The sequence below is a fragment of the Nomascus leucogenys genome, chromosome 2 (assembly GCF_006542625.1).
Source record: "Nomascus leucogenys isolate Asia chromosome 2, Asia_NLE_v1, whole genome shotgun sequence".
NCBI classification, from domain to species: Eukaryota; Metazoa; Chordata; class Mammalia; order Primates; family Hylobatidae; genus Nomascus; species Nomascus leucogenys.
In genome coordinates this window covers 150,004,952-150,076,879 of record NC_044382.1, presented here as the reverse complement: position 1 = coordinate 150,076,879, position 71,928 = coordinate 150,004,952, and the positions used below count along the sequence as shown (strand labels likewise).

At 47.2% G+C, this 71,928-nt stretch overlaps 1 protein-coding gene across 1 annotated transcript; it reads right to left on the bottom strand.

Annotated features, from left to right (window-relative positions):
- Positions 1-18,673: 18,673 nt before the first annotated feature.
- On the bottom strand, positions 18,674-35,338 carry MLYCD (malonyl-CoA decarboxylase). The gene is made up of 5 exons (XM_003272483.4): positions 34,783-35,338; positions 27,723-27,835; positions 26,554-26,710; positions 22,491-22,640; positions 18,674-19,902 (listed from the first exon to the last, which is right to left on the bottom strand). Exons 1-5 carry the CDS (start codon positions 35,308-35,310, stop codon positions 19,369-19,371), a joined length of 1,482 nt encoding a protein of 493 aa, XP_003272531.1. The 5' UTR covers positions 35,311-35,338; the 3' UTR covers positions 18,674-19,368.
- Between the last annotated feature and the right edge of the window lie 36,590 nt (positions 35,339-71,928).

Here is a 71,928-nt window from a genome sequence, read left to right as displayed (position 1 = left end):
GAAGATGCTCCCCCAAACCAGTCTAGGGGGCTTAGAGACTTTCTGCAGGAGTAAGATTAAGGACCAAAGACCTTAGCCAGGAAAGCTGGGCCCAGAGATGCCCCCTAGCGGGGAAAGAAGCCGAGGCCGAGACAGGAGGGGGCAGGGCTCTGTGGGGTTCAGCGCCAAGGCTGAGCTTTGAGGAGTGCGGGGCAGAGAAGGAGGCTGCTGTGGCCCTGAGGGGGCTGGGGCTGGGAGGAAGCGCAGGGCAGGAGCAGGCTCTCGTGGGGGTCGCAGAAAGGCCACCATTGGCTGCTGGGAGAAGGGCCTGTTGCTGCAAAGGTCAGGCCAGAGGCGAGGGTGGGGACAAGGGTGCAGACAATCAGATGGATTTGCGAGCTTAGTTCAAAAGCCACAAGCTGGGCTTCAGGATTCTCATCCATAAATAAGGGGGCCAGTCTGGGTTCTTTCCAAGGGACTTTACGTCTTGAAGATCTGGGTGTTTATTCTTCCAACCCCCTCTGCTCCTGATGTAACATGAAGTGGCGTGGGAGTGGGGAGTGTGTCATCCACTGTCGGTAAGAGCAGGAAGCTTACCCAAGTGAACAACCACAACAGAAATCCTGCACGGCTCCAACTCACTGCTGAGATGCCGTCGCATCTGGAGGGAGAGGAGACGGGATGTTGAGGACCAAATGGTGGCTTCCCAATGACCTGTCCAGAATTTGTAAATGCGGCCTTGACTGGAAAAGGGGTCTTTGCAGAAGTCATTCAGTTAGGGATCTTCGAATGACATCATCCTGGATTTAGGGTGGGCCCCATATCCAACGACAAGTGTCCTTATATGAAAGGGGGAGATCTGAGGACCCAGGGAAGAAGGCCACGAGACCACAGAGGCAGCGGTCAGAACCAAGGGACGCCTGGAGCCCCCTGAAGCTGGAGGAGCCAATGAAGATCCTTCCCTGGTAGCTCCAGAGGGTGGGGGGCCTGCTGATGCCTTGAATTTCGACTTTTGCTCCAGAACGATGAGAGGGTACGTTTCTTTTGCTTTAAGCCACTTAGTTTGTGGTCACTGGTGATGTCAGGTACAGGAAACCCATTCAGGAGGAATTGCAGGGGGATTAAACCCCGACAGAAGGATTGATGACGAGTCTATGGAGGATCATCTTTCCTTCAAGTTTCAGGTCTGGGCTCCAGCACAGCTGCGGGCGCTGCAGGGGTGGGGGAGACGCACCAAGGAGACAAGGGGCAGGCGCAGGGCAGGGGCTGGGGGGGTCGCTCGGCGCCTCTTCCCTCCCCAAGCTGGGCACCTGCGGCTGCCCTGGCGGAACATTCTGGACCTTGTGTTTGCCGGAGGCGAAGTCTCACAAAATGAAGGGAACAAGGGGGGCAGTGTGGCTGTACTTGACCTCGTCTGCCCTTGGCTGTGACCTTGGAGCCCCAGAAGCCTTTGCTGTCAACCTTGGAGATGTTTAAAATGGGAAACAGACGGCACAGGAGGAGAGTGACACTGCTCACATAGGGTGAGCGTGCACCAAGGCCATGCTGCTCCTACAGAAGGCGCAGGAAACGGCGGCCCAAGTGCAGAGGCTCCGGCATAGAGTGGAGCGTGGGGGCCATTTCTGGAGCACTCATCACCCCCCACCCCACTGGGGAGCACTCATCACCCCCAACCCCACCGGGGAGCACTCATCACCCCCCACCCCACTGGCAGAGCTCAGCATCTTTCCTGTGTTACACCATGGGGTGTCTCAGCCTCCTCATGAGGGAGCTACTGTTCTAGGCATTTTACAGATGAGGAAACTGAGGCAAAACAGCCTTCCCAAGGTCATCCTGCCAGGAAGTGGCGGGGGTGGGGTCAGAGCGGCTGAGCCTCCTGAGGTGAGGTCAGAGCGGCTGAGGCCCCAGAAGCCTCCACCCAACAGGCTCTGTGGCCTTTGTGTGTGCAAGGGACCAGGTGGCTCTCCAGGGAGTGGGCCTGTCCAACTTCAAACCTGGCTGGACCTACCATGCCGATAAGGTCCCAGCGTGGGTTCCCACACTCAGAGCTGAGGGTTCCCCAGTGCCTGCCACCGTAGGAAGGACCAGGACAGCTTTGGGGGTTACTCTTGGGCAAAGACTCCAAAACCAAGTGTGAGTCTGGAGTGCCGGGAGCCAGGGCTGAGGGGTTGAGGAGCAGGGCTGGAGCACCCCGACGGGGATGGGAGTGCACTGAGGCCCTGGACCCCCGATCTGCTGCCTCTGCTGGTGGAGCTGGGATCACAGGGCTGGGTGGGACCCCTGACCAGGGACTCCACTTGTGGTCTGGGGTTGGGAACTGTGTCTCAGTGTTGTCCAAAGCTTCCCAGGTGGTTCTCATGGGCAGCCATGGGTTGTAGCGGAACAGTCTGGAGAGATCTGTGTTCAAACCGCAGCCCAGACCTTCCTTGTTGGATCCGGGAGGCCATTCTTGCTCAGCCCTGAATGGAGCTCGCTGGACAGAGAAGGGGACGGTCTTGAACACTTGGGAACCAAAAACCCAGTGGTGCTGCAGCATCTGCCGTTCTGTGGTGGGAGAGGCTGGGGGTGGCTATGGGCGTCCTTGGAGGGCCTATAGTTTATTCTCTGAGTCACACACTGTGGCGCACACAGAGTCCCCTGGGCAAGCTCGTTCACAGATGAGACTCAGGGTCAGAAAACCTAATGCTAGGCCTCTGCCGGGGACCCTAGCCTTCCTCCAGGTGAGTGCCACCCATAGCCGGGCGAGAATGACAGGATGTAAACACAAAGAGGCACGCGGGGGAGACCTGCTCCTGCCGTCCGCTCTCCCCCATCCACCAGGATGAAGGGGCCAGGCCCCAGCATGGCAGTGGGGGGGAATCAATGAGGGGCTGGTGACCAGAGGACAGCGCCCAAGCCTGGCTGAGATAGGCATGAGCGGCGGTTGGTTCCGGGGCCTGATGACAATGGCCGATGTGTATTGAGCGCATTCTGCACGAGGCGAGTGCCAAGGCCTCCCATGGAGGGGCTCACTTCACCTCCCAGGACCCCTGTGAGGAAGGGACCCGAGGAACCATTTTACTGCTGGGGAGATGGCAGCTCACAGGTTATGGCACTGTCCCAAGATCACATGATGGGCAAGCAACGGCACCAGGTTCCCACCCAGGCCACCTGCGCCCCAGAGTCCACAAGCTGAGCCTCCTCACTTCAGGGCCACCGCCCGGGAGCCCCTCCTCCTGCCTGGCCCTACTAGGCCCCCGCAGCACACCTCACCCCTTCCTGGAGCAGCCCCTGCCCCTCCCTGCTCCAGGCCCTCCTTACCTGACAATGAAGGGGCTGGGTGCGGCAGAGGTGACAGAGGTGACCAGTTGGCGGGTAGGAGTGGACACAGTGGGGCTGGCCCTCCCCCAGGGGACCCCCCCCGACGTGGTAACAGGGGAGCTGGGGCACAAGAGGCCAGGCTGGGCCATTTGTGGCATCACAAAGTCCTGCCCTGGGCTTGCTGGGGTGCCCGGTCAGTGGTGGGCAGCCTCAGGGTGGCTCTGCCTGAGGGCCCAGCCGGCCCCACTCCCGTCCTCTGCCGCAGCTCCTCCAGAGCATCTGCAGCCTCGGTGGTGGCACCTGGAAAAGGGGCACATCTTGCCAAGGTGTGCCCAAGGGGCAGGTTGGGTTGCTGTGATGATGGGTACACAGGGCCCTGCACACAGTAGGTGCTCAGTAAACAACTGCTGAAGGACATGACTTTCCCACAGTCACACGCACGCAGGTGCTGGCGCAGGGCTCAAACCCAGACCAAACCCGGTGCCCACCAGTGCCTCCTCCCAGGCAGCCCTGCTGGCTGTAGGGATAGAGGTTTCTACTTGTCCTGCCTCCATTCCACTTCCCGTAAGGGAGGAAATTCTCCGTGGCACTCGCCTGCTGGACTGACACTCCTCCACCACTCGACACATTTAGAATCGGGCCAGGGCTTGGTCAGCTTGGAGCCTTCCACCAGGAGAATGAGGCGCAGGAGGCTGCTGGCCTTGGGGGCAGCTCTGGGTGGGACCTTTGTTGAGGGGTGAGACCCCCTCACCACCACGTCTCTGCCGACAATTCGTTGTCTGCCCATGGTTATTCTCCTAAGAGCTGCCCTTGCATGGGCAGCCTCTGCAAGGGAAGAGAAATGCACGCCCATCTCTCCACCGCTTCCCCTCGGCAGCCATCTCCACCCAGCACTGCTTCCCCACCCCCAGGGACACCTCCTACCCTCCTCATGTGGACACCAGCACTTTGCCCCAGATCCCAGGGTGAATAGCGCTGCTGCTTAAGGACAGCACAGATGCTAGGAAGATAAGGCGGATGACATCAGAAATGTTCAGAAGGTCGTCCGTGCCAGCTGTGGGAACAGCTCGAGGGGCCAGGCCTGTGGACACCTGGGCCTCTCTGACAGGCGGCCTCTGCAGATCAGACGGAGCATGTGTCCTTCTGTGTTGATGTGGGCTTTCCAGTCAGAGCTGCAAAAGGAGACACGAAAATCACAGCTCATTCCAAGAGGTGCCTGGAGCCAGCAGCACCCAGCAGCATCGTCACCACTGCAAGCAGCCACCAACACCGACCTGAGAATGAACCTGAGGGCCAGGGAGGAGGCGGCTCAGCCTCCAGTGTCAGCAGTGCAGTTCGGCAGGGCCTGCTAATCGTCTTGTTCAAGTTGAAACTCTGTTTACCGAACGACCACAGAAGCATTTTAATAACAAACACCTCACTTGAAGGCCAATATGAAAAATTTTACATGAAAAATTAACTTTACTGGTTTACGTTGTTTTTACACATTAAAATGGATACATTTACTTATTTTTTTGAGACAGGGTCTCACTCTGTCACCCAGGCTAGAGTGCAGTGGCGTGATCATAGCTCATTGCAGCCTCGACCACCTGGACCCAAGCAAACCTCCCACCTCAGCCTCCCAAGTAGCTGGGACTACAGGTGCTCACTGCCACATCTGGCTAATATGATTTTTAATTTTTGTAGAGATGGGGGTCTCATTATGTTGCCCAGGCTGGTCTCCAGCTCCTGGGCTCAAGCGATCCTCCTGCTTTGGCCTCCCAAAGTCCTGGGATTAAGGGATGAGACACCACGCCCAGCCAAAACGGATACATTTACATATTGTAAATTTAGTAATGGCCACACAGCTCATAAGTGACGATGCCAGGCTCAGGACCCATCTTTGGGTTCTAATAAAGTATTTTCTAGCCTCTGTCCTGTCTAACAATACAGCTGAAAAAAAACTGGGTACAGCTACACTTTTATGTGCCTAAGGGTCAGCAAGATGCCAGAAATGACTCTGCATTGTATGGATGGGCCGGCACCGTCTGGATGAGTAACTGAATGCAGTCGAGTGAGATTCATAAATTACACCTGCTCCATGGCAGGCTGGACTTTGTCAGGCAAGAGGCTCCTGCACTCCTGCTATCAGACAGGAAGGACCAGACAATTCAGTGACTGCACCTCTTGTCTCACCTCAGCTCTTCCACCTCCCAGGCCTTGCCTCTACTCCAGTGCAATGTCTTTCTCTGCTGGTGATGCACAACCTACCTGCCTTCACAGCATTTAGACAAAGTGGCCTTTTGTTTCGAGGTTGTCAAATGGGAGACGCAGACAGCATTTCTTCGAGGCTTGGGCGGTGGTTGTGCGAGAGTGGACGCTAAGTCCGGGCCAGCACTGAGTGCTGTATCCCAGGGACACAGGAGCCCGTTCTGCATGTGGGTCTGCGACACGTAAGGGCCTCTCAAGCGTGGGGTCCGTGGCAGGTGCCCTCCTGCCTGGGTCTAAGGCCAGTGCCGATTATTGTTGTGAAAGCCCCACATTCCTTTCAGAACAGCTTTGGCAATCGACTGCTTTACCACAGGGTGCTGCCTTCATGATCCTGAGGTCGTGGGTAAAAATCTCCACTTTCAACCACAAGGCTGCTTTGAGGATTGCAACACTTGGGCAGCACAGGTTTATGTCCGCTGCTGGTTTCTACGCCAGCCTGTGTCTGTGCTTGCACAGGAAGGGGCAGGAACTCTGATTCATACAGATAAAAAGCTGCAAATTATAAGAGTTTCAGATTGTTCTCTCTGTGTGTGCTCCAACTCACAGGTTTTGGGAGAAGCCTGGGTATGCTGAGGGCTTACGAAGTTGAGATGACCTCACACCACAAGGTGACAGGTTGGTGGTTCCAATGTGCCAATCTCTGATGCATCACATTTGTGAACTGGCCACTTCCAGTGCAGTTACAAATGAGATTTTAAGTGAAAGCTTAATAAGTAAAGTATTTTGGAGCTCTGGAAGGCCTGCAGGATTTGGCTGGTCCCCAACGCCACTATGCCAAGCAGAGGCCAGGTTCTGCTGGGGTCCCACAATTCCTGGTCACACAGGGAAGCTCCTCCTCCCAGGACGCCAAGGTCTGGCTTCTACCTGCATGTAGCTTCTCCTTCTGGTCCCAGTGCTTATCACTGGGTTTTTGAGAACACACCTAAGGGTCGGGCGTGGTGGCTCACACCTGTAATCTCAGCATTTTGGGAGGTCAAGGTGGGTGGATCACTTGAGGTCAGGAGTTCGAGACCAGCCTGGCCAACATGATGAAACCCTGGCTCTATTAAAAACACACAAAAAATTAGCCAGGCATGGTGGCGTGTGCCTGTAGTCCCAGCTACTCAGGAGGCTGAGGCAGGAGAATCGCTTGAACCTGGGAGGCAGAGGTTGAAGTGAGCCAAGATGGCCCCATTGCACTCCAGCCTGAGCAACAGCGCAGGACTTAGATAAACCCAGGGCAAAGTGCACTTTGTATGTCTAGAGACAAAATTCTTCAAAGGATTGCCCAGGGTGTGAGATGTGTGATAATCTGGTGGCTCCTGGACGAAGCAATAATCTCATTTAATCCTTTTCCAATTCTTGCTCCTTCACAAGTCTTTTGAGGACTTTCTGAGTCCTCAGAGAGAAAGTCTGTTTGGTACTTAATGTATGTCTAAAAAACCTTAATATTTCTTAATCCTCCCCCGGGATTTTTTTGAAGAGAGAAAGCAACTGTATCTAATGCTGTTTTGTTTTTATATTACTTTTACCTTCTACTTAATGAAAAAATCCAGCTTTTATTGATGGGAGTGATATAAAAAAATTGCGACAGTGGTCAGCAAATGACTGGTGTTTGGGACCTGTGGCCTGTAGATTTAGCGGGCTTTGGATTTGTGATCTGGGCTCCATGCCTGAGGCAGAAAGTCACGCCCTCAGTCAGCCCAAGTTGAGACCGATGTGAAGCGGCTGCAGGGGGCCTTCTGGGACATTTGCAAATGACCACGCCCCTGCTCTACTGCAAACCACGACTGGGCAAGGAGGACTGACCACCGGGCTGGGCAAGGAGGAGCTGACCACAGGCAGCTCGGACTGGGAGCCAGAAGAGCCCCCGGGGAAGCTTCGGAAAGCAGGAAGAGCAGCTGGTTTGGGCAGCCCCAAATGCCTGCTCTAGCTCTGAGTATCGTTACCTAATCCCTGCGAGGGAGTGGGGAGCGGCTGTGCAGGTTCTGAGTGCAGGTTTAACGCCTGGCTCGGTTTGCTACCTGTTAGGATTTTATTTTTTTTATTTATTTTTATTTTTTTTTTTGAGACGTAGTCTCGCTCTGTCGCCAGGCTGGAGTGAGTGGCGCCATCTCGGCTACCTGCAACCTCCGCCTCCCGGATTCAAGCGATTCACCTGTTAGGAATTTTAACATTCAGCGCCCAAGTGCAGAGTAGAGGAGGCTGGAGGGGCGCAACACCGCCATCTCGCGGCGACGGGGTGCACAGCGCCTGTGAGGACCCAGACTGGGATCCACCTGTCCCAGAGACTCATTTTCAGCATCAAAGCGCGTCCCTGCGCTGTCCGTAAAGAGCTTGCCATGCGGCGGGTACCGCGCAGGACTCCAGACCTGCCTCATCTTTTGAGATCCCCACAGCCCCTGAAGGAAGGGACCACTAATATCAACATTCACAGGACGGAATCGGAGGTGTCCTTGTGTTCACAGCTGGGCAGCACACCCAGCTCGAGAGGGGAACTTGGGGAACGCTGTCTAGCTCGCAAGAGGTGGAAATGGGCTCCTGAGAAGGGCGGCCGCGTGTGGCTTCACCGTCCCCTTTTGGATTTAAAGGGAACTTCCTCGGATGGATTAGGTGTCACGGCAGCAGTGTGAGAACGGAAGCGCCCAAGCCCGTCCCCTTGGCCAGCCCCTTCAGCTCTCTGGGCCTCAGTGTCTTCACCCGTCAAACGGGGACAGGGACGCTCCTTCCCAGTGCAGGGTGGGGTCCGAGTGAGCTAGGGCAAGCCAGCGTTCAGTGCAGTGCAGCTAGGGTCTGAGTCCTTGGGGAGCTGGGCTTGGAGAAAGTGAGATCTCGTGGAGGGCCTGTGCCCTGTTCCCACACAGCACCCCCAGCGACAGGGCTCCTTGGGGAGGCCAGACCAGGGCCAGGCGTGGCCAGAAAGACCCTGCCTTTAAGGGACTGTGGAACCCTGGGCAAGGAGTGTACCCAAGTAACCAGCGTGGCCCAAGGCCAGGGGTCCCCTCTGCAAGTGTCAGATTGCAGGGGGCCCTGATGACCTTGCAGCCCCTGCAGCCACCTCGGGCCAGAAGCCAAGCAGGGTCCCTGCCCTCAGAGAGCTTCTAGTCTAGTGCAGATACACACATGAAACTGCCTTGTTGAGATGCTACCAGGAAGGAGAGGCCCCAGTGAGAGGACAGCAAATAATGGGGGAATGTGACCTGGTCAGGCCATCAGGGAAAGCTTCCTGAGCAGAGGATGATGGATGAAATTTGGAGGCAGAGTGGGCATTGCCTGGGAGGCAGGGAGGGGAGAGCGTTTCAGAAAGAGGGAGGAGCATGTGCCGGGCAGGAAGGAGGGAGGACAGGGAGTCCCAGACTAAGGGAGGACAGTGCCAGGAGGGCCTGGAAAAGCAGAGAGGGGAGGGTCAGGCCACAGCAGGCTTGGGAGGCCACGGAGGGGGCTGTGTGTGAGAGGGAGGGTGACAGGGATGGCGGGAGGGAGGAAAGGAGAGGAGAGATGGAACCTGAATTGCATTTCACAATAACAACTCTGCCTGCTGGGGTGGAGAAGGGTCTGGAAGGGTCTGGCATAGGCAGGTGGGCAGAGCACCTGCGAGGTTATTTATTACACATGATCAGGAAGGAGACTTTGTAACCTGGACCAGGGAATGAAGGGAACAAGGCCAGTGGTCTGTCCAGGGGCCTGGGGAGGGGTGGGAGGTGGGGGTAAGGGGAGCCCCAGGGATGGCACCCAGGCTTCTGTGTTACACAGTTGGATGGCTGGAGGTGGCCTTGCCAGGAAGGAACAGCTGCAGGAGGCCAGGTTTTGGAGGGAGGGCATCTGCATTCAGCCTTGGCCGTGCTGAGCCTGAGCTGCTGCTGAGCTATCCAGGGGAAACACACAGGCATGGGGTGTCTGTGTCGCCAGTAAGGGGACCGTGCAAGTGACTGTCCTAACTGAACACTTCAGAGTGAAGAGCAGCTCTGTTAACAATGATGCCACAACAGGGCCCCAGACAGGGCCTGTCCCGGGCAAACAGGGGCACTGGTGCCCTTGCTATTGGTAGTTAGGAGACAGCAGAGACATGGATGGCGGTGAGATCCTTAGAGGAGGAGGAGACTCCTGGAAGCCAACAGGAATGGCTGACCAAGAGTGGCGGAGCACAGGTGGGGACGGCCAAGAGGGTGTGCATCTGCGCCAGCGCCGCGAGCATTTGGGAAGTGCAGAGTGGCCCACGGCGGCCCCTGGCCATTGCTGAGGGGGAAGCTCGCTGGATGTACCCCCTAGGAGGTCACTGGGGGCCTCGGTGAGACCGTGGCAAGGAGAGGTGGCATCGTGAGTCACACTGGGGTGGAGACTGCAAATGGCCAGTTGTCTCTGGAGCAGCGCCGCTTAAATAAACATAGCTTCTGGCATCTTTGAAGGCAGCTCTCTGGTCTCCTTCCCTCCTGCGAAAGCTCTCAAGGAGGCAGTAACTCACATTCAGAGGGTGCTGTCCGAGCAGCAGGAGTGAGGGCTGCCTTTCTTCAGTGAACCAAAAATACTTGCCGAGCCTCTCCTCTGTGCCAGGCGATGCAGACAGATTTACGGCAACAGACTTGAGAGAACAAGCCGGGGGGTTCAAGCCTCTGTCACAGACGCACGGGAGCCTCAGAAGCAAGCTCTCCTGCTGGGTGGGATCCGGCCCACTCCATCTCCCCCGTTCTAGGAACTGCCTGGGCCACTCATCTCCCCTCGTCAACATGAAGAGGGGACACCAGTTGTTCTACGCAACTGCTCCGGAGAGACACCTGCTCTGGCTGCACTCACCACAGGGCCAGATCCCCCATCTCCAAACCGGGCCAACCACCATTCCCACCACGGCCAGGGCTGAGTGTGGGGTCATGAGAGGAGGCTGTCTCTGTGGCGGTGGAGCTATGCGCTGCCTGCTTCCTGCATGAGAGCCACGTCCAGGTTCCTGTCTTCCCGTGGTCTGGCTGCCCCTCGCTGGCCTGGATTTTATGCTTTGGAGGGAGCTCAGCCTCTGTCCCTGGCAGCCGAGGGCTCGGACCGATACGGCCAGCACTGTGCATGCTCGGGTTTTAGAGAAACCACCCCAGCCTGGGGTTGCCTTCCACAGACCCCCGCCCCCTTGCCAGAATGTCAGCACCCTAACACCCCCTGTCCTCAGTCTCTCAGCCCAGCCGGGCTACCTTTCTGACCTGTTCCCCTCCAGGCTTGCCAAAACCTGCGGCCCACTCTGTTCTACCCACTGCTGGCCTTCTCCTCTCTGGGCCTTCACGTGGGTCTCCCCATGTATGGGCAGGAGGTGGACCAGTGGGGTGGAAGGACAGCTGGGTGGTGGTCGGGCCCGGGTTTGAGTCCCAGCTCTGCCCTCAGCAGCTGCTCAACCATCTCCCAGCTCGCCGCCTAACCCTCTCCCAGCTCGCCGCCTAACCCTCTCCCAGGTCGCCGCCTAACCCTCTCCCAGCTCGCCGCCTAACCCTCTCCCAGCTCGCCGCCTCATGTCTAAGTGAGGAACGCTCGCTCCAGCTTCAGGGTTGGACGTGGTGATCCTCCAGGGAAGGAGGGAGGCTGGGACCAGGGACGTGTACAGAGAATACCTGGCCCAGAGCAGAGAATCTCGTTTCTTTCTCCCTTCCTCAATGGTCAAGAACTAGCCAGGCGGGAAACATAAATGCAATGTGGAAATAAACCAAACAAAGGCGAGAAAGAGATCTAGGGTCACCTCTGTCGAGTCTGCCAAACTGCAAATGAAGCAGACTTTCTGTGGTGAAATCACTGGCAGCTTTTGTTTCTAAGAATAGATCAAAATGGACTTCATATTTCAGTAAGCGCCTCAGAATCCAATTGGAAATCACAGAGGTGTTTGCTCGATTTAAATCTTCAGTACACCTCATGTTTAATTTCAAACAGAGCTCAGATTTACAAATGCCTGCACAAAGCACTGAGATTCCCCCACTTCTGAGGCCACACGGAACGAGGAGGAGGGAAGCCCTCTTGGGAGTGACTCTTGGTTGTTCTTGTCCTGGAGGTCAGTGAAGGTCAAGCCCTCGGAGGGAAGGAGGGATGGAGGGGTAGAAAGACACAGAGACAGGGAGGCCTCAGAGTGACCACAGCGAGTTCAGATTCTGAGGCCCTGCAGAGCCAGCCTGGAGCTAGCTGGGTGGCCTGGGCTCTCCCTGAGGAGTATGACAGGGGTGCTTGGCCATCAGGGGTCGGGAGGTCCCCTCAAGCCCCTGTGCAATGCAGTGTACACAGGAGCCATTCCCACCTCTCCCGGGAATGAATGATCCACTTAGTCACCTCCTAGAAATTGAGTAGAAGCCAGAAAACCAACTAATATTCAAACATCCAAATAAGGGCTGAAAGATCCCAGAACCCGCATTCAGGCAAGTAGGAGGGTGGAGCCCAAGTCCAGATGTAGAGACCCCTATCATGACAGGGATGGGTCTGCTTCCCAGGGCAGGCATCAGCTCACTGCTTTATATACATCGTCTCCTTTGAGGCTCTCAGCAGACTGTGGGGTCGGTACTATGGTTACTGTCACTTAAAGAAGAGGAAACTGAGGCAAAGCAAGGGTAGGTGGCTTGCCCTGGGCCACCCAGCTGGAAGCGGTGGGGCCAGGATTCCAACTGGGCACTGGCCGGAGCCAAAGTCTGCAGCTTCCTCCATGGTGCCTCACGCTGCATTTCAAGAAAAAGGAGCCCATGAACAGGTCAGAGCAGGTGCACCCCAACTCCAGTGGCACCCCTCAAGTCTGAACCCCAGCAGGGTGCAGGGCTGGGCCTCTTGTGAAACCCTGTGGGGGGGATGGAGGGAGCTGGGGAGCATGTGACCCACAGATGACAGGGCTCCAAGAGATAAGGAGAGCCAGAACTGAGGTCTGGGATACGGGGGGAATGGGGCAGAGCAGCTCCTGAGATGGGACAGGACGCGGGCTCCGGAAGCACAGGTCGGGGCCTTAGACTGACATGGGGAACGCTCAGGGGAGCAGGCTCTGTGGCGGCGGTGGGGTCGTGACTTCAGCCTTGAACTTGGGACACAGTGGAAAGTACTCATGACAATATATTGTGCACCTTCCGTGAGCCCAACACTGCTGGGCACTTTCCAGAGGAAGACACTGTGGTCAGAGTGGTTGCCAAGGGTTCCTAAGAGCAAGTGGGATGGAAACCCGGTGGGTGAGACTGAGCCCCTGCCCTCTTAGCCACTGTGTTCCTCTCGTGATGATGTCACCTGGGCACTGTGTAGCACTTTCCCGTAGGGTGTAGTTCATAACACTAGGACCTAGTGATTAGCCTCTTATCACCCTCACACCTGACCGCTGTCTGCTTTTGTTCTGCTTTTGTCTCCTGCTCTGCACGGTCACTGTGTGAAAGACGACACATGTAAGAATGGGTGGTCAGATCATCCCTCAGGAAAAACAAGGAGCTGGAAGCCACCTGCCTTTCTAGAGGTTCTACAGTAGACAGATGAAGAGAGGTCTGTAACACCCATGAAGTGAGGGGAAGTTTGGTTCAGTGCAGTATCATAGAGGGACCACAGGCTCTTTCTCCTTATGATGGGGACTGAAGCATGGAGAAGGGATGTTAATACACCCATCCACCCATCCTAACATCTTCTGCCATCAATTCATGTATCCACCCATCCATCCATCTTCCATCATCCATCCATCTTCCTTCCATATACCCACCACCATTCATCCATCCATCCATCCATCCATCCATCCATCCATCCTCCTTCCTTCCTTCCATCCACCCTCCACCATCCATCCATCCATCCATCCATCCATCCTTTCCTTCCATCTACCCTCTACCCTCCATCCATCCATTCATCTTCCTTCCATTAACACCATCCATCCATCCATCCACCCACCCGTCTTCCATGCACCCAGCCATCTATTCCTCCATCCATCTTCCCTCCTTCTATCCACCCTCTACCATCCATCCATCAATCCATCTTCCATCCACTCATCTTCCTTCCATCCATTCATCCACCCATCTTCCTTCCATTAAAACTCTACCCTCCACATCCATCCATCCACCATCCACCCATCTTCCTTCCATCCATCCATCCATCTTCCTTCCTTCCATCCACCCAGCCATCTATTCATATATCCATCTTCCTTCTATCCACCCTCCGCCATCCATCCATCCACCCATCTTCCTTCCTTCCACTCATCCATCCATCTTCCTTCCATTAACCCTCCACCATCTGTCCGTCCATCCATCCATCCATCCATCCATCCATCCATCCATCCATCCATCTTCCTTCCTTCCATCCATCCTGCTAAATGTGAAGCATTGTAAGAAGTACAAAGATAAAGTTTGATAAAAACAGAAAACCACTGATGACTGTGGAAACTGGGTGATACTTCTGTAGGTTCGTTATACAATTTCTCCCTGCTTTTACATATGTTTGAAATTTTCCATAAGAGGTTAAAGAGATGAGGTGTGAAAGGTGGAACTAGGAGTTGCAGTCTTGGACACACCTGCCACAGAGGCAGCGGATGTGCAGCTCTTCCTGGGCTCCCTGAAGGCAGTGATCCTAGAGGCTGGGAGGCCCTGGCAGAACACAGCCACCCGGAGAGGCCTTGCAGATTCGAGAGCAAGAGGGAGGAAGGGGAAAGGGAAGAGGGAGAGAATGAGAATGAACCTCAGGCCTGAGAATGGGCATGGGCTGGGGGTCTTCCTGTGTGTGTCCCAGCTCTGCCCGTTGGACAAGGCTCTCTGACACAGAACATTCTGGCTGCCTTTGGGTATGTCAGCTGTTCACAGGCAGCGGCCTCAGCCTGGTGAGATAAGCTGCTAGTCAAAGCTGCTAGCTGCCCAAAAAGGTTTTGAGGAACCGTTGCATAGCCCCACGTGAGCTGAAGGAGATCTGTGTTTATCCCAAACAGAATGGGCTCTATGAATGGCGGTGGGAGGCCAGGGAGCTCCCTGGAATTGCAAAAGCAAAACAAAACAAAACTGTGCATGGGGTGGGTGTTCTGTGCACTAGGTTCTCCTGTGCACTGCGGGTGTTCTGTGCACTGCGTGTCTTCTGCTGTGTACTGTGTACTCTCCTGTGGACTCTGTTCTGTGCACTCTGGGTTCTCCTGTGCACTGTGTGTGTTCTCCAGTGCACTCCGTGTGTTCTCCTGTGCATGGAGTATGTTCTGTTGTGTACTGTGTTCTCCTGTGCACCACTGCATGTATATTCTGTGCAGTGTGTGTGTTCTGTGCACTGTGTTCTCCCGTGAACTGCATGTTCTCCTGTGCACTGCAGGTGTTCTCCCGTGCACTGTGTTTCTTGTGCACTGTTCTCCTGTGCACTGTGTGTGTTCTCCTGTGCACTGTGTCCTGTGCACTGTGTTCTCCTGTGCACGTGTGTTCTCCTGTGCACTGTGTTTCTCCTGTTGTGTGTGTTCTCCTGTGCACTGTGTGTTCTCTGTGCACTTGTGTGTTCTCCTGTGCACTGTGTGTTCTCCTGTGCACTGTGTGTGTTCTCCTGTGCATGTGTGTGTTCTCCTGTGCACTGTTGTTTTGTTGTGTGTTCTCCTGTGCACTGTGTGTTCTCCTGTGCACTGGTGTTCTCCTGTGCACTGTGTGTTTCTCCTGTGCTCCTGTGCACTGTGTTCTCCTGTGCACTGTGTGTGTGTCTCCTGTGCACTGTGTGTGTTCTCCTGTGCACTGTGTGTTCTCCTGTGCACTGTGTGTTCTCCTGTGCACTGTGTGTTCTCCTGTGCACTGTGTGTTCTCCTGTGCACTGTGTGTGTTCTCCTGTGTGTGTTTCTCTGTGCACTGTGTGTTTCTGTCCTGTGTTTTCCTGTGTGTGTGTTCTCCTGTGCACTGGTTTTGTGCCTGTGTTCTCCTGTGCACTGTGTGTTCTCCTGTGCACTGTGTGTGTGTTCTCCTGTGCACTGTGTGTGTTCTCTGTGCACTGTGTGTTCTCCTGTGCACTGTGTGTTCTCCTGTGCACTGTGTGGTGTTCTCCTGTGCACTGTGTGTTTCTCCTGTGCACTGTGTGTGTGTTCTCCTGTGCACTGTGTGTTCTCCTGTGCACTGTGTGTTCTCCTGTGCACTTGTGGTGCCTGTTTGTCTTTGTTTCTCTGTGCACTGTGTTTTTTGTGTGTGTTTCTCCTTCCTGTGTGTGCACTGTTGTGTTCTCCTGTGCACTGTGTTTTTTTGTTTCTCCTGTTGCACTGTTGTGTGTGTTCTCCTGTGCACTGTGTTGTGTGTTCTTTCCTGTGCACTGTTTTTTTTTGTGTGTTTGTTCTCCTGTGCACTGTGTGTTTTTCTTCCTGTTTTTTTGCACTGTCGTGGTGTGTGTTCTCCTGTGCACTGGCTGTGTGGCTGCATGGTCACTGTGATGTGTGTTCTCCTGTGCCACTGTGTGTTCTGCCTTTTTTTTTTTTTTTTTTTTTTTTTTTTTGCTTTTCTCCTGTGCACTGTGTGTTGTTCTCTTTGTTTTTTTTTTTTTTTGTCATTTTTTGTGTTTCTGTGTGTGTGTTCTCTTTTTTTTTGTGCACTGTGTTGTTCTCTGTGCACTGTGTGTTTCTCCTGTGCACTGTGTGTGTTCTCCTGTGCACTGTGTGTGTTTCTCCTGTGCACTGTGTGTGTTCTTTTTTTTTTTCTGTGCACTGTGTGTTTTTTTTTCTTCCTGTGCCTGTGTGTGTGTTCTCCTGTGCACTGTGTTTCTCCTGTGCCTGTGTGTTCTCCTGTGCACGTGGTTTGTGCACTGTGTTTCTCCTGTGCACTGTGCCTGTCTGTTCTCCTTGCACTGTGTTTCTCCTGTGCCTGTGGTGTTTCTCCTGTTTGCACTGTGTGTGTTCTCCTGTGCACTGTGTGTTCTCCTGTGCACTGTGTGTGTTCTCCTGTGCACTGTGTGTGTTCTCCTGTGCACTGTGTTTCTCCTGTGCACTGTGTGTGTTCTCCTGTGCACTGTGTGTTCTCCTGTGCACTGTGTGTGTTCTCCTGTGCACTGTGTGTTCTCCTTGTGCACTGTGTGTTTCTTCCTGTGTGTCTCTGTGCATGTGTTTCCTGTGCACTGTGTGTGTTCTCCTGTGCACTGTGTGTGTTTCCTGTGCACTGTTCCTTGCCTGTTGTTTCTCCTGTGCACTGTGTGTGTTCTCCTGTGCACTGTGTGTTCTCCTGTGCACTGTGGTGTGTTCTCCTGTGCACTGCACTGTGTGTTCTCCTGTGCACTGTGTGTGTGTGTCTGTGTGTGTGTTCTCCTGTGCACTGTGTTTGCTGTGACTGTGTTGCTCCTGTGCACTGTGTGTTTCTTCACTGTGTCACTGTGTGTGTTCTCTGTGACTGTGGTGTGTTCTCCTGTGCATGTGTGTTTTGTGTGTTTCTCTGTGCACTGTTGTGTGTTCTCCTGTGCACTGTGTTGTGTTCTCCTGTGCACTGTGTGTGTTCTCCTGGGTGGGCCGTGGGTGGGTTTCTGGCACTGTGTGGTTCTCTGTGCACTGTGTTCTCCCTGTGCACTGTGGTGTGTTCTCCTGTGCACTGTGTGTGTTCTCCTGTGCACTGTGTTTTTTGTTTTGTTTTCTTGTTGTTTTTTTTCACTGTTGTGTTTTTTGCATGTTTTTCTCCTGTTTGTGTTTTTTTTTTTTTCTTTGCACTGTGTTTTTTGTTGTTCTCCTGTGCACTGTGTGTGTTCTCCTTGTGTTTTTTGTTTTTTTTTTTTGACTGTTGTTTCTCCTGTGCACTGTTGTGTTCTCCTGTGCACTGTGTGTGTTTCTGTGCACTTGTGTTTCTCTGTGACTGTGTTTTCTCTGTCACTGTGTGTTTTCTTTTGCTTTGTTTTCTTTGTGTGTTTTTCCTGTGCACTGTGTGTTTCTCCTGTGGTGTTCTCCTGTGCACTGTGTGTTCTCCTGTGTGTGTTCTCCTGTGCACTGTGTGTTTCCTGTGCACTGTGGTGTGTTTCCTGTGCACTGTGTGTTCTCCTGTGCACTGTGGTGTGTTCTCTGTGCCTGTGTTCTCCTGTGCACTGTGTGTGTTCTCCTGTGCACTGTGTTCTCCTGTGCACTGTGTGTGTTCTCCTGTGCACCGTGTATGTGTTCTCCTGTAGCAAGGCTCACCTGGCTTTCATCAGAATTTCAGTGATCTGTAACTCACAAAAGGTTAAGAAACTCTGGCTTAGTGATAAATAAAACCAGGGGGTCACGTTTGGCCTGAAGAGTAACGTGATGTGATGAGCGGCACTGCTGGAGGGAGGGCTCCTTGGCCGCAATAGTGAAATGGATTTGAACACTATTCTGAGACCCCCCTCAGGAGTGCTCGTTCTTAGTGACTTGGGGATGACTGTCATCTACAAACTCCTCTGGTGAGCCAAAGCCTCCGCGGATGTCACCTGAGCCTGTCCTCCCAGCGGCCTGTGCGGTGGGAATTCCTATCATCCCCTGTCCACACAGGAGAGAACCAGACAGCACAGGTGAAGGACACAGCCAGGAAGGGCGCCACCAGATCCGAAAGGCTGCCGGAGTGATCTAAAATGGGTGATCCGTCCATGGCATTCTGGAGGCAGCAGGATAAAGCACAGAAGACTGCTGGTCTTTAAGGTCTAGGCCAAAAGCTAAGGAAAGATGCTGAGGCCCAGCAGGTTTCTGCAGGCCTGAGGGTCTGGGGACGCTTACAGTAAAGAACTCTGCCTGCAGGAAGGGCTGGCAGGTTGCCAGGATTGCAGTGATTGCCCTGCAAGGCACTCTTTCAGAATCAGCCCAGAGAACAAGAGGCATGAGACAGCTTCCACCATCACACTGTCTGTCATGAGGCAACATGCCGTACGCAGAAGACAGAGAAGGGGCCTGGCACGGGTCACAGGAGATGAAAGGCAAGGAAGGCGAGGGACCTGTCTGCCAAAGCGAGGACAGTGAGGACAGGGCAACTACAGACACGCACAGACACACGAAGACGTGTGAGCACACGCACATGCAGACGTGCACATGCACAGACGTGCACTGATAACACAGAGACGCTTGTGCACATGCACAGAGACGTGCACTGATACACACATACACACACACAAACACACCTGCCTTCCTCCCACAAGCACAGCGACTGCCCCTTCCTTCATCTTTGTTCTCATCCCACACGCCCCAGGCTCCTTCATCCCAAACTCCCCGCAGCCTGGCTGGCTGATTCCAGCCTTCCCAGGTCTCTAATCTTAAAGACAACCACCATTACGTAATCAGACGTTCAATGCTTTACAGAACAAACGTGTTCTTTACTGTGAATTTCATTATGAACCTAAATCCCTGATCATTTAAAGCCTATTATCAAACTTATGGCTCAAGCAGCAACATTTTTGTGTTCAACGATTTAACTTACTACACACACCTTGCGCAAAATCACAAACCTTTTCATACATTTATGAGCTTCAGCATTTAACTGGGAAGTGTGTAGCATAGCCCTTTATCCCTCTGCATTGCATGGTGAGAAATGGCTAAAGCAACCATCGCCGCATTCTGTTTTACGAGCGCAAAGGAACACCTATTCTTATCTGGGCCACTCGCCCTGGACCTTAGGAGGATGCCGGATCCCCCTGGGACAACAATGGCAGAGGCTGCACAGCTTCCTGAAGATGTAGGTACCACGGCACCAGCCCCAGGCAGGGAGCCAGGCCAAGGGCAACGACAGAATCTTCTGGAGACAGCACAGCAACCCACCCACCTGTGTGCACCCGCATCCACAACCGTCTTGCACTGGGTGCATGTCTCGCCCAGGGCAAGGGAAGTTGAGGCCTGGCCTCACAGCAGGGCCCGGCTGAGGGACAAGAACACAGTCAACTTTGGCTTTGCTTGGAAAGCTCCTTCAGACACATAACTCCCGGGCCCTCCTGAAAATGATCATTTTCTTAGCAGGGGCCCTGTGCTTCAGGAGAGGTTTACTGTCAGAGCTTGCTGTTCTTCTGAAACTGGGCCACTAGGCTGAGGACCTGCTCAGAGGCTTTGATGTTCTTGGAGCCGAGGTAGGAGGTGCTGTTGGGGCCCGTCTCCTCCAGGAAGTAGCGGTAGTTGGCCATCAGGCCGCAGGAGCCGGTGATGCCTTTGAGGCTCACATCCGCCATCCAGTTGATGCGCCACAGCACCGCCCCGTTCTGCAGGTGGAAGTTGGCCACAGGGTTCAGCGCGTAGCCGCGGTGCTTCTCTCCATACAGGTACCAGGCGCACAGCCTCATCAGAGGAGTCTGCAGCGCCCGCACCAGCTTCTCCGACTGCACCCACTCGCTGCTGCTGAGGAGGAGCCTGAGGGTCTCGTTAGTGGGGCCACCTGTGATCTCTGAGATTTCCTTACATTCCGAATCTGTAAAGAGTTCATGCCTCCCGTGCTCCTTCGTTTGCGAGTTCAGAAGCCCCAGAAGCCATTTGGTGAATCCAGGTATAGGTGACAGACTGGAAAACACCCCAAGGTGAGGAAACTCTCTCTGTAACGCATGGTTGGGGTGGAAAGGAAGGCGGAGAAAACACAAATTCAGCAGGTACGTTACCAATAGAGGAGCACCTCTTAACCTACGGCTCATACGCTGCTGTGTGGTGGTCAGAGTGACATCTGATACATGTTATTTACCTTCTTTCAAGGAACTTTTTTTTTTTCCTCTTAGAGTCAGGGGCTTGCTCTATTGCCCTGGCTGCAGTGCAGTGGCGTCATCATGGCTCACTGCAGCCTCGATCTCCTGGGTCCAAGCCAACCTCCTGCCTCGGCCTGCTGAGTAGGTGGGACCACAGGCACGCGCCACCACGCCCAGCAGGAAATATTTATCAGGAACCTGATATGTGCCAGACCCTAGAGGCATCCTGGCTCCCCAAGGAAGGGCGTCTCCATCCCCATCATCTCTTCTCATGTCGGCAAAACCGAGACTAGAGTGTTGGGGGACTTGCCTAAAACCGGACAGCTGGCCAGTGGGGAGTGGGGCTCGGTGCACCGCAGCTACTCACTGAAGGCCTTGTCTTTCCCGTACACCATGCTCTTCCCATGGCCACCTGTGAGGCCCCAGAAGCTGCTCTGCTGCTCGGCACACGAGTGGCCAGGGACTGATGAGTGAGCGACTAGCTGCCCAGCCACACCACAGTGGGTACAGAACGGGGTAGAGGGGGAGGAGGGGGACGCTGCGGGTATCTCTGCATATCACATGACATGGTTCAACTGTGACTGTCCCAACTAGATAGAGATCTCATGATCATTTCAAACAATCTACTACTTTCTGATTATAAATGTCACACAAGCTCACTATAGATATTTAAAAAAAAAAATTAATGACAGAAGAAAATAAAACCATCATACTCCATTACATTGAGAAAACTACTCTCGACAGTCTGCTCAAGTAAACTCCTGGTGTTTCTTGATGCGATTTTTGCACGGGTAAGACACTTACTTTACATTTTGCATTATGAATTTATATCGTGAGCATTTTCTCATTATCATTTAAAATTCAAAAACAGAGAATTTTAACCACAGAGTAATATGAAAAGAGAAGACCATTATGATTTTCCTCACCATGTTCCTCTCGTTGGGCATTCGTGGGAGCTCCTGGGTTTTTTGCCCCCCGTCTTTTTTTTTTTTTTTTTTTTGAGACAGTCTTGCTCCCAGGCTGGACTGCAATGGTGCAGTCTTGGCTCACTGCAATCTCCGCCTCCTAGGTTCAAGTGATTCTCCTGCCTCAGCCTCCCCAGTAGCTGGGACTACAGGCATGCGCCACCATGCCTAATTTTTGTATTTTTAGTAGAGACGGGGTTCCACCATGGTGGCCAGGCTAGTCTCGAACTCCTGACCCCAGGTGATCTGCCTGCCTCGGATGGGATTACAGGCGTGAGCCACTGTGCCCAGCTGTGTTTTGCTTTTGTAAACCTTGACGAGCGCTTCCATGCAGAGGGGCCGTTCGTTCCCTTCTAGACTCCCTTTGAGGACTTCTAGGCCGGCCGCCCAGGGGCAGTTAAGCAGCACCCTCAGGACAGCTGCTGGGCTAAGGCCCTACTCCCCCGAATCCCGGGATCTGCTCCTCCTCTTCCTGCCTTCCTTACCCTCATACATTTCCCCACCCCGCCCTGCTCATTGCCACCCTCAGCGAAGACAGAGGAATGAGGAAACTGTGGGAATGAGCTACTGCTTATTGTTACCCGGGGGAAACGTGGCGGTGTGGTAACGAAGCCCACGCTCAGCTGAATCCTGAGGGCTTCAATTTGAAATTGATTATGAACTTACGAGGAGCATGTAAACGTCCCCACTCCACACTGTCATCCTCAAAGGAAGGGCTCTGCTGCAGCCATGTGCAGCCCCCAACGCAGTGAACACCCTGCTCAGACCCAGTCATTAGCAAACATCTAGCTACCGCACCTAATCATTAGATTCTACTCGTTGGAATTTATCCAAGTCCCTGATGAGGTTAGTGGTTTTTGAAAGCCTAGGCCTGGAGTGAACATCAACATTTCTGATGAAGGATGGTTAATATGTTTTTTACAGGGCAGCAAAGACAGGAGAGTTGGATCAAAACTAAGCTGATGCATTTACCTTTGAGCTGTCTGGTCTCACCTCAGCACTTCCTCACAGGCCACGAGAAGGCCCAAGCTAACAGCATGTCAGGTGTCACAGGCCCTGAGAGTGTGGGCAGGGGCAGGAGGAGGACAGGCATGGCAGGATGACCACCAGCTGTGCCATCTGGCTGGGACATTTCAGAGTGACACTTACACCAGGATGACACATGAAATCAAGAGCGTCCTGAGCAGGTAAGAATGAGGTCGCCCTAGAGAGAGCTGATGACCTCAGAACACAACTGTGTCTTGCAGGCAACTGGGTGGCTGGGATGAAAGCCTCTCTCAGCATCATTCTCATCTCTCTGGGACACTCATGGCTCCTAGGAGTTGCCAAGGGGCTTCTGGCACCTTTTCTACTCGCTGCCCCTCCCTTTAGCTCCTGTCTTCATCTGTGTCCCTCATGGCACCTGACACCCCACGAGGTTCGCTGACCTGACCACACGGAAGCCAAGTGTGACCAGGGCGCTCCCTGAGTGTCACTTACCTGCAACTCCTTGACGACTCGCTTTATGAGGAATGTTCCCAACTCCACCCCTTGGAGTCCCTGCTGGGTCAAACTGATGGAATAAAAGATCGCAGCAGCAATTTTGTTCTTCTCTTCTGTTTCTGATGGAGGATGTTCCTTCACGATTGCCTGGAAAACACCAACGATGGTTCTAAGGATGGCCTGGCTGCTCTGCAGCCCACGCAGCAAGCCTGTTGCTGGGACCAGAAGACAATTCTCAGAGCACTGAAGGAGCTGGAAGAGACCTCGGCTCCCCAACTGGGGTTCAGGCTACGGAGCCTAAAAGCTGCTCTGTTCTGAAAACACTCTGGAGGAGGCGACTCCACAGTGTGCCTGGGGGTCCTCAGCGCTGCATCATTTCTGCCATTTTGAAATTTTCATGCAAACTTTGTTGAAGAGCAATGTATGCCCCTTTCTGTCTCTTTTAGGCCTCTGTGCAAACAAAAACTTGCTCCATAAACTCTCCGGCCAACACTCAGCGATAACACACGGATCCTTGAGACCAAACAGCTCCAGTTCCTTCAGCTTCTCCTAAAGGACTGATGCTTCCCACCACTGAACTGTTTTTCCTCCTTTTCTCTGAACCCCAGGTTTTTCAAATTTCTCAAGAGGCCACAAGCAGTCCTATATAATTTTCTTTTAGGAAATATACCTTTGTTTGACTTTCATGTACCTTTTGGGTTGTGTGCCATTTTTGTTTTTCCTAAATGGTAACACATTTCCAGACATCCCTGCGAGGCATTCTAAGAAACGAGCTAGACTGGGAAGTTGCTTAGCTGAAGTATGAGTTTATTGCCTCTCATTCTGATGGCAGCGTTTTCTAATCCCTTATACTCTGAAGCATAATCCTTAATACTCCAAAGCTCACTGGATAACAGTGGAATAGCAGGGGCTACCTTTTCATTTGCTTTGAAGCAGGTACACCAGCTAACTTTTGAGGAACCCATTTAAACTATTTTAACTACTACCAGCTACCTTCAATTCTGGAAGTAGGAGTGTTTAGCTCAGACCGCATAGATGAGGTCTCGTAGTCAGTCCATGAACTTTCTGAAATTGTGTATGGAGGTCGGGTGTGGTGGCTCACGCCTGTAATCCCAGCACTTTGGGAGGCCGAGGCCAGGGGATCACGAGGTCAGGAGATGGAGATCATCCTGGCTAACATGGTGAAACCCCAACTCTACTAAAAACACAAAAAAATGAGCCGGGCATGGTGGTGGGCACCTGTAGTCCCAGCTACTACAGAGGCTGAGGCAGGAGAATGGTGTGAACCTGGGAGGCGGAGGTAGGAGGGAGCCGAGATCACGCCACTGCACTCCAGCCTGGACACACGGCGAGACTCCATCTCAAAAAAAAAAAAAAAAGAAAGAAAGAAATTGTGTATGGAATGTGTGAGTCTATGCATATCTGCCCTGAGGAAAACATCCTCAGCATTTTCCCTCCAGATTCTTAACAGGGTCTGTGACTCCAACAAAGTGAAGAAATGCTGCAGTGAGGAAAGGGGGAGAGCTCATGACACGAAGGACATATCCTCCGAGGCCTGAGGGGGGCCCACTGTCCTGCACCGTGCTCTATGGAAGAGCTCTGTCGTTCACAGAACAGAGCTCACTTCACATCACTCCCAGGCTTACCTCCGTTCTTTTTATTTTTCTTTTTTTTTTTTTTTTGAGACGGAGTCTTGCTCTGTCACCCAGGCTGGAGTGCAGTGGCACCATCTTGGCTCACTGCAAGCTCCGCCTAGTGGCAAGCCATTCTCATTTGTGCCTCAGACTCCCAAGTAGCTGGGGCTACAGGCGCACACCACCACACCCAGCTAATTTTTGTATTTTTAGTAGAGATGGGGTTTCACCATGTCGGCCAGGCTGGTCTCAAACTCCTGACCTCAGGTGACCCACCTGCCTTGGCCTCCCAGCGTGTTGGGATTCCAGGCATGAGCCGTGAGCCACTGCGCCGCGCTCTCCTTTGTTTTTTAAGAAGTCTGCAAATTATCTTGTGATTCCTTATGCAAAAATCCCAGCAATCTTTTTTTAAAGGTTTCAAAATAAAAACAAAACTTTCTTCGGTTATACAAGTGAGGTATGTATAATGTCAAAGAGGCAAAAAATTTATAAAACAAAGTGAATAAAACAAAAAGAGGCAAAAAAAAAAAACATGCATAAAAAAAAATAACCAATTACTCCAAAATCTAATCTCCATGCCTGTTGCTACTGCCCTTTTGATGAACACCTTTCCAGGCCTGTCTCAGAGGCTCTCGGTATGCACACAAATGTACACAGGACTGAGTACCCACACACATTCTCATGTGCCCTTACCGTAAGGATGCGAGCTGGGTCTGAATTCCAGTTCCACCCCTACTTGCTCGACGATCATGGGTAAGTTGCAGATGTTCCCCTAAGCCTCAGTTTTCTCATAATAATACCTAAATCAGCCGGGCGCGGTGGCTCAAGCCTTTAGTCCCAGCACTTTGGGAAGCCGCGGCGGGCAGATCACCTGAGGTCAGGAGTTCAAGACCAGCCTGGCCAACATGGCGAAATCCCATCTCTGCTAAAAATACAAAAAAATTAGCTGGGCATGGTGGCACATGCCTGTAATCCCAGCTACTAGGGAGGCTGAGACAGGAGAATTGCTTGTACTCGGGAGGCGGAGGTTGCGTGAGCCGAGACAGCACCAATGCACTCTAGCCTGGGCAAAAAGAGCTAAACTCCATTTAAAAAAAAACAAAAAACAACACCTAAATCACAGGGTGCTCAGAGCAATAACACACAAAATGTGCTTCATGTGACAGGCACAGAGCACATACTCAACAGATATTATTAATATTATTCATAAGACCACTCCAAACACATGGTACTGTGTAAACCTGAACTTCTACTCAACAATATGTCAAGGTTGGCTTTCCATGTCAAAATATAAACCTACATCAATATTTAAATACATGCACAGATATCCGATGTACACGAGGCCGCGCCATGTGTCTACACCGCCCTCCTGGAGCCCATTCTCTCCTGATGGGCCCTAGGTTATCATCTGCAGCCTTTTGAACTGTCAGCAATGCTGCAGGAATAGCCATCTGACTCGCAGGGCTGAGCATCTCCCCAGGAGAAGTTCCTAAGAGTGGAATTTTTAGGCCAGAAGGAATGCACATTCTGAATTTTCATCCATGTTGCCAAATTGCCCTCAGAGAAGTCGGAATGGCCCCTAGTCCCACCAAGAGGGCGTCGGGGTGTGACTCCTTCACACACAAACATTGTAAGGGATTGTGTTTCTCCTTGGTGATCAGGAATGCCTGCTCATTTGCCCTACTCAGCTTCTCTAACTTCTCACCAGGACACCTGCTTAGGGCACTCACCTTGTGACGGGCCATCATCCACTCAGCTTCCTAACAGCCCCTCATGTCCTCTTGGTCTGAGCAAACCTGCACTGCCCCAGGGGTCTCACGCTCCCTGCCACCTGTCTTTAGTACTCCTATTTCCAGACCGTGCAATGTGCTCCCTGGTTCTTCTGCCCCCATGGGCCTGCAAGAGTGTTTCAGACATTCTTGCCAAACTCATCCAGGAGTAGACCAGCTTGCCACAGGACGGGGCTATCAACCACAAGTCCCATAACCTCCACTCGCCAAGGAGTGTCCTGGGCCCACATCACGTATAAGGTATGGAGTGTCTCTTTCAACTTTCTAATCAAGTATCTTTCAAAACTCCCCAACTGTAAAGGTGAACCATGTATGAACCAGGTATCTGTCTCTTCTTCCTTCACAATTATTTTCTGTCTCACAAACATGTTCTGTGATAGACTTTAACTGTATCTCAACCTAAGATCAACACAGCCAGATGAATGCTCTCCTTGCTCCATAACTGTCTGCCTGCTACACTTCTACACTCTACACCTACAAATCTGGAGATTTTATTTAACTAATTAAAAGCCCAAAACCATTTATTTGGAAAAAAAAAAAAAAAAGATGATAAAATCAAGTAAAAACAAAACAAAACAAAAACACAAGGCGCTCTGTGGGGTGCCTATCGTGTCCCGAACTGATCATCGCAGGTACCTGGATGTTGCTGGAGATGTCACCAGTCAGTGCCACGTGCATAACGACCAGGGGCTCCCCAGGGGTCGAACAGTGAGAAAAGAAGTAACACCTTCTGTAGGGCCCAACGCGGCGCTTCATGTCCATCCAGTTTTTTACAGGATGCACAGCCTCAGCCCTGGGGCGAAATTTATAAAGAGATAAGACAAATGCATAATTCAAAGTTAAGTAACGGCTGCTGACTCCTATTCATTCATACTATTCGTCTAAGTCAAACAAGTTCTTTAAACAGAGCTTTAATGGACTCTTCTGGAAAATTCAAAGAAAGTCATTTTCATGAGAAACAGCACCCACTGAAAGGAACTACAGTGAATGACCCTTTTACACAAAAAATTGTGCTCCAATTTTAATGCCAGTTTTAAGAGGAGTTTGTGAGGCTCCGGCAAAGGATTCATGCAGATTTTCACATGAAACCTAATCAAACACTTGGTGCTGAACACCGTGTCTTTTCTTTCCTTGGGATCTCTGTGAAGCCCTGTCAGTGCTGCAATCAGCAACCTCACCCCACCGCTATTTTGTTTTCAGCATGTGAAATGGCAGCAGGCACTGTCAGCCCTTTGAACTGAATTGGTTACATTTCAAATAGGACACTTTCCAAACCTTGGATTCCATGGGACAACATGTAATGTGAAGATGCCTATGTGCAAAGGTTGTGAGGGCACCATGACATGCTAGCCTGTGTTATACTAGGTCCTGCATGTAACACGTGATATAGCTTGTTTGCAGATTTTAACCCAGGGAGAAATCTTAACCACCAGGTGGGCTAAATGCTGTTTTGATTACAAATGCAAATGCTTGGTCCAGTGAGTTTCTAGAACTCTGATCATGAGGTCTTGGGACGACAGAAAATGGGTGTGTTTGCTTTAAATAAGAGGACGCAAATAAGACCTCATGCACAAGTCACTGACGGACGCATCAGTTTCTCTTGGTGCCCTTTCCTCTTCCTCCATAATCTTAGTATCATGTGTGGTGACAGCCGCAGCATTTGCAAATACTGTGTTTGGATTTTACTAGACTTGAAATAAACTGTACATGTGAATGGAGACAGATTAGCTTTTAGCCAATATAAAACATATATAAATATATATGAAAAATATATGTACAAAGAAAATGAAAACCTTAATACTTACTCACTGACTTTCTGAAGCACTTCACACGGTGAATGCCAGGTAACCCGTTCTAGGTTCAGGAACCCGGAGGAAAACCATTCTGAGAGCATTCCCTTCAGCACCCCATTCATTTCCTGAAAAGGAGAAGATAAAGCCCAGGCCATCAGTGCGCAACAGATGAAGCCCATGTCTGTGGTGTGGTCAGCACGGAACGAAAACGCTCAAGCACGATACAGAAGACAACTGTGCAAGACGATTCTCCAAACAGCTTTTCCCAAGATTCCTCTGTCAGACTCTCATCTCAAACCAAGTCAGGCTTTCATTCAACGCTCTATTTAGACTTAACTACTTCAGTCTGTTAAGACCTCTGAACGGAAACAATTCAATTTGAACTAAGTTGCCCAAATCAAATAATATGTTCCAATTCGTTCACCATAGTGAGCATACTAATCATATAAAATCAACATAACAATGAAAGATGCACTGTAAGGGAAACACTAAGACAGCAACGGTGTCAACAGCACTGTCCTCATCCTCTCGGGAACCTTCTTTGATACGTCGAAACATTACACCTACATTTCCTAAGAAAAACAAGTACTTGGCTCAGGAACCCTATTTCATCAACTCAGAGATGTACATTTTCATATTTTAACATCTCTCAAGTCAGGATGCATCTTTCGAATGATGGCGAGTCACAGTCTAATTGGCAGCATTTTTTTTTGGAGAGATAGGGTCTCACTCTGTCACCCAGGCTGGAGGGCAATGGCATGAATACGGCTCACTGCAGCCTGGACCTCCTGGGCTCAAGTGGTCCTCCTGTCTCAGCCCCCCAAGTCGCTGGGACTGCAGGTGAGCGCCACCAAGCCTGGATAATTTTTTTTTGTATTTTTTGTAGAAATGGGGTTTTGCCATGTTGCCCAGGCTGGTCTCGAGCTCCTGAGCTCAGGCAATCTGCCTGCCTTGGCCTCTCAAAGTGCTGGGATTACAGGCGTCAGCCACCGTGCCCTGCCGTAACTTGCAGCATTTTTAACCTACCTTAGAGGGACATAAAATAATAGTGTATCTGGCAACCACTGCACTTCAGAGTTGATGAAATTATCCTAATTTTGCTTCACGTATTTATATTGTATCTACTTCCAAAAATGATGTGAATTCATTTGACCACCCAAGATATATCTGCACTGAAGCTATTCCAGCAAGAGCAGAACACAAGGCCCTAAGCAGGAGCAGCATCGTCTTGGTGCTACCTGCACAGCCATGGCTTGTTGTTCCCCAATGGCTGTATCCCTTTTCTTTCAAATTAACAGAAGCCTCACTTTTCAGCTAGGGACACAGCTGTCCAGAACAAAGATTGCACTGCGGCTGGTGGCAGCCATGTGACAGAGTTCTGGTCAATGAGAGGTAAGCAGAGGTCTCCTGCAGCCACTTTGGGGAACTTGAAAAGACAGCAGGAGCAGGCCCTTGGCCCATCTTTTTCTTTGTCCTTTCCACTGCAGACTGGAAGGCGGTGTGATGGCTGGCACTGGAGCAGCCATCCTGGGCCACGACGTGGCTTTGGAGATGAAGGTTTTTCTGGGCAGAGGAACAAGATTCAAGTCTGGATCCACCAAGAGCACAAGGAGCAGAATCAGCTCCGGGCCGCCCACCTCTAGACTTTCACATGACAGACAAACTTTTTTTTTTTTTTTTTTTTTTTTTGAGACGGAGTCTCGCTCTGTCGCCCAGGCTGGAGTGCAGTGGCGCCATCTCGGCTCACTGCAAGCTCTGCCTCCCAGGTTCACGCCATTCTTCTGCCTCAGCCCCTCCGAGTAGCTGGGACTACAGGCACCCGCCACCACGCCCGGCTAATTTTTTTGTATTTTTAGTAGAGACGGGGTTTCATCATGGTCTCGATCTCCTGACCTCGTGATCCGTGGACTCAATTTAGTGTAAAGAGGAACTTTTGAAAAGCTGGAGCTGTCCACAGACGTCATCCTGGGAGACGGTGACCCTCAGCACTGGAAGTCACCAAGCACAGGTGGACAGAACTCAGCGGAGCTGTCTGAAAACGGATTTAAACATTGGATAGACAGCTGGACCAGATGATCTTTGCAATTTCTTTTAACTCTACATTCCATCACTGAATCTCCTTTACTTGGTTGTAAACTCCATAAAGGCAGGGTCCACTTCTGATTCATTTTTATGGTTCACAAAGCATTCACTAATAGATCGATATCAAATGAAAAAGATGGAAAAATGGAATGAATGGTGATTAGGAAGTAGTAAGAGGGGAGGATGACAGAGATCGTTTGCTAGGTGATACAGAATGGCCCTTTATAAAACTGTACTTTCTGCATTTGACTACAGCAATTCTTAATCTTCCTGGGATCCTCTCACACTCTTGAGTATGTGCTAAAAACGACAGGTCCTGCCCCCAGAACATTGCAAATACATGAATAAAATTGCGCATACGTTTTCCTGGGGTTCATGGACTCCTCTGATACTTACCTATGGACCATCCCAGGGGCCAGGAGGACTTCTGTACCCCAGTTTAGGAACGGATGAGCTGAGCTCTGCGTAAGAGGTACTGGTATCTCTCTTACATTCATGATAGGAAAAAAGCTGAAAATACCTAGTTTTGCTATCAATTCAATATTAATTATGAAAGAAATGGTTTGGCTGATGAAAGCTCCTCCCCTACAAATCTCTTCATTCTATTTTGGGCTCCTGACAGCTACAAAATGTGACACTGGTACACGAGAACTGGGAATCTAGGCTAAAGGTTAGAAGTCTCCGTTGCTCAGTTCTAACACTGGCAGCAGCTGTTGAGGCTGGGATGAGCCACAGCACGCGGCAAGGTTGCCGGGATACAAACAACACCAGGGAAAGAGGCCTCTGCGACTGTACGTGCATTAATTCAGCCACCATTTATCACCAATACAAGACTGAGAAACACAACTGCGGGGGATATCCTGGTGATGCTAAGGGCAGCGACAGTTCTCAGTGTATTCTGCTGGAGTGCTTCTTATTTTTTTTTTCAGAGGCAGGTCTTGCTCTGTTGCCCAGGCTGGACTTGAACTTCTGGGGTCAGCTGAACCTCCCAAGTAGCAGGGACTACAGGTACGTGCCACTGCACCCAGCTCTGTGTATTCTGTATTGTTAATTCCATTGACTTGTATGACACTGTTTAGACCAGCCCACTTTTCCTTTTAAAAGAGAAATTGGTTCCCTCTCTTTTGAATCTCTATCAAGATCTGCTTATTTTGGTATGTGAAGAAAAGTTACCTTCCCTTGCCCAGAAGTCCTGCGCTGGGGAAGAGAGTGTAAAGTCATGGATGAGGGTAGCACTGCAGAGGCTGAGAAATTTGGGGACAATTCCCACTCACATAAGCTGCCACTCCGCAGGTGTACACTTTATATTATGGGTATACTTTCCTATCTAAAAATAAGTATTATTTAGCATAGGTAAGCACAGAATTTACTAGAACCAACAAGGAGTACTCAATTAACTAAAAGGCAGAGGGTACACAGGTGTCTAGCATGGCCGGGTGGCTGTGGCAGTGGGAACCAGGTCCCTTCTCTAGTTTCTATGCCTCTTTTAAGGTTCGAGCACCTCTCATTCCACTCTAACTCTGAGGCCCAAACCGCCCATGAGGAACCCTTTCCACGAATTAAAGGCCAACCTTCCTCGAGTGCCCACAAATCAACGAACCTCGCTCATACCTTCCCCTCTACTGGGGATTCGACTCGGTTTCACTGGGATTTCACCTCTAAGAAACTGAAGTCATCAACCAACTGGGCCTCTGGAGAAAAACAAAAAGCCTATGAACCACCATCCCCCAGACACATCACATCCTCACACCCACCCCTACTATGCAACCACGGGGACACACATACCTCCCTACAAACTCCGCGACGTTCAGGAGGCCACAAATCCAGGCAGTAACAAGCCTCCAAACTCACTCAGACCAGAGGAAAAGAACATTTTAAAAAGTAAGAACACAGCCGGGCACAGGGTTTCACACCTATAATTCCAGCACTTTGGAAGGCCAAGCAGGGTGGATCATCTGAGGTCAGGAGTTCCAGACCAGCCTGGCCAAGACAGCAAAACCCTGTCTCTACTAAAAAATACAAAAATTAGCCAGGCGTGTTGGCAAGCACCTGTAATCCCAGCTACTCAGGAGGCTGAGGTAAGAGAACGGCTTGAACCCAGGAGGCGAATTGTGCTGCTGCACTCCAGCCTGGGCAACAGAGCAAGACTCTGTCTCAAAAAAACAAAAAAAAAGATCAGATAAAAAAATAGATCAGATCAGAACACATTAAGTGATTCTGGTGACAGGTTACAATATCAGATCCCAGTTGATAGTTTATATGTACAGAACAATGTAATTCTATTCTAAGACTGATTTAAATGACAGGGATTTAAAAAAAATTACATCTGGGCTCACACCTATCTATAATCCCAGCACTTGGGATTGGAGGATTGCTTCCTTGAGGCCAGGAGTTCAAGACCAGCCTGGGAAACATAACAAGAAAAAACATAAACAAAAAAATATAAACATAAAAACCCATAAACATAAAAACAAAACAAAAACCCACATATACATATACACACACACACACACATATATACACATACATATATATGTGTATATATGACAAAATTTAACTATGTAGAACAAGGGAAGGGGAAGGGAATTAACAGGTTCAGCTATGAACAGTTATGTGCACTGAATATAAGGCTGGGGTTTCTAGGTAAAGAAGTGGAAGGGACACAATAAAGCAATCACAAAAAGGCTCCTGCAGCCATTTTGTCCAAACCATATGCAGAGGCAAAGATCAGGCTGCCGTTATTCATTCTGTTTGATAAATATCTCTGGTCCACAGGACTTTTGGCCTAGTATTACAGTATGCAGTGTTGTTTTCCCTTATGTATATAGACAGCCTTGGTCAAAAAGCAAGGAAACTTGTGAATGTCTGAGGACTAAGCAGCCTCTGTATTTCCCAGGGGTCAGCTCCTTTCTCTCAACAGTCAAGTCTGGATGCGAGTGTGTTCAGTTGCCACGCAACGTGTTCCTTCCCCATGATGTGATAACCAAGAGTTTTCTTGAGTGGGGAAGAACAAAAGGATGTATTCCACAACATCTCACAGAACCAGAGAATTCAGAATTGGACCGGATTTGAGAAATCAACGAGGGACAAAGCTGTCCAAATGTCTGATACGAGGACCCTCTCAGCTGGGCAGAAAACTTTCAAGCCCTCTATGGCTTCCTCTCAGGCTCAAAGATCTATGACAGTGTGTGGGGCAGTCTCACCTCCACATAAACGCTGAATGATTAGTGTGTCAAGTGTGTCTCATGCCAGGGCACCCAGGAATCTACTGCAATGATTCATTCATCATTCTGCTATGCAAGAAATTTAAAGACAAGTTTCCCAGTTTTCGAGGAGCTGATCATTTACTTGGCGGGATGATATATTGCAAGTACTATGTCCAAGTGTGGATCAGAAAAGCTCAACTATTCAGACTAGGCTTGAGCCCAGAACATGATAATTCTACACAGTAAGAATTCAAGACTGATTTTGTGTCATGCAATTAGCAACTGTGGGCTTTGTGTCTGAGAATCTTATGGCCAAAGATGCCTGGCCCTCAGTAACACTTAGCACTGTAAATTAACCAGCTATCATGGGGAATCAAATCATGGGCACTGTTGTCACTCTTGACATTAACCCCATACTTAATTAGGCCCAATTTTATGCATCTAAGTAGCAAAAAGTTTCTAATAAACATCTGATTAACAGTAAGACAGTGATATAAAGCGTAGTGCAAATAACCCTGGATTTGGCTGGGTGATCAGCAAGAGCTTTTTGCTCTGAATTTAAGGACAAGTCACACAACCTCAGCAAGTTCTCCTTTACCGTAAAAGGGATACGTGTTATCACCCACGTAAGACTGAAGAAATAAAAACGAAAACTGTTAAACCAGTATTAGAGTTCTGAAATGGGCCAAGTCATAATCATTCAAGTGTTCGATTTTTTTTTTTAACACCAATTGCACATAACAAACTTCTGAATGTCCAAAACTTCCTGAAACATTTACATCATTTTTCGTTCATTAAAAGGGCAGGTTAAGCCTGGGCCACATGGTGAAACGCCCTCTCTACAAAAAAAAAACAAAAATTAGCCGGCCATGGTGGCCTGCGCCTGTAGTCCCAGCTACTCAGGAGGCTGAGGTGGGAAGACTGCTTGAGCCTGGGGAAGTCGAGGCTGCAGTGAGCCGTGATAATACCACGTTATCACGTACTCCAGTCTGGGCAACAAAAATAAAAATAAAAAAAGGGCAGGTTAGTTTTTTGCCGTATGTAATACTAACAGTATAAAAGAAGAGTATATGTTGCTCTAGGACTTCTTTCGGGTCATAATCATTTAAACCTCAAAGTATGTATCTGCATCTAACATGAATGAACTGTGCTAATGCCTGATTATCTCAAGTCAACTCAGAATCATCACATTAAGTACTGAACTCAGGGAGTTAAATGCCCTCCCAAAAGTCATGGAGCACAGGGAAGGCCAGAAGCCATGAAGACTCCTGGGTGGTGGTGGTGACCTTGAGTCCTATTTACCTTTGTGCATTTCACAGGACTTCTCAGGAGAACGTCTCACATAGCGGTTGCCCAGTGAATTTCTGAAACACCACCCAGAGTCTCAGAAGGCTGCCTGACGCTCAGTCTGATACTCTAGTTCAGGTATACCATATAGATGAAACACTTCTCAGCTACAGTAATTTAAAAAGAGACTGTAGAGCGCACACTAATCAGGTAGGAGAGGTGACAGTTACCTTAAAGGCCACCAAGTGCTGAGCAGTAAACACTATACAAGTGAGGACTTCAAGGACAGACTGGAGGGAGGCGGGGGTGTGCCCTGACGAGGCCAGGACTCAGACAGCGTGGGAAGGGGACACAGTTGGCGGGCGGTAACTGCGGGCGAAGTGAGCGTGGTATCAGGCAGGGAAGGCGGGGTGTGTGGGACTTGGAGGGGGCAAGTGAGGACTACTCGAGGAAGGCGGCCAGTCCGCGCTGCCGGGGGGTCGAGGGCGGCCCCTTACCCGGACGTCCGGCCCCTCCACCAGCTTGAGGGCCTGCGCCTCCAGCAGGTCGGCCCGCAGCTGCACTAGGAAGCGCACGCCGCCGTCCAGCTTGCTGATGTGGTGGAAGAGGCCGCGATAGCGCGGCACCAGCGCGTAGCGCAGCCGGTCCTCGGCCTGCAGCAGCACCGCCGCCTCCCGCTGCTGCTGGCGCAGATGGAGCACACTGGCGCTCTGCTCCGCCACCTGGCCGTGGTCCACGCCGAAGCCCCGCGCTAGGCGGCCCAGCAGCTCGGCCCGCTCGGCCGTCTCGGCCAGCCCACCGTAGAAGCTCACGAAGTCCGCGCACTGACCCTCGGCGGGCGCCGGTGTCTTCTCGCGCAGCTCGTAGGCCGGCGTCGGCGGCACCGCGCGGCGCAGCAGCTCGTCCATGGCCCGCTCCAGGGCGCCGGCCAACTGCCCGCTCGCCAGCCGCGGCCCGGGCGGCCGCGGGGGAAACCGCAGCGGGAGGAGACGCCTGGCCGTCAAGCCTGGCCCCAGGCCTCGCATGGTGCCGGACAACAGCTGCCGAGGGGGAGCTCCGCCGCCGCTGCCGCGCTTCCGGCTTCCGGCGCGCGCCGGCTCCATTGGCCGAGGCCGCGGGCCCGGCTGAGGAGGCGGCCAATCGGGGGGCGGGGCGGTGGGGGCGAGGCGGCTGGGGCGGAGCGGCTCTGGCGGCGGCCGGAGGCCAAGTGTGGCCAAAGGTTACCGTCCCACGGCTGGGCTGCTTCGGGGCCTGCTCCCGCTCGGCTGGCGGCTTGTACTCCGGTCGTAACACCTGGCCGCCTAAAGGCACCGGCCCAGCCCCTCCTCTCTTTCCCGACTGCACTGCACTGCACAAGTGCCGCCTCCTCTCTAGATCTGAGCGCCTCCAGCCTCCCAGTGCATCAGTCACCTGGGAACTCCTGCACCGGAGGGTTGCTGGGCTCCGAAATCAGAATCCTAGAGATTCAGATTCAGTGTGTCTGGGAGGAGCCAAGGAGTCTGCTTGCTTAAGAGGTGTTTGTGGCAATCTTCTGGCATGGTAGCTAGCCTTTGACCCCTGCCTAGGCACTCACCATTCGCGTCAGAGCCACAGAGGTTGGAGGGGTGTGTGAGTGTGTGTGGAGAGAGAGAATATGTCTATATGTATGCATGTATGTACACACACGCACGCATATACACATGCATATGTATGTAAGAGAGACACAGAGACAGACTGATGGAAAGCCATACCCTTGAGCAAATGCCAGAATGAGACAGTTTTCTTTGAAATAGTTTTCAGATAATTGCAGATATCAAGAGAGATTTATTTTGTCCTCTAGAAAGATAGGCCTGAACTCTAGTTCCCCCTCCTTCCCCAATCCATTACAATTTGTAGAAGAGAATGTCACATACCAGCCACGTCTCCACATGCAAAATTGCAGGAGGCATTAGGAACACAGTGGGATTTTGTTCCCCTCGGAAATAGGGCATCTTTGGTTGAAGGGTGAGGGAGTCATGTACTTGGGTGACTATGTCTAGGTGCTAGGATTTCTGTAGGTAGAACCCTTTGGTGCAGGTCTTGCAGTATAAAAGACACCTGGAGGTAGTTCTGTATGAGGACAGCCTTTGCTGGGTGTGTCTCATCTTACGGGGCACGAAGAAGCTACGTTTGGCTCATTCTGCCAAGACACAGACACACAAAACATTCTGAAGGCCTAGTGGTGGCTTTTGAGCACACATCTCCGTTCCTGTTTTCTAAGAAGTGGTGAAACCATATTGCCAGCTGGCTAAGGGAGTTGGTCTGGTCCAAACTCTGGTGTTTGTCTGTTTTCCTTGTCGAGAGAGCTCTTGTCTGTCCTAGGATACTCCTGCCTTGCTTTAGGAATCTTGTCTTGAAAGCTTGACTTTGCTTAAGCATTTCCTAAGCGTAGTACTCCCACAACCCTCTTCTTTCTCAACTTTCCCAGTGCCTTCCTTTTTACATAATTTCTGGCTTCTGGTTTTTTTTCTCTGTGTTTATTCTTGTTTTTCTCCAGGTGTCAACAGTCATCCTCTGCTTTTTCCCCCTCATGTCCTTATTTCAAAAGACTGCCCCAATCCAAAAATGAAATTAAGGAAACAATTCTACTTACAACAACATCTGAAAGGATAAAAGAAACATGTTTAACCAAGGAGGTGTGAGACTGGTAGATGGAAAACCACAGAATAGTATTGAAGGAAGTTAAAGAAGACCTAAACAAATGGAATGGTCCATGCATGGTTCATGGATTGGAAGACGTAATATTGTTAATATAGCTAATATGGTTTGGATCTGTGTCCAACTAAATCTCGTGTCTAATTGTAATCCCCAGTGTTGGAGGTGGGGCCTGGTAAGAAATGACTGGATCATAGGGGCAGAGTTCTCATAAATGGGTTAGCACCATCCCCCCTTGGTACCGTACAGTGAATTCTCAGGAGATCCGGTTGTTTAAAAGTGTGCATCACCACCCCCTCTCTTTCTCCTGCTCTGGCCATGTGACGCTCCTCACTCCCCCTTTGCCTTCCGCCATGAATGGAAGCCTCCTGAGGCCTCCCCAGAAGCAGAAGCCACTATGTCTTCTGTACAGCTTGTGGAACCATGATCCAATTAAACCTCTTTTCTTTATGAATTACCCGGTCTCATGTATTTCTTTATAGCAGCGTGAGAACAGACTAATACAATGGCAATACTCCCCAAACTGACCTACAGATCTAATACAATCCCTATTAAAATTTCAACTGCCTTTTTTTTTTTTGGCAGAAATAGAAAAACATATTTTAATATTTACATAGAAATGCTAGGGGCCCTGAGTGGCCAAAACAATCTTTGAAAAGAAGAACAAACTTACTACAAAGCCACAGTAATCAAAATAATGTGGTATTGGCAGAAAGATAAAACAAAAATCAACAGAATAAAATTGAACATTCAGAAATAAACCCATACATCTATGGTCAATTGATTTTTTTTTTTTTTTTTTTTTTTTTTGAGGCAGAGTCTCACTCTGCCATGGTCTCGGCTCACTGCAACCTCCGCCTCCCAGGTTCAAGTAATTCTCCTGCGTCAGCCTCCTGAGTAGCTGGGACTACAGGTGCATGCCACTACACCCGGCTAATTTTTGTATTTTTCGTAGAGACAGGGTTTCACTATGTTGGCCAGGCTGGTCTCGAACTCCTGACCTCATGATCTGCCCACCTTGGCCTCCCAAAGTGCTGGGATTACAGGCATGAGCCACCGTGCCCGGCCTGGTCAATTCTTTTTTGACAAGGGTTCTAAGACCATTCAGTGGGTAAAAGAGAGTCTTTTCAACAAATGGGACGGGGACAACTAGACATCTATAAGCAAAATAACAAACGTGGACCCCTACCTACCTCAGAGCATATATAAGAATTAACTCAAAATGGATCTAAGACCCAAATGTAAGAGCTAAGGCTATAAAATCCTTAGAAGGGAAAATAGGTGTAAATCCTCATGACTTTCGAATAGCAGTTATTTCTTACATATGACATCACAAGTGCAAACAACAAAAGAAAAATAAATAACTTGGACCTCATCAAAATGAGAAACTTTTATGCACTGAAGGACACCATCAATAAAGTAAAAAGATGAGCCACAGATTGGGAGAAATATTTGAAAATCATATATCTGATAAGGGTCTGTATCTGCATTATATAAAGAATTCCGGCTGGGCATGGTGGCTCACGCTTGTAATCCCAGCACTTTGGGAGGCCGAGGCAGGCGGATCACGAGGTCAGGAGATCAAGACCATCCTGGCTAACACGGTGAAACCCCATCTCTACTAAAAATACAAAAAATTAGCTGGGCATGGCGGTGGGCGCCTGTAGTCCTAGCTACTCGGGAGGCTGAGGCAGGAGAATGGCGTGAACCTGGGAGGCTGAGCTTGCAGTAAGCCGAGATCGTGCCACTACACTCCAGCCTGGGCAACAGAGCGAGACTCCGTCTCAAAAAAAAAAAAAAAGAATTCCTACCACTCAACAATAAAAAGACAAACAACCCCATTAAAAATGGACAAAGGATTAGAATAGACATTTCTCCAAAGAATATATACATATGTATGTGTGTATGTATGTGTGTGTGTATATATATATATATATATATATATATATATATATATATGTAAATATGTATGGCCAGTAAATGCATAAAAAGGTATTCAACATCATTAGTCGTTAGGGAAATGTAATCAAAGCAACGAGTTACCACTTCACATCCACTAGGAGGGCAATAACAATAACAATCGAATAACTGGTGAGAATATACAGAAATTAGAACCCTCATACTCTGCTGATGTGAATGCTAAACTATACAGCCACTGTGGAAATCAGTTTGGCAGTGCCTCAAAAAGTCAAAAGAGAGTTGCCATAGAGCCCAGTAATTCCACTCCTAGGTACCCAAGAGAATTGTGAACATACATTCTCACAAAAACTTGTGCACACATTTTCCTAGTATGTAACTTACAGTAGCAAAAAGTAGAAAGAACCCACGTGTTCATCAGTGGAAGAATAGGGTAAACCGAACGTGGTCTCTCCATACCACAGAGTATTATTTAGCCATAAACACAAATGAAGCCCTGGCCCCTGCTACAGCATGGATGAACCTTGAAAACAGTGTGCTGAGGAAAAAGAAGGCAGTCACAAACGGCCACGTGCTCTGTGATTCCATTTATATGACATGTACAGAAAAGGCAAATCCATAGAGACAGAAAAAAAGTCCATTTGCAGTTGCCAGGGGCTGTATGGGGTCGGGGATGGGAGAGGGAAAAGCCGGCTTATCAGCACAAAACTTCTTGCTGGGTGATGAAAATGTCGTGGAGTTAGGTAGTGGTGGTGATTGCATAACATTTTGAATATACTAAAAACCACTGCTTTGCACACTTTAAAACGGCTAAAATGGTGAATTTTATGTTATGGGTGTTTTGTCTTTAGAAAAAAACAAAACTGGCTGGGCGTGGTGGCTCACGCCTATGATCCCAGCACTTTGGGAGGCCGAGGCGGGTAGATCACGAGGTCAGGAGTTGAAGACCAGCCTGGCCAAGATGGTGAAACCCCATCTCTACTAAAAATACAAAAATTAGCCGGGCGTAGTGGCAGGTGCCTGCAATCCCAGGTACTCAGGAGGCTGAGGCAGAGAATTACTTGAATCCGGGAGGTGGAGGTTGCAGTGAGCTGAGATCGCGCCACTGCACTCCAGCCTGGGCTACAGAGCGAGTCTCCATCTCAAAAGAAAACAAAAAACAAACAAAAAAACTACCTCGGAGGCATTAGCATTTCTCTACCCGTTTCAAAGACTCAGTAGAGAGAATCTGTTTCAGTTTGGATCAGGGCTAGACTGGGATACAGGGTAACAAGGAGCCCTCAGAGATGTTAGGGATTTAGCCTTTTGGGTGGGGACACAGTGTTCAGACAAGAGGGGTGTGGGCTAGGCAGTTGTCCCAAAAGATGTCTACTTTAAGTATAAAAAAAAAATTAGGCTGGGTGTGGTGGCTCACGTCTGTAATCCCAGCACTTTGGGAGACTGAGATGGGTGGATCACCTGACGTCAGGAGTTCGAGACCAGCCTGGCCAACATGGTGAAACTCCATCTCTACTAAAAATGTAAAAAATTAGCCGGGCGTGGTGGTGGGCGCCTGTAATCCCAGCTACTTGGGAGACTGAGGCAGGAGAATCACTTGAATCTGGGAGGAAGAGGCTGCAATAAGCCCAGATTGCACCATTGTACTCCAGCCTGGACAACAAGAGTGAAACTCTGCCTAAAAAAAAAAAAAATTAAAGAAAATCTGGGAAAAAAATAAATAATCACCCATAATCCTAGCATCTTAATCACTACAGCTTTTATTTCTGCAAATACTTTCAGTATTTGTCCACAGGCCAACATATTTTTTAGAGTTGTAATAACTGTGTTTGTGCTGTTGATCTTGGTTTTTTTCACTTGCCATCATATCACAAACACTTCCCACGTTTCTAAATCACCTTCATAATTATCCTTTTTAATGGCTGCATAACATTCAATTGAAGGTATGTAACATAATTGTTGTAATCACTTTGCCATTTCTGGATATTTACATAATTTCTAATTATTTTTTGCTATTATATATATATACACCTCACACTGTAGGAAAGACTTTCATGCATACTGATATTTTTTTCTTTACTTGAATTGCCCACATTACTTAAAAAGACCAAATAGGATAAAATTTCCCATGAAATGTCAAACTAACCAAGTAGCCTACAAAGAAGAGAGACTCATAAACTCACCGGGGATCGTTGGGAATGCAGCCGCAATTCCAGGAGATCCCTTCCCACCAGGGAAGACCTTGTTCTTTCACCCCTGCTGTTTCTGCCTCTTTCCCTCACTGACAGTGCACTGACATTATCTGCACTATGAATGTGCTGCTGTAGATTTATATTTTCATTGGCATGGTGTCTGGCTTGGTTTGCCTGTGCTGTTACAATGCTACTGTGAACATCCATAGACATGACTCCTGGTCCTGGGGCACATGTGTAAGGGTCTTTCTAGACCAGTTTCTCAGCCTTGACGTGACAGATATTTGGGGTTGGATCCTTCTTTGTTATGGGGGCTGTCTGTGCATTGTGGATGTTCAGCAGCACCTCTCATCTTCACCTTCTAGAACCCAGGAGGAGTTCCTGGAAAGAAGACATGTACCGAACATGTCTTCCTGCTATTGAGAATCGCTGCTCTGGACTAATGCCTCTCCTGCTATTGAGAATCACTGCTCTGGACTAATGGCTTTTCAAACCTTGCTACACTTTAGAATCACATGAGGAGTTAAAAAAAAAATTCACCAGCCTGGGCAACACAGCAAAACCCCATCGCTACAAAAAATACAAACATTAGCCAAGTGCAATGGTGCACGCCTAGGGAGTCTGAGGTGGGATGATCACTTGAGTCCAGGGAGGTTGAGGCTGCAGTGAGCTGAGATTATGCCACTGCACTCCAGCCTAAGTGACAGAGTGAGACCCTGTCTCAAGAAAATTAAAAAAAATTAGGCCCAGCATGGTGGCTCACACACTTGTAATCCCAGCACTTTGGGAGGCCGAGGTGGGTGGATCACTTGAAACCAGTATCATTTGAGGCCAACCTGGCCAGCATGGTGAAACCCTGTCTCTGCTAAAAATATAAAAATTAGCCAGGTATGGTGGCTCGCACCTGTAATCTTAGCTACTTGGGAAGCTGAGGCACAAGAAATGCTTGAACCTGGGAGGCAGAGGTTGCAGTGAGTTGAGGTGGCACCCCTGCACTCCAGCCTGGGAACAGAGTGAGACTCCATCTCAAAAAAAATTAATTGAAAAAATAAAAATGTTAATGCTGAGACTGTATCCCAGACCAATTAAATCAAAATCCCTAGAGGCACAGTGCTATGGAATAACCTGACAGCTTTAAAAAAACTGATGCTTGAGCCCAGTACCCAGAGGTTCTCATTTAATTGGTCTCGAGGGGCGCATTCAGATTTTAAAAAGTGAAGCCTTAGGTGAGTCTAATGTGGAGTCACGTTTAAAACCACAGGGGCAAATGCCTATGAGCGGAATTGCTGGATTGCAACCCTGTGCTTTACTAAGTAATGACAAGCTGCTTTCCAGGGACTTTTTTTTTTTTTAAAACACACATCTGCCTTCCACCCTTTATGTCCCAAAACTGAACTCCCCAAAGACAAGATCTGTGTCTCACTTATCTTTAGATACCGGCTGCCTAACCAAGTAGCTGGTATATAGTAGCTGCTTAATGAATATTTGTTGTTGAATGATTAAAAGTAGGTTATCGTTTTGCTGCCATCAGATAATATTTTGTTGTTGTTGGAATCAATAAGAGAGAAGCAGGATTATAAACAGTGATGGAGATGGAATCTTTTTTCTTTTTTTTTTTTTTTGAGACAGACTCTTGCTCTGTTCCCAGGCTGGAGTGCAATGGTGCAATCTCGGCTCACTGCAACCTCTACCTCCCAGGTTCAAGCAATTCTCCTGCCTCAGCCTCCCAAGTAGCTGCTGGGATTACAGGCATGCACCACCACGCCTGGCTAATTTTTGTATTTTTAGTAGAGATGGGGTTTCTCCATGTTGGCCAGGCTGGTTTCAAACTCATGACGTCAGGTGATCTGCCCACCTTGGCCTCCCAAAGTACTGGAATTACAGGCGTGAGCCATCATGCCCAGCCAAGATGGAGTCTTTTAACATAACACCTCAGACTCAAGCTGAGAAAGGTGGTACCTATCAACAAGTTTGAGAACTTGTAGATGCTTCATTTTCTAAACTCTGAAAGACAGAAGTCCAGGCCTTAGAGAAAGGTAAGCAGCCATGAGGGACTTCCATGCTGTCTGAAGAGAGTGCCAGGAGGCAGAGGCTCCAACCTTGACCACAGGGAGTCAGGGTTGAGGTGGGGAGGCCGGAGTAAAGAGAGGTGGAATGGGGATCAGACTGACAAGGCTCCTAGTTACTGGTCTGTGGTTGGCAGAAAGATGTACCCCCAGATATGTCCATGTCCCCATCCCTGGAATCTATGAATATGTTAGGTTAGATGGCAAAGGGGAATTAAGGTAGCAGATGGAATTAAGGTTGCTAATCAGCTGATGTGGAGATGGGGAGATTGTCTTGGATGAACTGGGTGTAAGAAGGAGGTGGAAAAGTCAGATTCAGGGAAAAATCGGAGGATTATATGCTGCTAAGATGTGGGGGGTGGGGTAGGTGCTGGAAGCCACTGCAGGTTGTCTCTAGAAGCTGGGAAAGGCAAGGAAACAGAGGCTCCCTCAGAGCCTCCGGAAGGAACGAAGCCCTGCTAACACCTAGATTTCTGCCGGTGAGATCTGTGTTGGACTTCTGACCTCCAGAACTGTAACAAAATAAATCTGTGTTGTTTGAAGCCACTGAACTTGTGGTCATTTGTTACAGCAGCCACAGGAAACTCGTACATCTTTCAAGGCTGGCTGGCTTTGCTCCAAAAGGAAATGCAAAATGGGAAAGTAATACTTTGTATCAAACTCTGGACTCTATGAATAGTAATCATAACTAATGCTTGGTATTGCTCTTACTAACTACTACGCGTCATCCTAAGTGCTTCACAGAACCCATTCACTGAACTTTTGCAACTCTGTAAGGTAGGGACTATTTTTATCTACATTTTTCACTGATAGGGTAACTGAGGCACAAAGAGGTTGTGTAACTTGTTCGAGGCTGCCCAGTCAGTCTGGCTGCAGCGTCCCTGCAACACACTGCCATGCTTGTGTTTAGTGACTTGAAATACTGGTTTCTTTCAAGTAAGACATGCCGTCCTTCTAGACATGGTAGAGCAAAACTGTGGGGGCAAATCTGTTGGGGAGAGCAAGCTCACATTTTCTGACTAAATAACTATAATAAATACAAGTCAGTTTCTTCGTGATAACTCAGTGTCCTCACCAAACCCAAGGTGGCGTGAAATTATTGGAGATAAATCCACGTTGTATGGGATGCACTTTGTCACGCTCCTGGGGGCTCTTGCATTGACACGGAAGCTCACTTGTTACCGTGGAGCAAGTCGGCTTCTGCATTGGGCAGTGTGGGTTAAAATCCTGCCTTGTTGGTTTAGTAGCTGTGAAACTCCAAGCAATCTACTTTACCTCTCTGAGCTTAAGTTTCCTCTTCAACAAAACAAAACAAAAAACAAAAAAACTTTTCCTTCAAGGGTTGGCGCTTCAGTGAGGAAAAGTATGAGTGCTATAGGAGACAGAAAGAAATTATTTAGGTAGACAGCGTAAAGAGAGTCCCCGGCAGAAAACTTTCCTTCTAACAAAAAGCAACTCAGAAATAGCTCCCTTTCAGGCCAGGTGCAGTGGCTCATGCCTGTAATCCCAGCACTTTGGGAAGCCAATGTGAGTGGATCACCTGAGGTCAGGAGTTCAAGACCAGCCTGGCCAACATGATGAAACCCTGTCTCTACCAAAAAACCCCATAAAAATTAGCTGGGCGTGATGGCAGGTGCCTGTAGTCCCAGCTACTTGGGAGGCTGAGGGAGGTGCATCACTTGAACCCGGGAGGTGGAGGTTGCAGTGAGCCAAAATCATACCACGGCACTCCAGTCTGGGCGACAAAGCAAGACTCTGTCTCAGAAAACAACAACAACAACAAAAGGGCTGGGTGCAGTGGCTCACGCCTGTAATCTCAGCACTCTGTGAGGCCGAGGCAGGTGGATCACTTGAGGTCAGGAGTTCGAGACCAGCCTGGCCAACATGGTGAAACCCTATCTCTACAAAAAATACAAAAATTAGCTGGCCGTGGTGGTGGGTGCCTGTAATTCCAGCTACTCAGGAGGCTAAGGCACAAGAATTGCTTGAACCTAGGGGGGCAGAGGTTGCAGTGAGCCGAGATCGTGCCACTGTACTCCAGCCTGGGTGATAGAGTGAGACTCAGTATCAAAAAAAAAAACAAAAAAAAACCAAAAAACAGTTAGCTCAGTTTCTAACCTCATGCAGTTCAAATAAATCACTTCTCTTCTAACAAGCAGCCTGAATGATCAAGCTGTAAAACACAGATAAGACAGCTCAAGCATAGAAGGGGGCGGAGTCTCCTGGGTAATCACCAAACTTCACAGTCATACAATGGGCCTCATTGAAACAGTGGGCCTTAATAGCACATTCCTTTCCTTTAGGCACACTAAGTAAGATATGGAGCTAAAAGTGGATTGGGGTTGGGGGGGATGTCTACCGCTGCAAGAAGCTGTCTGGGAACAGACACAGCAACTCTCCCTCCCAGATAAGCAACACAGACTAAGAGTTGGCCTAGGTGGTCAGGGAATGGGGTGAGAGCTGATAAAAAAAATCTTTGGTCTATACAGATAGCACACCAACTATACCGTCGGGCTCTAGGAGTAGAAGACATCCCCTTCTCACTAGCCCCCTCCTCACTAGCCCATTTATAAAAACCCCGACATTTTTACTACCACCTGGCAACCCGCTCGGGACCCCTCTCCATGATGGAGAGCTGTTCTTTCCTTTTGCCTGTTAAACTGCTCCAAACTCACTCTCTGTGTGTGTGTGTGTGCAACCTGGATCTCCTTGGCTGTGAGACCAAGAACGTTGATACTTATCCCAGACAACGAGGCTGCTTCATAAGAAAGCACTCACTAAATGTATTTCCACCTCTTGTCTGGTTCTGTAATTTAGGACAGTGGTTAAGTGGTCAGGGGAGAGACACTGAGTCTCCTTTCCTTCCTGTGTTCATTCTGTGTCCATTCCTAGATCCATCACTTGCTTGCTGTAACAGCAGGCAAGGTACTTAACTTCTCTAGTCTCAACTTCCTAATCTGTAAAATGGGCATGCTGGTGACAGCATCTCCCTCTAACTTCCTTAGAGCAGTTGTGGAAAATTAATTGGGATATTTTTTGTAAACTGCTTGAAACAGTGCTGGGGACCCAGGGACCCAGCGGTGTTAGTCCTCCTGCTTATCAGAGATGAGAGGAAGGGAAGGGAGTCGAACACCCTTCAGCTGAGGTGGGGAGAAGAGTATGTGATGCTGTGGTCAGGGATGACCAATAAGAGACCTTGCGGGAGACAATAGCTCATAGGACTGAGAGGGGAGAGCTGAGCTGGACAGGGACGGGCTTCCAGGTCAGAGATCCAGGCATCTCTAGGCACGGAGGGTGGGCGGCTGCAGCGTCAGCTAAGCCTGCAAGGACAGCCAGCAGCCCACACAACGGTGGTCATGAAAAGGGCAAGGGGACAGCAGCGCAGTCTTTGTCTTCCTGCCCCCTTGTGAATTCCCTGCTGATGTCTGTGTCAGCTTTCACTCATCTGGTGGCCGTATGTTGCCACGTGAAAAATATCCAGTTACAAGACATTATACCATGATGCTATTTTTATTTTTTTTAGAAAAGCACTCTGAAAAAAGATTCACCAAAATGTGAATAGAAGTTTTTTCTGGGCGATGGGTTTTGAAAACTGTCTTTTAAATACATTTTTGAATTGCCTGGGTTTTTTAAATTACAACGAGCATGCGTGACTTTTAATAATAACAACGAGTCATATTTTTTTCCCATTTCCATTTTGGATAGGAAAAAGAATCTATATTTATCTAGCATCATAAGATGTTATGAATCTATGCATCTTCCAACAAGCCAAGTCTTATCTTTATTAGATGCAATTCAATGCCATGAACATTTGGGGAGCATTGACTCCGTGCCAGCTGTTGGCCCTGGTGTTACAAGAACAAATAAACCACAATTCCTGCTTTTAGAGAGCTCAGAGTGCCGCGCAATGACTTCTGTTCTGTGTTTATAAAAGCTCACAGTTTCTGATTTAATATCTATAATAAATACAAGTCAATATCTTCTTGATAACTCAGTGTCCTCACCAAACCTGAGTTAGTGTGAAACTGTCTGTTGGGAATAAATCCGTGTTGTACGGGATGCACTTTGTCGTGCTCCTGCGGGCTCCTGCATTGACACAGAGGGTCACTTATTGCTTAGATTAAGTGGTCTTGGACTGTTATGATTTTCTTGCTACTCAGTAAATAATAATGATGTACTCTCCCTCCTGAACACTGACTACATGTTAGGCAAGGTGCTAAACTTTTACATGTAGGATCACTTTTTGTTCTCAGAATAACCTCTGAAGGATGGGCTTTACTGTTTTCTCAGTTTTACAGATGAGAAAACTAAGGCTCAGATAGGTTAAGTAACTTGCCTAAGGTCACACAGCTAGTCAGTGGACATGCGAAGACTTGAACCCACTTCAGGCCGATTCCAAGGCCTAAGACGTTCATCTCCAACCTATGCACTGTTCCATGCTCAAGCTATGTTTGCGTGTTAGAGCACATTTTAGGTTCCAAAGAATTTGGAATTTTCCTAGAATCATTTCTTGTCCCATGTGTTCTTCTACAATCTTGCCAATTCCCCGTCAGGGGGTGGAACCTAATTCTCTTCCCCTGAATCTGGGTGGGCTTGCTTGGCAGCTGCTGATTTCACCGCTCAGATCTCCCTTCAAGAAAAAAGTTACTTTTCAGCTGTAAGGAAAGTGCTCAGCTGCGATCTGCACCTGTTAGCACCACCAGGGTGTGTCTTCGCCTTCAAGCCAAGGCCACTCTCTTTCTGGACAGTCTCAACCAATGACTGAGCGGGGCAGGGGTCTAGGGCCTGGCTGTTTCTGTTCATCATGGGGCTTTTTGTACCAGAGCATGAAGTGGGTTGGCCAAGACCCTGTCTGATCTATGCTGCCATCTGAGACTCTCCTGCACCATCTCGTGTCCCCTCCTTTCCCTTTACAGCTCTCAGAGCCACACTGTGTCCTGAAGGCCTTTCCAGCCTCCTTCTGCTTCCTCCTCCCGTTCTCTGTCTCAGGTATGACCCCCAATCAACTTCTTGACTCCTAACTCCCATCTCAGTGTCTGCTTCCCAGGGGACCCATCTGACACAGCCTTTTGCTTCCTTGTGACCAACAGAGTGTTGCAGAAGTGACGCTGCGTGACCTCCAGGATAAAGCTATAAAAGGCAATGCAGCTTGCACATTGTTTGCTAGAATCCTCACTCTTGAAGCTTTCAGCTACCACTTAATAAGTAGTAAGCTCAACTCTCCTGAGGATGCCACACTGTGAAGAAGCCCAAAGTAGCCCACATGAGGAGACCATGTGGAGAGGCCCTGAGAGACACTGATCAGCCCTCATCAACTCCAATCCCTTGGGGTTCTGCCTCCAGCCGTCATTGGACTAAGACCACACGAGAGACCCTAAGCCTAACTCCTCCTGAATTCCTGATCCACTGAGACCGAGCAATAAATAGCTGGCACAAGCACCATGTGGGCTGTGGTATGTCAGCATGGGGCCTGTCATTTTTCATAATCCTTCTGCAACTTTACTACTCTGTGGGAGCTCAGCATAGTAGGTGTTCCATGCACATTTGTTATTGTTTTGTATGCTCAGTGAGATTAGATATAGGCCAGTTCTGAGCTGCCTGGAAATACATGTGTAGCAATTTAAACATTTCCTTTCTAATTAAATTGTGATGAGATTCCATTCTAAGACACCCTCCCAATATTTGTTGATAAGAAAAACAGAGGGTGCTTCTGAGGTTTAGGATTAAAATTATGAGACTATGAAACTCAAAATTATGAGACCCCTCGTGTTCAATAAGCAGAAATGAATGTCTATGAGATACTGGCTCCTGGCCAGTCTCAACATAGGTATAAAGACATATGCAATCAGTGCCAAGGAAAGAGAAGTCACCCTTGTATCTCCTTAGCCCATCCAAAATCTTTACACAGGTTATGACATTCATTCCGAGCTGGGCAGACGCGGGTTTGAATCCCATCTTTACCCATGTAAATGTAACTTGGTTTGTAAAACTGCTGGCAGAATCCGCTAAAGCTGAACATATGCATTCCTATGACCCAACAGCTCCCTCCAAGGTATATACCAAACATGAGTATATACGTATATTCACCAAAATACATGTTTTGTGGTGGGCAGGCCTGTGCAAACCTACCCCAAAGTGCAAGGAAGACAAGAAGCCTACGAAAAAGGCTGACAAATCCAGTTTCTTAGTAAGAAACATTTAATAGGGACTTAGGAACAGAAGCCATGTCTGTGTCTTGGGTGGCAGTGAGACAAGATGGTGGATCCCTGTGCCACTGCTGCTGAGATCCAGGGCTTATATACCATAGGGGAGGGGTAGTTCAGAAGGGTTGTGTGGGACAGCTGAAGTACCACAACATCAGACCTAAGGGCAGGATTCATGGCGAGTACCTGGTCTCACACAAGGAACCATAGATAAACTAGAAATCTTAAAAGCCTTCCCAGAACAGGGGTTAATCACAAGCCAACATGGTAGATTAGCATCCAAGATGGAGTCGCTTTGGCTTCCACAGACACGTACTAGAACGTTCATGGTAGCCCAGGGTTTCAAAAGCCCAGATCTGGATACTATCCAAATGACCATTGTCTTAGTTTTATATTGCTACATAACAAATTGCCGCAAAATTAACAGATTAAAACGACACATATTTTTGACCTCACGGTTTCTGTGAATCAGGAGTTAGGTCGTGGACTCTGCTTCCGAATCTCACAAAGCTGCAGTCCATGCAGGCTGCGTGGCTTATAAACAATAGAAATGTATTGCTCACAGTTCCGGAGGCTGGGGAATCCAATATCAAGGCACCTGCAGACTCGGTGTCTAATGAGGGCCCACTTTCTGGTTCATAGATGACAACTTCTAGCTGTGTCCTCACATGGTGGAAGAGATAAGGGGTCTCTTTCGGGCCTCTTTTATAAGGACACTGATCCATTCATGAAGGCTCCACCCTCACGACCTCATCACCTCCCAAAGACCCCATTTCCTAATACCATCCCCTTGGGGGTTAGGATTTCATATGTTGGAAACCTATTGTAATAACAATTGCAAGGTGTCTGCTAGGCGGTGGTCCCATTTCCAGGTTCAACAGGTGTAGGGTCCACTTCCAAGTTCACATGTTGTTGGCAGAATTCAGTTCCTTGTGGCTGTAAAACTGACGGCCTCAGTTTCTTTCTGGATGTGAACTGGAGGCCACCCTCAGTTGCTTGCCATGGGGCCTCCCCAAAATGCCACTTGCTCTAACAAGGCCTGCAAGGGGGAAGGTGCTCTTGAAAGGCGGAGGTCACAGTCCTGTGTAATGTAACTGCGAGTGGATTCCATCATGCTCACTGTATTCTATTGGTTAGAATCACATCACACACTGTGCCTACTCTCCAGGACAGAGGCTCACACAGGCTCATGAACCCCAGGAGGTGGGTATCATGGGGGCTACCTTAAGTTTGCCTATCACATCCATCAATGGCAAAATGCATAAATAAAGCATGGGACGTTCACACGGTGGAGCAGTCCAAGGCAATGAGAATGAAGTCTCAACCTCATGCAGCCATAGGGATGCATCTCCAAACAGATGATGATGTGAAGGTGGCCAGACACAAGAGAGCCTATTCTGTGCGACCTCATGGTATACAGTTCAATAATTGTCAAAACCTCTGCTGTCAGGGGTCAGGACGGTAGTTACTTGGGATGCAGTTAGTGACTGGGACCATGCACACCTTGCTTGTTGGATGAGAGGCAGCTCAAGGCCCTCTCCCTCTCCCACCTCGTGCGTGAGAGAAGAACCAGCAGGGGCTGACAAGCAGCTATGAACCTTGTTTCCGGCTTCAGAACCAAGCGTGTAGCTCTGATCCGATCGGCTGTGGCCAGAGGCAGTTCCTTCCAAAGGCAGTGGGAGCTGATACACTATATAAATGGCTCCAATGGGCTGTGCGTGGTGACTCACACCTGTAATCCAAGCATTTTGGGAGGCCGAGGCAGGGAGATCACCTGAGGTCAGGAGTTCAAGGTCAGCCTGGCCAACATGGTGAAATCCCGTCTCTACTAAAAATACAAAAATTAGCCAGGTATAGTGGCAGGCGCCTGTAATCCCAGCTACTCAGGAGGCTTAGGCAGGAGAATCACTTGAACCCAGGAGGCGGAGTTTGCAACGAGCGGAGATCATACCACTGTACTCCGGCCTGGGCGACACAGTGAGACTCCTTCTCAGAAAAAAAAAAAACAAAAAAAAGGCTCCAATGACAGCCCCCAAAACTTCCCATTTCACATTTGTTAGCTGCCAAGCCAATGCCAGCTTTGCCCACCCTTTCAGGGGGTTTGATGAAACCAACACTGCTCTGTTTTCTCTTCTTCAGAGACAGCGGCAGGTGGCTGATCCCTGGTCATCTGCACAGGGTGTGCACAGCAAGAACTCAGTGCCCTATGCTCTCCCTGGTGCCCAGCTTTGAAGCTGGCAGGGAAGAGCTTTCACCATGGTACAGGGACATAAGACTGCGGAATAGATACCATTTCTGACAGCACAAGGAGAAACAGATCTGCCCCTTCAGATGAATGTTTCCTTTCAGCTGTAGGCTTTCCCCAATGGAATGAGAAAGGGCGGGAGTGAAAAGCAAAACTAACAACAGTGGGCATTCTCTTTTCTCCATCACACCCTCTGTGTTTTCAATGGCCAAAGCACATGGCTGCCCCCCAAAAAGGGCATCAGTTCAGTCACAGAAATGGTGGTGTTCAGCCGCCGCCTGAATGCTCTTTGTGAAATCCAGCACCACTGCATCACTCTCCTGCTCAACGCTTGTCAACACTCTCTCGCTCTCGGCTGTCAGCAGTGGCTGGTGGCTCCAGCATTTTGGGTTTCAACCAGTTATGAGTTTTATCCCAAATAACTGGCTACTGTTAAAAGTTAACACATGGCTGTTTGTAGGGGATTTAAACTTTTTTTAAATTGGAGCGAACTTCTGAAAGGCAAATGTTAAAATATTTCTAGGTACTAGCACAAATGCTGAACAGCCAATGTCCATCAACAGGAGAATGATAAATTGTGGTATGTTCATTGAATGGACTACTACACAGCAATAAAAAAGAACAAGCAACCAGTACACAAGACATGGACGGATCTCCTAAACATGATGATGAGTAAAGGAAAACAGACAGACTGTGCACCGTGTGTTCCACTGACATGAAAGGAAAGATGAGGGAAAACTAATCTATGATGATCGACATCAGAACAGTGACTGCATCTGTAGGAGGTGTGTGTATTTACAGGGAAGGGAGCCTTCTGAGGTGCTGGGAAAATTCCATATTTTTATCTGAGTGGGTTACACAGATGTGTGTCTATGTAAAAACCATAGAATTGTACGCTTAAGATTTGGACACCATAGCTCCATAAAGAGTAGGTTTGAAGTTATCCACGTTAATAACCACATCACTCTCGGCCAGGTGCAGTGGCTCACTCCTGTAATCCCAGCAGTTTGAGAAGCCAAGGCAGGTGGACCACTTGATGCCAGGAGTTCGAGATCAACCTGCCCAACATGGCAAAACCCCATCTCTACTAAAAATACAAAAAATTAGCTGGGAGTGGTGGCGGGTGCCTGTAGTACCAGCTACTCGGGAGGCTGAGGCAGGAGAATGGCGTGAACCCGGGAGGTGGAGCTTGCAGTGAGCCAAGATCACGCCACCGCACTCCAACCTGGGCAACAGAGCAAGATTCCATCTCAAAAACAAAACAAAACAAAACAACCCCACATCATTCTTGGCCAGCTGCAATGGCTCACATCTGTAATCCCAGCGCTTTGAGAAACCGAGGCAGGTGGATCACTTGAGGCCAGGAGTTCGAGACCAACCTGGCCAACATGGTGAAACCCCGTCTCTACTAAAAATACAAAAATTAGCTGGGCGTGGTGCTGTAATCCCAGCTACTTGGGAGGCTGAGGCAGGAGAATCGCTGGAACCCCGGGGACAGAGGTTGCAGTGAGCCGGGATCACACCACTACATTCCAGCCTGGGAAACAAAACAAGACTCCATCTCAAATAAACAAACCGAAACAAACCATGTCGCTCTCACTTGCTTTTTTTTGTTTGTTTTTGAGACAGGGTCTGGCTCTATCATCCAGGCTGGAGTACAGCAGAATGATCATAGCTCACTGCAGCCCTGAACTCCCAGGCTCAAGCAATCCTCCTGCCTCAGCCTCTTGAGCAGATGAGACTACAGGTGTGTGCCACCACATGTGGTAAATTTTTTGTATTTTTTTTTGTAGAGATGCGGTTTTGCCATATTGCCAGGAACTGTAGTCGGAGGGCTGCGGGGGGAGGGGCCTGGCATGATGAACTTTGTAAGGAACAAGGCGTTTTCTCCAGGTCAATGGTTTCAACTGTTTAAGAGAGGAATGGACAGTCCTCCATGCTTAGTACCACCCAGCGGGCACTCCACTCGGATGCAACGCCGAGTACCCTAATTCTAGCTTCACTCTGTCTTCTTCTCATCCTCCAAAAGTTTTTCAAAATGCAAGTGAGAGCTGGGCACATTAGCTCACTCCTGTAATCCCAGCACTTTGGGAGGCTGAGGCAGGCAGATCACCTGAACTCAAGAGCTCGAGACCAGCCTGGCCAACATGGTGAAACCCCGTCCCTACTAGAAGTACAAAAATTAGGCATGCGTGGTGGCAGGAGCCTGTAATTCCAGTTACTCGGGAGGCTGAGGGAGGAGAGTCGCTTGAACGTGGGAGGGTTCAAGGTTGCAGTGAGCTGAAATGGCACCACTGCTCTCCAGCCTGGGTGATGGGGCGAGACTTTGTCTCAAAAACAACAAAAAAGTAGATGTGAACTCCCCTTAGAAGATGGTCATGGGTACAAAAGTCTCCTTTTATATATATTTTTACAAACCGCATTGTAGGGAAAAAAAAGAGCCATCAGACTGTTACTGTGTCTATGTAGAAAAGGAAGACATAAGAAACTCCATTTTGACCTGTACCCTGAGCAATTGCTTTGCCCTGAGATGCTGTTAATCTGTAACTTTGCCCCAACCTTGAGCTCACAGAAACATGTGTTGTATGCAATCAAGGTTTAAGGGATCTAGGGCTGTGCAGGGTGTGCCTTGTTAATAAAATGTTTACAGGCAGTATGCTTGGTAAAAGTCATTGCCATCCTCCACTCTCAATAAACCAGGGGCACAATGCACTGTGGAAAGCCACAGGGACCTCTGCCCTGGAAAGCCTGGTATTGTCAAGGTTTCTCCCCACGTGATAGCCTGAGATATGGCCTCGTGGGATGGGAAAGACCTGACCATCCCCCAGCCCGACACCCATGAAGGGTCTGTGCTGAGGAGGATTAGTAAAAGAGGAAGGCCCCTTGCAGTTGAGATAAGAGGAAGGCCTGTCCCTGGGAAGTGAATGTCTCAGTATAAAACCCGATTGTACATTTGTTCAATTCTGAGACAGGAGAAAAACCGTCCTATGGCGGGAGGCGAGACATGTTGGCAGCAATGCTGCTCTTTTACTCTTTACTCCACTGAGATGTTTGGGTGGAGAGAAGCACAAATCTGGCCTACGTGCACATCCAGGCGTAGTATCTTCCCTTGAACTTATTTGTGACACAGATTCCTTTGCTCAAAAGTTTTCTCGCTGACCTTCTCCCCACTATCACCCTGTTCCCCTGCTGCATTCCCCTTGCTGAGATAGTGAAAATAGTAATCAATAAATACTAAGGGAACTCAGAGACTGGTGCCGGTGCAGGTCCTCCGGATCCCGAGTGCCGGTCCCCTGGGCCCACTGTTCTTTCTCTATACTTTGTCTCTGTGTCTTCATTCTTTTCTCAGTCGCTCATCCCACCCGACGAGAAATACCCACAGGTGTGGAGGGGCTGGCCCCCTTCACAGCATCCTGGAAGATTCTTACACATAAGAGAGTTTAAGAACCACTAGTTTAGATGCAACATGCATCTCATATTTAATTTTTACTAGTTCTTAATAAATATCTGTAGCAAAATCCACAAGTTCCAGCAGAGGGGGATGTTACTGCATGAGAGGAAAAATCTTTAGAAGGAAACGAATTTGATAAGCCCCAAATTCCAACACTGGAAAATGAAGACACTTCCTTTTGAGACGAAGATGTCCACCCGTGAAAGGGTTTTGCCACCACCCATCCCTCTTAGAGACCTCAGATGAGGATCAAGTCAGTCTGTAGAACAAATGCTGGCTGATGACTGTGTTTATGTTCCAAGAATTTGGGAAATCGTCAAAGCACGACATTGTTAAATTAATATGATCTTTGTCTTTAAGGGGTCTGGGGGAAATTATTTTGACAACTATTGTGGGCCAAGTATACTTTTTTTTTTTTTTTTGAGACGGAGTCTCGCTCTGTTGCCCAGGCAGGAGTCCAGTGGCGCGATCCCGGCTCACTGCAAGGTCCACCTCCTGGGGTCACGCCATTCTCCCGCCATAGCCTCCCGAGTAGCTGGGACTACAGGTGCCCACCACCACGCCTGGCTAATTTTTTTGTATTTTTAGTAGAGACGGGGTTTCACCATGTTAGCCAGGATGGTCTCGATCTCCTGACCTCGTGATCCGCCTGCCTCGGCCTCCCAAAGTGCTGGGATTACAGGCGTGAGCCACCGCGCCCGGCCCAAATATGCTTCTTGTTCTACGTTGGTTCACTTTCATTGTTGGGCTTGGCACTCTTGAAGAAGCCGTGAATGAAGCTGTACGTTTCTTAATCCCCAGATGAAATGAGAAATTATTGCAAGGAGCCTTCACTCTTAGACTCAATTTACCCTCATGTTTCTGCACCTTTACAGACGAGGCTTGTTCCCTGGATGCAGACTTGAAGAGGTGGAAATTTTAACTAGAAGAGGGAAAGAAATGGACATTTATTCAGCAGCCTCCTTGTGTGAGCAGCTTGTATGTTGTCTCCTCTAATCCTCAGCCATCCTTCAAAGCCCGGATTAATGCCTCCATTTTAGACAGAGGGTAGCTTAGGATCAGAGGACTTAGGAAATTTGCCCAGATCATACAGGTTAGCAAGAGCCTGAATCAAGATCTGGACCTTGGTCCAGCTGACTCAGTAGAAAGAAAAAGAAAGAACCATCTCGATACCCTATCACCTAAACAAGAGAAGGTCTACCGCTTTTAGCCAAAGGATGGAAATGTGACCAAAGAAATACCATGTGCGTTAGCTGAAGATAAGACCCAGTTGCCCCTCGAAGCACAGCTCAGAGAGTGAGCCTGTGGGGGCTGCCCTGCTGGGGAGTTGACACACTGAATCTGACCCTGAACATCACAATGACTTTCTTCCTTGGCTCCGTTTCGCTCTTCCTGCCCCAGGTCTTTGTAGCAGGCAGTACAATGCCCTCCTAACAATGTCTACATCTGAATCCCCAGAATCTGTGAATATGACACCTGATGTGGAAAAAGGGACTTTGCAGATGTGACTGACTTAAGGACCTGAGATGGGGAGATGACCCTGGATTCTCTGGGTGGGCCACCACAGCAGCCCTTGTAAGGGGAAGGCAGGAGTTAGAGAAGGAGATGAGATGATGTAAGTAGATATTAGAGTGATGCGGCGTCATGAGCCAAGGAATGCTGTGGCTTCTGTGGGTGGAAAGGCAAGGAAGTGATTCTCTCCTGCAGCCTCCAGGAGTGTAACCCTGCTGAACATTTGATTTCAGTCCACTGGGAGCCATGTTGGACTTCCCACCTCTAGAACTGTGAAATAATCACTATGTTGTTTTAAGATATAAAGGTCGGGGCTGGGCACGGTGGCTCATGCTTGTAATCCCAGGACTTTGGGAGGCCGAGGTGGGCGGATCACGAGGCCAGGATATTGAGACCATCTTGGTCAACTTGGTGAAACCCCACCTCTACTAAAAATACAAAAATTAGCTGCGTGTGGTGGCGCGTGCCTGTAATTTCAGCTAGTCAGGAGGCTGACACAGGAGAACTGGTTGAACCTGGGAGTCAGCGGTCGCAGGGAGCCGAGATCACGCCACAGCACTCCAACCTGGGAAATAGAGTGAGACTCCCTCTCAAAAAAAAAAAAAAAAGATACAAAGGTCATAACAATTTGTTACAGCAGAAAGGGGAAACTGATACAGTCTCCAAACACTTTTGATTGTACCCCTCAGCAAAACATTTTCACTCATTAGCAAAAAATTTTCTACGGCACAGATTCATCATGTATATTAGAGAGCAAACACAAACAGAAATTGAAAAGGATAAAGAGGATACAACAAATGTTTTGAAATGCATTTTTGTATGTATTAATGTACTAACAGTATAAAATCCTTCTGGTTGTCACTAAAATTATTTGCATAAATAGTGCTAATAAATATTTAATCAGAGTGAAGAATTGAACTTGTTTCATTATATTTTAAACTCTTTAACAGTTTTTGATACTATAACTTAAGGAACTGATTCTAAAGTTGTATAGTTTGTTTTTTGAGAAGGAGTCTTGCTCTGTTGCCCAGGCTGGAGTGCAGTGGCACCACCTTGGCTCATTGCAACCTCTGCCTCCTGGGTTTAAGCAACTCTCGTGCCTCAGCCTCCTGAGGTAGCTGGGATTACAGGCATGCACCACCACACCTGGCTAATGCTTTCATATTTTTAATAGAGATGAGGTTTTGCCATGATGGCCAGGCTAGTCTCGAACTCCTGACCTCGAGTGCTCTGTCCTCCTTGGCCTCCCAAAGTGCTGGGATTACAGGCGTGAGCCACTGTGCCCAGCCAGGTTCCATAGAGCTGAATACATGGTTTGAAAGGCTATCATAACTGGAAAATATTCCACACAAATACTTGCGGCTCTGTGCAGAAGCAGCTGATGATATTCATTTTTCAATCCCAACTGCCAATTATGCACAGATTTTTGTCGACATCTGGTTGGTAAATTTCCATGTTTCCTAATCTTGATGTTGTTCTTGCAAACTAATTGGAAGGTGCTCCTTTTGATATTTTTAACAAGTGGGTTCAAAATCCACTAAAACCGTTTACTTGAAAGATACTGTAAATGGTTAGAAAAGTTCATTTCCAAGATTTTAGGCATGCAGCTTTGAGTACTTTTATAAATGATACATTTAAATGTTTTTTTTGGGGGGTAAAAAGGTGATAAGATAATAAAAACCTTTTCAAAAATGCTCTCTCCATAGCAAGAGTTTCTTTAGAAAAGCAATTACTTTCTCGTTTGTATTAAAAATGGAATCTTTATGGGATGGATTGCTACGTTTATTCTTTTGAAATTACAGTATCTGCTGGGTTATATATTCCTCAGAGCTCCTTGTCATTACAGAACAGGTCAGAAATTGGAATGATTGTCATTTGTTTTTAAAAAAGCTTAACTTTTTTAAGTTCACAAACTCTTCTGTAGTCTTTGCCAGAAGGTGGGTATTCAACGTGCCTGTGAGGTTTCTTCCCATCTAACGATGAGCTCTGGATTTCACAAGGTGATGGCATCAATGACATCCAGTAGCACTCACGAGTGGTGTCCTTTTCACTTTACCAGCTTCCTTTCTTTCCTCTTCCTCTCCCCCTCTTCTTCCTCCTCCTCCTCCTTCTTTGACCTTGTGTAGAGATGGTTGGGTTAAACATATTCCTCACTTCATAACACACCATCATCATTGGTCTACCCAAGGTCTGTCATTCAAAAAGAATGACTCCTTTTTTTCCTCATAGATCATTATTATTTCTCTAGTGCAGCAGGTAACTCTTTTACTGCGTGTAACGTGTGTTTTAAAAATATGTGTTCTTGCAAAATAAATATTGTTGTTTTGTGTGATGTATAGTTTATATACGGTATTATATCTCACTACATTTTTCACTGCGCTTATGGTTTGCTGTTTTTTTTTGAGAAGAAGTCTCTTTCTTGTCCCCCAGGCTGGAGTGCAATGGCGTGATCTCGGCTCACTGCAACCTCTGCCTCCCAGGTTTAAGTGATTCTCCTGCCTCAGCCTCCCGAGTAGCTGGGATTACAGATGCCTGCCACCACGCCCAGCTAATTTTTGTATTTTTAGTAGAGATGGGGTTTCACCAAGTTGGCCAGGCTAGTCTCGAACCCCTGACCTCATGTGATCTGCCCGTCTTGGCCTCCCAAAGTGCTGGGATTACAGGCATGAGCCACAGTGCCCAGCCCTGTTTTAAAATCTATTCATATTGCTGTGTGTTCATTTAGCCTGGTCCTTCTAACTCCCTGCCATGATGTACAACCCCATGTTTTACTTCTTTTTCTCCTAAGGCTAGACCTACAGCTTGCTTCTGACAACTTGCCACCACACAAAACATAGTATACTGGACATCCTTGTATCTGTCCTTTTGTACACCTGCACAGGTAGACAGAATATTCAGAGGGAAAATCTATAAAGAAACAGCTGACTTGAGCAACACTACGGACCAAATGGGCCAACAGACATATACAGCATGTTCCACCCAATGACAGAAGAATACAGATTCTTTTCAGGTGCACACAGAATGTTTTCCAGGATGGATCACACGTTAGGTCACAAAACAAGTCTTAAGAGACTGAGGAAGATTGAAATTATTCCAACTATCTTTTCCAACTACAATGAAATGAAACTAGAAGTCAATAACAGTAGGAAAATGAGAATCACATATACATGGAAACCAGACAACACACTTTTGAACAGTCATTGGGTCAAAGAGGGATCCAAAGGAATTTCAAAAGCATTTTGAGACGAATGAAAATGAAAACACAACATGCCAAAACTTATGAGATGCAGCAAAGGAAGTACTAACAGAGAGAATTACAGGGATAAGTGCCTATATTAAAAAAGAAGAAAGACCTCAAATAAACAACCTAACTTTATACTCTAAGGAAAAAGAACAAATTAAGCCCAAAGTTAACATAAAGAAGGAAATAAAGATTAGAGCAGCAATAAATCAAATAGAGAATAGAAAAACAATAGGAAAAAATGAACAACACTAAGAGTTGGTTTTTTAAAGGATAAAATTGACAAATCCGTAGTGAGACTAAGGAAAAAAGAGAGAAAATTCTAATAAATAAAATCATAAACCGAAGAGGAAACATTACAATGGGTACCTCAGAAATTAAAACGATCATAAGGGACTATTATGAACAATTATATGCCAACAAATTGGGTAACCTAGAAGAAATATATACATTTCTGGAAACATACAAAACATACCAAACTTATGAAAATTGAATTAAGAAGAAACAGAAAATCGGAACAGACCAATAGCAAGTAGCAAATAAATTCACTAACAAGAAAACTCTCAACAGACAAAAGCCCATGACCAGATGGCTTCATGGATAAATTCTACCAAACATTCAATGGAGAATTAATACCAATCCTTTTCAAACTCTTCCAAAGAAACAGAAGAATGGGGAACACTTCCAAAGTCATTTTATAAGGCCAGCATCAGCCTGTTACTAAAGCCAGACAAATACATCACAAGAGAAGAAAATTACAGGCCAATATCCCTAATGAATATAGATGTAAAAATCTTCAATAAAATACTAGCAAACTGAATTCAACAGCACATTAAAAGGATTATACACCATGACTGGGTACTGGGTAGAATTTATCTCTGGGAAACAATGATGATTCAACATACACAAATCAATAATGTGATATACCACATCAACAGAATGAAAGACAAAACACACATAATCTTTGTAACAGATACAGAAAACATATTTGACAAAATTCAGTATCCATTCGTGATGAAAACTCTCAACAAACTAGGTATAGGAGAAACCTACCTTTCCACAATGAAGGCCATATATGAAAAGTCCACAGCTAACATCATAATCAATGGAGAAAAACTGAAAGCTTCTCCTCTAAGATCTGGTACAAGGCAAGGATGCCCACTCTTGCCACTCTATTCAATAAGGTACTAAAGTCCTAGCTAGAGCAATTAGATAAGAAAAAGAAAAGTCACCCAAATTAGAAAGAAATAAGTAAAATTATCTCTATTTGAAGATGACCTAACAAAAAACTGTCAAGACTAATGAACAACTCAGTAAAGTCACAGCATACGAAATCAATGTATAACAATCAGTGATGTTTCTATACACAAACAACAAACTATCCAAAAAAACCAGTTTAGAAAACAGTCTCATTTATAATAGCAACAACAAAAAAATTAAGTATCTATGAATAAACTTAACCAAAGAGGTGAAAGTCTTCTACAGTGAAAATTATATAACATTGATGAAGGAAATTTAAAGACACAGGTAAGTGGAAAGACATCCTATGTCATGGAGTGGAAGACTTCATATTGTTAAAACGTCCATATGACCCAAAGAGATCTACAGATTCAGTGTAATCCCTGTCAAAATCCCAATGGCATTCTTCACAAAAACAGAAAAATCCTAAAATACAAATGGAACAACAGAAGATCATGAATAGCCAAAGCAATTTTGAGCAAGACAAGCAAAGCAGGAGGAATTCTACTTTTTCATTTTCAAAGCTACAGTAATCAAAACAGTATGGTATTAGTGTAAAAACAGACAGATCAGTGGAACAGACTAGAGGAGACAAATAAATCCATGCATGTATGGTCAACTGACCTTAGACAAAGGTACCAAGAACATACAATGGGAAAAAGATAGTCTCTTCAACAAATGGTGCTGGGAAAACAGTATATCCACATACAGAAGAATAAAATTGGATCCTTATCTCACATCACATAAAAAATCAACTCAAGGCTGGGTGCAGTGGCTCATGCTTGTAATCCCAGCACTTTGGGAGGCCGAGGCGGGTGGATCACGAGGTGAGGAGATCAAGACCATCCTGGCTAACATGGTAAAACCCTGTCTCTACTAAAAATACAAAAAGTTAGCTGGGCGTGGTGGTGGGCGCCTGTAGTCCCAGCTACTCGGGATGCTGAGACAGGAGAATGCCGTGAACTCGGGAGGCAGAGCTTGCAGTGAGCCGAGATGGTGCCACTGCACTCCAGTCTGGGCGACAGAGCGAGACTCCATCTCAAAAAAAAAGAAAAAAAAAGAAAAAAAAACAACTCAAAATGGATTAAAGACGTAAACATAAGACTTGAAATTGTAAAACTATTAGAAGAAACCATAGGGAAACATCTCCTTGACACTGGTCTTGGCAGTGATTTTTTGGATATGACACTGAAAAATAGGCAGCAAAAGCAAAAATAAAGAAGTAGGACTGCAACAAACTAAAAAGCTTCTGAACAGCAAAGGAAAGAATCAACAAAGTAAAAAGCCAATCTACAAAATGCGAGAAAGTATCTTCCAGCCAGTATCTCATAAGGGGTTAATACTGAAAACATATAAGGAACTAATACAACTAAATAGCAAAAAAGACAAATAGTCTGATTAGAAAATGGGCAAAGGACTAAAAAAGACATTTCTTAAAAAAAGACACAAATGGCTATCAGGTAAATTAAAAAGTGCTCCACATCACTAATCATAAGGGAAAAGCAATCAAAATCACAATGAGGTATCACCTCACACAACTAATAGAAAGGCTATTATCAAAAAGACAAAAAAATTAAGTGTTAGCAAGGACATAGAGGGAAAGGAACTCTTGAACATTGTTGGTGGAAATGTAAAATAGTACAACCATTATGGAAAAAAGGATGGAGGTTCTTTAAAAAACTGAAAATCGAACTACCATATGATTCCGCAATCCCACTTCTAGGTATATTTTTAAATGCAAATAAAATCAGTAAGTTAAACAGAGGTCTGTGCTCCTAAGTCCATTGCAGTACTATTCACTATAGCCAGGATATGGAAATAACCTATGTTCACTAGTGCATGAATGGATAAAGAAGTTGCGGTATATATACAATGGAATATTATTCAGCCATAAAAAGAAGGAAATCCTGTCATTCCCAACAACATAGATGAAGGAAGACATTGTGCTAAGTGAAATAAGCCAGACACAGAAAGACAAGCACTGCATGATCTCACTTACATGTGGAATCTAAAACAGTTGAACTTACAGAAGCAGAGAGTACAATGGTGGTTGCTAAGGGATGGGTGGGAGAAATGGGGAGGTGTTGGTCGAACGGTACAAAGTTTCAGTTGTGCAAGATGAATAAGTTCTGGAGCTCTAACACACAGCATGGTAATGATAGTTAACAATATTCTGTTGTATACTTAAAATTTACTAAAAGGGTAGACCTTAAGTGTGTTCTAAACACACACACACACACACACACACACACACACACATACTACGTGAGGTGAAAGAAATGTTAACTAGCTTGGTTGTGGTGATCATTTCACAATGTATATGTATATGAAAACATCAAGTTGTAAACCTTAAGTATATATAATTTTTATTTCTCAATGATACCTCAATAAAGCTGAAACAACAATCTGGGTACCTTTTTGAAATATAGACCCAAGAGCAGCATTGCAGGGTCCTGGAGTACGTGTGGCTTCTTTTATTTGACTAAATGCTAGTCTTCTCCCCCCAGCCAAATATCATATTTATGCCATTCTGTACCCCCATACAGAATGCATGAGGACCCCCAAGCATCCACATCCTTGCCAACACTGGGCTGATTTCTAATTTTTGTCAGTCTAATAGGTGTCAAGTGCTTATCTCATTGTTTCAAGGTTAATTTTCATGATGACTAATGCGTTTGAGCATCTTTTCAGATGCTCGTGAGCCCTTTGGGTTTCCTCTTTTAATAAGTTGCCTGATTGATGTCTTTGTCCATTTTTCTATTGGGATTGTCCTCTTTTACTTATTGACTTTCAGGAATTCTGTGAATCATTCTACAATTTTGCTGTTCAGTATGGTGGCTACTAACCACATTTTAAAATATGGCTACTGGAAAATTTAAAATTATGTAAGTGGCTCACTTATTACTTTTCATGAAATGTGCTGGACTAGGTACTAAAGTCTTGTCCACTTTGGACATTTTACAATGTCTTCTCCCAATTTCTGTCCCCTTTTATTAACTTTATTCACGGTGTCCTGTATTTTCACAGAAGCTTTAATTATTTTATTAGGCAAGTGTCACCTATTTTACTTTATTATTTTACTTTACTTAAGTTCTGGGATACATGTGCAGAACTTGCAGGTTACATAGGTATACATGTGCTATAGTGGTTTGCCATACCTATCAACCCGTCATTTATGTTTTAAGCCCTGTATGCATTAATTCTTTGTCCTAATGCTATCCCTGCCCCCAGCCCCCGACAGGCCCCAGTGTGTGTTGTCGCCCTCCCCATGTCCATGTGTTCTCATTGTTCAACTCCCACTTATGAGTGGGAACATTTAGTGTTTGGTTTTCTGTTCCTGTGTTAGTTTGCTGAGGATGATGGCTTCCAGCTTCATCCATGTCCCTGAAAAGGACATGATCTCATTTTTTATGGCTGCATAGTATTCCATGGTGTATCTGTACCACATTTTCTTTATCCAGTCCATCACTGACGGGCATTTGGGCTGGTTCCATGTCTTTGCTATTGTAAATAGTGCTGCAATAAACATATGTGTGCATGTCTCTTTATATCAGAATGATTTATATTCCTTTGGGTATATACCCAGTAATGGACCAATCTACATTCTCAACAATAGTGCAAAAGCATTCCTATTTCTCCACAGCCTTGCCAGCATCAATTGTTTCTTGACTTTTTAATAATCACCATTCAAACTGGCATGGGATGGTATCTCATCGTGGTTTCCATTTGCATTTCTGTAATGATCAGTGATGATGAGCTTTTTTTTCATATGCTTGTTGGTTGCATAGTAAATGCCTTCTTTTGGCCGGGCACAGTGGCTCACACCTGTAATCCCAGCACTTTTGGGGACTGAGGCAGGCAGATCACGTGAGGCCAGGAGTTCAAGACCAGCCTGGCCAAACCATCTCTACTAAAAATACAAAAATTAGCTTGGTATGGTGGCGGGCACCTGTAATCCCAGCTACTCAAGAGGCTGAGGCAGGAGAATTGCTTGAACCTGGGAGGCAGAGTTTGCAGTGAGCCCAGATCACACCATTGCACTGCAGCCTGGGTGACAAGAACAAAACTTTATCTCAAGAAAAAATAAAATAAAATAATAAAAAAATGCCTTCTTTTGAGAAGTGTCTGTTCATATCCTTTACCCACTTTTTGATGGGGTTTTTTTTTCTTGTAAATTTGTTTAAGTTCCTTGTAGATTCTGGATACTAGACCTTTGTCAGATGGGCAGATTGCAAAAATTTTCTCTCATTCTCTATGTTGTCTGTTCTCTCTGATGCTAGTTACTTTTGCTGTGCAGAAGCTCTTTAGTTCAACTAGATTTGATTTGCCAATTTTGGCTTTGTTCCAATTGCTTTTGGTGTTTTGTCATGAAGTCTTTGCCTATGCCTATGTCCTGAACGGTATTGCCTAGGTTTTCTTCTAGGGTTTTTATAGTTTTGGGTTTTACATTTCAGTCTTTAATCCATCTTGAGTTAATTTTTGTATAAGGTGTAAGGAAGGAGTCCAGTTTCCGTTTTCTGCATATGGCCAGCCAGTTTTCCCAGCAATATTTATTAAATACGTAATCCTTTCCCCATTGCTTGTTTTTGTCAGTTTGTCAAAGATTAGATGGTTGTAGATGTGCGGTGTTATTTCTGAGGACTCTCTTCTGTTCCATTGGTCTATATATCTGTTTTGGTATCAGTACCATGCTGTTTTGGTCACTGTAGCCTTGTAGCATAGTTTGAAGTCAGGTAGTGTGATGCCTCCAGCTTTGTTATTTTTGCTTAGGACTGTTTTGGCTATACGGGCTATTTTTTGGATCCATATGAAATTCAAAGTAGTTTTTTCTAATTCTGTGAAGAATGTCAATCTTAGTTTGATGGGAATAGTATTGAATCTATAAATTATTTTGGGCAGTATGGCCATTTTCACAATATTGAATCTTCCTATCCATTAGGATGGAATGTTTTTCCATTTGTTTGTGTCCTCTCTTATTTCCTTGAGCAGTGGTTTATAGTTCTCCTTGAAGAGGTCCTTAACATCCCTTGTAAGCTGTATTCCTAGGTATTTTATTCTTTTTGTAGCAATTGTGAATGGGGGTCCATTCATGATTTGGCTCTCTGCTTGTCTATTGTTGGTGTATAGGAATGCTTGTGAGTTTTGCACATGGATTTTGTATCCTGAGACTTAGCAAAAAACACGCGAAAATATAAAGACTAATGACACTATGAAGAAACTGCATCATCTAGTATGCAAAATAATTAGCTAGCATTATGATGACAGGATCAAATTCACACGTAAAAATATTAACCTTAAATGTAAATGGGCTAAGTGATCCAATTAAAAGACACAGGCTGGCAAATTGGATAAAGAGACAACACCCATTGGTGTGCTAGATCCAGGAGACCCATCTCATGTGCAAAGACACACATCGGCTCAAAATAAAGGGATGAAGGAAAATTTACCAAGCAAATGGAAAGCAAAAATAGCAAAAATAGCAAAAAAAGACTTTAAACCAACAAAGATCAAAAAAGACAAAAAAGGGCAGTACATAACGGTAAGGGGATCAATGCAACAAGAAGAGCTAACTGTCCTAAATATATATGCACCCAATACAGGAGCACCCATATTCATAAAACAAGTTCTTAGAGACCCATGAAGAGACTTAGACTCCCACACAATAATAGTGGGAGATTTTAACACCCCACTGTCAATATTAGATCAACGAGATGAAAAATTAACAAGAATATTCTGGACTTGAACTCAGCTCTGGATCAAGTGGACATAATAGATGCCTACAGAACTCTCGACCCCAAATCAACAGAATATATGCCACATGGCATTTATTCTAAAATCAGCCACATAATTGGAAGTAAAACATTCCTCAGCAAATGCAAAAGAACTGAAATCGTAACAGTCTATCAGACCACAGTACAGTTAAATTAGAACTCAGGATAAAGAAACTCACTTAAAACCATATAACTACATGGAAATTGAACAACCCGTTCCTGAATGACTCCTGGGTAAACAACGAAATTAAGACACAAATCAAGAAGTTCCTTGAAACTAATGAGAAAAAAGAGACAATGTACCAGAATCTCTGGCATGCACAGCTAAAGCAGTGTTAAGAGGGAAATTTATAGCACTAAATGCCCACATCAGAAAGCTAGAAAGGTCTCACATCGACACCCTAACATCACATTTAAAAGAGCCAGAGAAGCAAGAGCAAACAAATCTAAAAGCTAGCAGAGAACAAGAAATAACTAAGATCAGAGCACAACTGGAGGAGACAGAGACACAAAAAACCCTCCAAAAAATATGCATCCAAGAACTGGTTTTTTGAAAAAACTAACAAAATAGATAGACCGCTAGATAGACTAATAAAGAAGAAAAGAAAGAAGAATCAAATAGACACAATAAAACACGATAAAGGGGATATCACCACTGACTCCACAGAAATACAACTACCAACACAGAATACTATAAAACACCTCTATGTAAATAAACTAGAAAATTTGGAAGAAATGAATAAATTCCTGGACACCTTCCCAAGACTAAACCAGGAAGAAGTCAAAGCCCCGAATAGACAAATAACAAGTTCTGAAATTGAGGCAACAATAGCCTAGCAACCAAGAAACAGCCCAGGACCAGATGGATTCAGAGCCGAATTCTACCAGAGGTAAAAGAGGAGCTGGTATCATTCCTTCTGAAAGTATTCCAAACAATTGAAACAGAGGGACTCCTCTCTAACTCATTTCATGAGGCCAGCATCACACCAAAACCTGGCAGAGACACAACAAAAAAAGAAAACTTCAGGCCAATATCCCTGATGAATATCGATGTGAAAATCCTCAGTAAAATACTGGCAATCCAAATCCAGCAGCACATCAAAAAGCTTATCCACTGCGATCAAGTAGACTTCATCCCTGGGATGCAAGGCTGGTTCAACATATGCAAATCAATAAATATAATCCATCACATAAACAGAACCAACGACAAAAACCACATGATTATCCAATAGATGCAGGACAGTCCTTCAATAAAATTCAACATCCCTTCTTGTTAAAAACTCTCAATAAACTAGGTATTGATGGAACATATCTCAAAACAGTAAGAGCTATTTATGAAAAACCCATAGCCAATATCATACTGAATGGGCAAAAGCTGGAAGCATTCCCTTTGAAAACGGGCACAAGACAAAGATGCCCTCTCTGACCACTCCTATTCAACATAGTATTAGAAGTTCTGGCCAGGGCAATCAGGCAAGAGAAAGAAATAATGGGTATTTAAATAGGAAGAGAGGAAGTAAAATTGTCACTGTTTGCAGATGACATGATTCTATATTTAGAAAATCCCATCGTCTCAGCCCCATAACTTTAAGCTGATAAGCCTTAATTCTGATGTAGTAAAATTCATTGATTGTTTTTGCCTTATGGTTTATGCTTCAAAATTTTTTTGATAATTTCTTCTTCTGTTTTTGCTCAGGAAGACATTTTCCTAAGTTTCTTCTATTGGCTTTATAGTTTCATCTTTCATGTTTAACTCTTAATTCACTGGAGGCCAGTTTTCTGTAAAATGTTACACAGGAATCTTGTCTCAGTTTTCCTAATACCATCTATTAAGCAATCTACTGTTTATTGCGCTGCTATCTTTATTATACTTTAAATTTTCTTTTCTTTGTTTTTTTTTGTTTTTTTTTTTTGAGACGGAGTTTTACTCGTTACCCAGGCTGGAGTGCTGTGGTGCAATCTCGGCTCACTGCAACCTCCATCTCCCGGGTTCAAGCGATTCTCCTGCCTCAGCCTCCTGAGTAGCTGGGATTACAGGCATGTGCCACCACGCCTGGCTAATTTTGTATTTTTAGTAGAGATGGGGTTTCTCCATGTTGCTCAGCCTGGTCTCGAACTCCCAAACTCAGGTGATCTACCTGCCTCGGCCTCCCAAAATGCTGGGATTACAGGTTTGAGCCATTGTGTGCCCGGCCTATATTTTAAATTTTTACACACACACACACACACACACACACACACAGACACACACACACACACAGCCTGAGCTCTATTTTATTCCATTACAGCCTATGCTTTATGGCTTTTCCATAAGACAGTATTCCTATTTAAAAAGCAATACACTTTGAAGAATATGTATTCCCTGGTACATCTTTTATTTAATGGCTCACGAAAAAGTGGCCTTTTGTGTATTTCTTTATTGAAACAAAATCTTGCAAATACCATTAGGTGTGACTTGGTTTTTTTGAAAGAAAAAAAAATATGTATTCTCACCCAGTTGTATAAAAAACCTTCCACACAGGATAATTTCTTTTAATCCTACTTTCTTCAAATGTTGCATGTTTTCTATGCCTTTTCTAATGACAATGCTGACAAAGAAATGCATTTTGGTATTTGCATTTCACTCTATATTATTTTACCCATTTTTTACTGCAGTGGAAAGAAGCAGCATTTCCCCAATGACATATGTCTCTTTTGTCTTCCACTAAGTAATCTCAGAAGAGACTTCCGTATATTTATAATCCTACTCAGTAGACTTTTATAAAGTACCAGACAGAGTATTGACTGATTTTACATACTACTGAAAAATATGGAGGCAGCTTTGTCTTCACGTCCTGAGTGTTTACCTTTCTAAGATCTTGCTAATCCCAACAGCTTTAACCCTCATTATCTAATATCTCCCGGCATAGGATCAGGTAGGCTGACCAAAGGATGTGGCAGATGTAGGAAGCTCTGCTGGCCCGGCTCACTCCTTCATCCCACTACCAGCACGTTGACTTGGTGTAATCATCCTCCCTTTTACTCTCAGCACATGGAATTTTCTTTTTCTTTTTTTGAGACACGGTCTGACTCTGTTGCCCAAGCTAGAGTGCAGTGACACCATCATGGCTCGCTGCAGTTTTGACCTCCTAGGCTCAAGCCATCCTCTGGTCTCACCCTCCTGAGTAGCTGAGACTACAGGGTGCTACCACCATGCCCAGCTAATTCAAAAAACTTTTTTTTGGTAGAGAAGGGGTCTTGCTACGTTGCCCAGGCTGGTCTTGAACTCCTGGTCTCAGGGGATCCTCCCACTCTCAGCACATGGAATTTTTGTGCCACTAGTACAAAAGGGGGTCACATGACACAGGCCCAGCCAATCAGCCTACTCCATCTTCCTGGCCCTGATTGGCTCAAGGATGGGCATCTGACCCAGGCCAGGCCAATGAGACCCAACTGGAATACCATTAGTTGGAATATTATTATAGAGATGCTCCCTTTGCCTGGAGCTTGCCAAACCTGAGGATGTAAACTTGGACCACCAGAGGAAGTCTGCTTAGAAACACAGCCAACAGGAGGAAAGCAAGCTGGCAGGAGGCCTGACGGTGTCGTCTGAGTTCCTCCTTCAGCCTTGTCTGTCGACAGCTCCATGATGGGAACCATGTCCCCTATTTTTATTTATGGCTGTTAGGGTCGTTTTTGGTTATTTCCAAACTACAAGGAATCTGGGGGCCACTGCATCCTGTTCTTTATCTTTTAAGGAACTGGGGGCCACTGCATCCTGATCGTTGTCCTGGACTCAAGGCTTGCTTCCTCTCTCTAAAGGTCTTCAGCAAAGGCACAGGTGGGGTGGTTGTACCACGAAGGCTTTCCTGTGGATTATATATTACTGGTGTGCTTCGTCGTGGCCCCTGCCATAGTCTAACAGCTTAGCTAGAGCTGATGGGCATTACATTAGTCTGTTCTCACGCTGCTAATAAAGACATACTCAAGACTGGGTAATTTATAAAGGAAAGAGGTATAATGGACTCAGTTCTATGTCGCTGGGGAGGCCTCACAATCATGGTGGAAGAGCAAGGGATGTCTTACGTGGCGGCAGGCAACAGAGAGCTTGCGTAGGGGGATTCCCCTTTATAAAACAGAAAGATCTCATGAGACTTATTCACCATCAGGAGAAAAAACATGGGAAAGACCTGCCCCCATGACTCAATTACCTCCCACCGGGTCCCTCCCACATGTGGGAATTATGGGAGCTACAATTCAAGATGAGATTTTGGTGGCGACACAGCCAAACAATAGCAGGCATCAACCAGGAACTTAGCAGCTTCACACCCACTTCCCAAATTGTGTCAATTAAATGTATTAATATAACATTGCAGTGAGCGTATTTGCCTCTTATTCCTCATCTTTGCAGAAGTTCTGGGAATGGGGAGGATTTGCTGACTCGGCACCTTCTGCATACCTAATGACCCGGGGAATTTTGTGTTAGAAAACACTAACGCAGGCATTACAAGAGAAGCACAGAACCCCAGACTTGAAAGGCTCTCAGCCATTCTGATTTGTCTCATCCTAAGATTCGTGTCATAACAGACATTCAATGTTCATGTGTAGCTGCATGGTAAACTTTTTGGAAAAAGGTGAGAAAGTTTCCTTTCAAAACAAAACATTCACCTACCCTACAATCAAACAATTCCATTCCTAGTATTTACCCAAGAGAAATGAAAACGTTCTCTATACAGACATGTATCCAAATGTTCTTCATAGCTTTATTCATCATAGTTTCAAGTTGGAAACTAATCAAGTCTCCACCAACAGGAGAATTCTTTTTTTAAGATGGTGTATTCAGACAATGGAATACCCACAGCAATGAAAAGAAACGAAGTGCTGATAAATGCAATGACATGGATGAATCTCAAAAACACTATGCCAAGTGATAGAGGCCAGATCCCAACAGCGCATAGTGTATGATTTCATTGGAATGGAGTCTCAGACAAACAGAACTGATCTTGGGTGAAAAATGTAAAAATATGTACCTTTATGATACATGTACCAATATGATACATGCAGCAATACATGTACCAATAGGATCCATGGTGGGCTGTTCGGCTGAAGCTGGGGTCCCGGAGGGAAGGCAGCCACCATCAGAGATGGGCCCAGAAA

Excerpts from the sequence above, each read along its gene's own strand:
- MLYCD (XM_003272483.4), bottom strand. The coding sequence starts at position 35,310 with ATGCGAGGCCTGGGGCCAGGCTTGACGGCCAGGCGTCTCCTCCCGCTG. Across the intron at positions 27,836-34,782 it reads TGGAGGGGCCGGACGTCCGG|GAAATGAATGGGGTGCTGAA; the intron begins GTAAGGGGCCGC and ends TCTCCTTTTCAG. Across the intron at positions 22,641-26,553 it reads ACATCTCCAGCAACATCCAG|GCAATCGTGAAGGAACATCC; the intron begins GTACCTGCGATG and ends GGTGTTTTCCAG.